Source organism: Megascapheus bottae, chromosome 18 (genome assembly GCF_031878675.1).
Source record: "Megascapheus bottae isolate mThoBot1 chromosome 18, mThoBot2.hap1, whole genome shotgun sequence".
Classification (NCBI taxonomy): domain Eukaryota; kingdom Metazoa; phylum Chordata; class Mammalia; order Rodentia; family Geomyidae; genus Megascapheus; species Megascapheus bottae.
Genome location: NC_143526.1, coordinates 27,514,984 through 27,586,752, shown reverse-complemented (window position 1 = coordinate 27,586,752; position 71,769 = coordinate 27,514,984). Strand labels below are relative to the sequence as shown.

The following is a 71,769-nucleotide window of genomic DNA, read 5'->3' as shown; positions in this document are numbered from 1 at the left end:
CACGTGCATGCGCACACGCACGCACCAGTTCTCTGTTGAAAATTCGTTGTTCGTGAGGCTGGCCCTCATGTCCAAACATTGGGTATGCTGCCGAAGTTTGTGTATGACTCATTCATGCCACCCTCCCTTCCATATAGGAAGTGGAACCTAAATGTTATTCTTATCGATTTGCATGAGCTCTCGAGATAGTGCCTGGTTATTTTTATCTGTGCGTCTCTTTCCTTTTTAGGTTGCATGAGCCAGAGAAGAATGCCAGAGAAATAACCCAGGTACAGTCCTTGGTGAGCCTCCCTTCCTGGTAAACTCGGGGTGTGATTTCCTTACATCGGGCAAAGATCCGGTTCTAAATTAAGACCTGTCCCCAGTGAGGGCAGGGCAGATCTGTCTGAACATCCTCGAGTTCCTCTTCTTCCGTGGTGCCATGGTTGTATCCTTGCTTCTTGGCTACCCCTTACATACCTCCCTGTGTCTGTGTGCTTTGAAGTCTGGCGTCAGCCTCTACCTGTGGAGTTTTAGCTTCCTGCCACGTGGCCTTTGCTCAAGCCACTTCTTCCAACCATGACGTTTCATTTCTTCCTCCGGCCTGCTGGCTTTCACCTGGCAATGCAGCTCACTGCAGCCTGCCAGGGCCTTTCTGGCCTTTGCTGATGAAACGACAGTGTGATTAATTACCCTGCCCTAGGGCACTCGCCCTTGACCTGGCGGCTTCTTCCCGGCACATTGCTGAGATTTCACAGGCAGCTGGACCCCTGGCCATCACCAGTGACGCTGTCAGACCCCAAAGGCTCCAGGCTCCTTAGCACTTGTCATGAGACAGACCCTGTTCTACACACCCTGACTGAGAGAGTGCCAGCTGCCCTTGTTTATTTCCCAGGCAGTTGGCGTTGCTGTGGATGTAATGTGTCGGAGGAACTGTGCTAAGGAAGACATACACAGGGGTGTTTGTACACTAGACCACCTTGGCCTGCTGTCTCCCCCCCGACCTGCATTGCCCACAAATACTGGGCACAGACCTGGTGGCAACTAGCAAATACAAGACAGTTGCCAGGTGTGGTAGAGAGGAACTTTCTCCCCAATCATTTCACCTGTAGGAACTTTCTGAGAGGATGACAATGAAGATGACATGACTTTTTTTTTTTTTTTTGCATGTGTGCTCGTCCTGGGGCTTGAACTCAGGGACTGAACACTGAACATTGTCCCTGAGTTTGTTTGCTTAGGGCTGGCACTCTATCCCTTGAACCATAGCTCCACTTTTGGCATTTATTTTTGAATAGTTTATTGGGGATAGAGTTTCATGGATCTTCCTGTCTGGGTTGGCTTTGAACCTCAGTCCTCAGATCTCAGCCTCCTAAGTAGCCAGGATTATAGGAGTGAGCCACTGGTGCCTGGCTGAACAACACTACTTGTGTCCCCACTTTACAGCTGGGAAAATTGGGTCTCAGAAAGTTGAAATGGATCACCTGAAAGTCCTCAGCTAGACAAAGTGAAATTGGGATTGAAATCCATGCGTTTTGGATCCACTGATGGGAGCCTTCTTGCCTCACGGCTTTTGTTCTGTCTCCCAGGCTCCAACTTCACCCAGAGTGGAGCTGAAATTATTACCATATTGTTCATCCATCTACCTATCTATCCATCCATTCCCCATACAGCCCCTCACCCATCCATCATCCATCTAATTACTCATCCATCCATCCAGTTATTGATCTGACCATCCACCCAGCCGTTCCTCCCTCCCTCCCTTCTGATAGATCAGGCTTCTGTGCCAGTTCTTGATATTTGTATCCTAAGAAATGCCCAGCAAATATGTGCGGAGTACATACCAATATGGAGTATCCCCGCCCACTAGGAGATCACATATACTCAGGGAACAAAACAGATGGGGAGAGGGGTCGAGGAACATGGAGGAAAAGCCCTGGGCCAAGGACTTGGAGGGGGCACGGTGAGGGAGGAAGCATCTCAGGATGGAGAAGTTCTGGGGCTGAAAAGTGCACAGAAGATTGGGACCCACTGCAAGGTAGAGGGTGTATGGACCAGGCAGACATGGGAAAGGAGCCCCAGTCCGTGGTTTAGAGGTAACCCTATGGGTATTTCAGAATGATCCTTCAGGCTGTGGGAGGAGGAAAGTAGTGGTGAAAGGAGGAAGGAGGGAGGCAGCTTACCTCATCAAGAATAGAGGGCTTTGCATTAGGGCAGCAACTCGGTTGCTGGGCGAGTGGGCTGAGGGCTCCAGAGTGACCCCCCTCTCCATCCACGTCTCTTAGATCCAGGACACCAATGACATCAATGACATCACCTATGCAGACCTGAATCTGCCCAAGGAGAAGAAACCCTCCCCCCGGGCTGCCGAGCCAAACAACCACACAGAGTATGCCAGCATTCAGACCGGCCCCCCACCCAAGTCAGAGGACACCCTCACCTATGCAGACCTGGACATGGTCCACCTCAACCGGGGCCCCAAACCGCCAGCCCCCAAGCCTGAGCCATCCTTCTCAGAGTACGCTAGCGTCCAGGTCCAGAGGAAGTGAACACAGGATTCCAGTCTGCTCTAGGGTCTGGCTCCACAAGCTTTCTTGTGCCCCATGTGGAGTGGCCATGGTGAGGACAGCCAGCCCCGTTTTTGGAAGGCCCTGGGACCAGGAACAAGGGTGGTTCTTACCTGCCTGTCCATCACCCCCTCGTTGGCTCTGCAGCATCTCCAGCTCAGCCACACCTCCTTTATCTCTTTTGTCCCACCTCTGGAGGAGGTGATCATCCAATCAGCAGAGGACCTGGCCAGAGCCTCTTCCAAGTCCAAGAACAGTCGTGCCTCTGTCCACAGCAAGCGCAGGTCTGGGTCGTGGTTGTTGAGAGACTCCAGGGATACCGCCTTGATGTTCCACAAAACCTGATCTTCCAGAGGAGGAAGAAAGAAGATCCTACATCCTGTCCTCCATCTTCACCCAGCTGGGGACTTTGGGGACATTGCCCTTTAGATCACACTGTCCCATCTTTGGAGAAGCTGGAAAACAAACAAAACAAACTGAAGACCTGGTGAGGTTGTTATTACATCCCCGGTGTACCTCCCCCCTTTTCTGAGCCACGGAAGCCCTGGAGGAGGCGGGGGAGTGGCTCTTCTTGGAGCCCGCTGTGACTCCTGGGACAACCATCCAACCCATCTGGGGTACTCCTGACTCTCCTTTCTAGACCCCAAGCTCGCTTCCTCCAGCTAGCACTGACAGCAGCACGCTGTGGACGCCTGTAAATTATTGAGAAATGTGAACCGTGCAGTCTTGAAGCCGAGGTGTTAGAAACTTGATCTGTGGTGTTACGTTCTGTTTTTTGGTTTTTTGGTTTTGTTTTGTTTTGTTTTTTATCCCCACCCCCCCCCTCCTTCCCTTAAAACAACAACATCGTTATCTTGGCTCTTTGTCATGTGTTGAAATTCCTGGTTGGGTCTTGTGAAGTCTGAGGTTTAACAGTTTCCTATCCTGGAAGGGGATTTCTTACCGCAGAAAGGGAGGTCCTCCGAGTTTGCGTTCTTCTAGGATGAGGAGGAGGATCTGTTTTGGACAGCTCCATGGAGGTGCTCGGCCGGACTAACTTGACCTTGTTTTGGCTGAGCCTACAGTGGGCCTCACTGGCCTCACTGTAGTTATTAAGTTCATTTCCTCAGCTCCCTCTGCTCTTCCACCAAGAGAAGAGGGGAGGGGATCATGACATCCCTGGCCACTGTCTCTCAAGCACTTTAGGGATAGGCAGAGGGGAGGGGTACTGAGTTGGCAACTGCCCAACCACTTGAGCAAGCGCACCCCCTTTCCCTCTGAGCTGACACCCCCTGTAGGAGGATGCTTCCATTTTTTTTTTCTCCCAAGCCTCATGGGGATTAAACTGGAACTATGCTGGTCCCAGCCAGGATAGACCAGGATGGGCTAGGATGTATCCTCCCCCGCCTCCCGCTGGCCCTCTGTCCCTCTGTCTCAGGAGGTTGGGCAGAGGCTGTGACCCAGTTACCCTCCGACCCCTTCCTTATCCTTCCTGCTGGGCCTCACTGGATATCGCAACTCTGCTTGGTCAGTCTCCATGTCGAACTCCATAGAATTCAGACACTGCTGCCACTGGAAGCCACAGGGACTCCAGGCTCAAGCCTTCTAAGCAAAGAGCTGAGCCACCCCTGCCGGTTTCTGCGGGTATGATGGGGGCAGAGGCTCGGAGAGGACCCCCAAGAGTTCAATGAGGACTCAGCTTTTTGGGATGGGTCACTGGGTGGTTTTACAGGGTGGCCTCCAGGAACGGACTGAGCCAAGAAGCCACATAGGCAACACCCACTGACCAGCTCGGGCTCCCATACATCTGAGCCACACTATCCCAGACTCTTGCTTGGGCTGGTTCCCCAATTCCAAAGTGTAGGGTTGTAAACCTCCTTCCTCCTCTTCAGCCCAGACAGCCCATGCATGTTTGGACACACACACACGCACACGCACACGCACGCACACACGCACACACGAGATTTTAAAAGGATGTTTCCTTGGTGCCATTTTCATTTCATTTTCTTTTGCTCTTTGGAGGGGGATATAAAGGAATGTGCCTAGCTTACACTTCAGCCAGGCAGCCTAGAGGGTCCCCACAGCTCCATCTTATGGAACCCCAGGAAAAGGAAGAGGTTGAAACAGCCCTGCGGAAGGAGGGTGGTTTCAGGAGTTTATTTTCAGACTGTTGAGAAGGAAATAGGCCCCATTTTTGTATATAGTTGCAACTTAAAACTTTTTGGCTTGCAAAATATTTTTGTAATAAAGATTTCTGGGTAACAATGACGCCATTGGGTACTGTGTGTGTGTGTGTGTGTGTGTGTGTGTGTGTGTGTGTGTGTGTGTGTATCTGTGTGCATGTGGATGTTCTTATCTTTGGGGAATCAAGTTCTGGGGTCTCTTGAAGGCTGTTGTCTGCCTGCCCCAGGAGATGGGCGGGGAAGGGAGACACGGGGCCCAGACCTGGAAAACGGTTGGCAGTGCCCCTCCTCTCCTGAGGTTTATAGATTCTACGCAAAGCTTCTGTTTTCCCTGCCTCATGATGGGATGAAAATCCAGACTACCAAGTTTGGATCCTGGCTCTGTTTCTTCATAGTTGTTGAAATTTGGACACATCATCCTGAGGCTTGACTCTCTTATCTGCACAACAGGGACAACTGTGCTCCCCCATCCCTGTCCCCGCTGCCGTTCCTGTAAGGATTAAGCAGGACACAGGGTGCTGAGCCCCAGGCCTGGCACAAGGCAGGCTCACTGAGTATTGTTTGGCCTGTTTTCCCCCACCCTTCCTCCTGGAACCTCTTTCCTCTAGCAAAAGCTGAATCTGATTCCTGTCCTGTATTACCCTCGCTGGATGACTATAGCAGGTGCTCAATAAATGCTTGATTTTTACCCTCCTTGCATTAGAGGATTAATACAATCAGTAACCATGCAGCCACCCTAGAGTACTAACATAGCAACATACTTAGTACTTACTGTGTGCCAGCACTTTGCATTGACCAAGTCCTTTAACCTTTACCATTCAATTAGGGTTTTTTTGTTTGTTTGTCTGTTTTGGTTGTGGATACTGGGGCCTGAACTCAGGGCCCTACAGTCTTACTTAGCTTTTTTTTTTCCCTCAAGGCTGGTGCTCTACCCCTTGAACCACATCTCTACTTCAGACATTTGGCTGTTTAACTGGAGATAGGAGTCTCATGAATTCTGCCTGGGCTGGCTTTGAACTGCAATCCTCAGTTTGAGGCAACTCAGCCATTCAGCCTCCTGAGTAGCTAGGATTACAGGTGTGAGCCACTGCTGCCCAGATGGGCCCTGTTTTACAGGCATCGCATAGGAAGTGTGCACCAATGACAAAATGAACAATGGCTGCTGAGAGCCACAGGAAGTACAGTGTTGGACAGTCATTAACTTGCTTAATCGTCTCCTCATCCAGGCTTCCAGGTGAGGTAGACGTTCTCACTCTCAGTGGGCTTGTGGATGAAGCAACAAAGAGAAGTCATTTCCCCATGTCCTACAGGCCTGGGTTGGCAACCAGGAGGTCTGTCCCTCACTGCCCTCTGCTGACACTGTCCCTCAATCCTGGACATCGCTGGAGCACGTGACTCAGCCAAGCCCACCTGCAGTCATCTGTACATTCTTGGCCTGGCCCATGTGATCAGGGACTTGAGCCACCTGTAGGTCACCCACCTCCCAGACCATGTCCTGGACAGTGACTGAGAACTCCAAAGGATCTTAGCCCTGGCCCAGTTCCTACTTCCCTAGTTCTACTCTCCCCAACTCTCCCTTCAAATACGTGTGCAATGTGTGCAGCTCCCAGGAATGGGGTGCTCAATGCCTGAATCTATCCGGGTGGGTGAGGAAGTACTTTCCATTTCCTCGGACGAGAGAGAATGATGGACTACCTGTTGAGGCGAGGAGACTTGGGAGATGTATTTCATGCAGCGCCTGAGCCTCTTTCACTAAGGCTCAAATCTGCAGGGCCGGGGGCTGGCAGATGATAGGAAAGTTGATGGGCACCAAGTGGCCCTCTTCCTGCCCGCCAAGAAATCAGTCAAGCATTTGCCATTTATTGGGCAAGTCCTTGGAGGGAAGGGAAGGTCTTGCTGGGAAGGCGACCCCTCCTTCCAGAAGGACCTGCCCCCAGGCCCTGTGCCTGCCTTACCGGAGTGATCAGGAAAATCTCCACTCTCCCTAAAGAATCACTGACTCTGAAAGCCTGCATCTTCTAGCATATTCCAAACAGCCAAGATTCTACCACAGTTTATTGATAGAAATACATAATTTTACATACTGCATAGCCAATCCTCCATATAAATAGTAACTGTATCCTAAGTAGCTACTGTGATAACTCCAACTTAATAAGGAAATGAAAATAAATTAATAATTGTATTCAGAGGCGTCTCTCTTGCAAGAGATGCTGAAGTTGGGGTGTCTGTCAGGCACTGGATGGGAGTTAGGGAGATGGGGGTTGCTGGATAGATTTGAGAGGCACAGATTTTAAGGGCCCAGGTTGCACCTGACTCTGTCGAAAGCCAATAAACACCGTATGGTGTCATTAGGAAAGTGTCAGAGCGACAGCAGGTCACCATCCAGGCAGAGACACCCTGGTTCTCCCAAGGGCTCAGCCTGCTGCTGGTGAGCCTCCACCCCCTCCAGTCACCACAGCCTTGACAGTGCTTTTTAAAAACACAGTGCCAAGAACCTAGCACTGCTGCCTGTCATCCTAGCTACTCAGGAGGCTGAGAAGCCAGCCCGGACAGAAAAGTCCGTGAGACTCTTATCTCCAATCAACCACCAAAATGGAAGCGGAATTGTGCCTCCAGTGGTAGCGTGCTAGCCTTGTGCACAAAAGCTCAGGGTTAGACCTAGTCCCTGAGTTCAAGCCCCAGGCACTAGCACAAAAACGAAAATGAAAATATGGCCAAACCTTGGTGACAGTAAATGACCCTTGGGAAAGCTGCAGAAGGGGCAGCTTCTCCAGGAGTGGTTTCTTGAAGGTCTCCTCCAGGAGTGGTTTCTTGAAGGTCTCCTCCAGGAGTGGTTTGTTGAAGGTCTCCAGATGCCAGTCCTCTGAAACCGACCCATGCACGTGTCCAGAGCGTCTTCCTGTACACAAGTTATATTTCAAATGTTTACAACATGGCTGCCTCACCTTCCCCAAACTTTGATGCTCACCCCAGGATGACTGCTTCTTAAAAAAAAAAGAAAAAGTGTCAGCACTTTATCTTCTAGCCCACGGTCTGGTCCAGGCAAAGGATCCTGGGAGTGCTGCGGAGTTTATCTGAAAGATTACCTCCTGGTGACCACACAACACATGGGGCACTGAGAGAAAAAGTGCCACCCTGGGCACAAAGACCAAGGACAGTTCAAGAACAAGCCACTATCTGTCTTTATATCATCTCCATGCCTCCTCCCTCCTGCCATCACCCTCTGCCTTCCACCCTCTACCCTGGAGCCTGGAGGCCACTGCAGTGAGACCTTTGCAAATGGCTTTACCTCTATGCCTTGGTATCCTTGCCTATGAAATGGGGTGCAACTTAGGTAGGAATTAAACGACAGGAAAGACTTCAGACCCTTCCTTCTTCTTCAGCTCCCTCTTGCCAACCTTTGAGGGCTTAGCACCCAGTGTGATTTTTCAGTCCTCTTCTCTCAACCATGTATGACTCTTTAAAGGACATTTTCTATTCTTTCTTACCCACAAGCAGACTCTTTAGCCAGGTTGATCTCCCTGCCCCATCAAATACCAGATGAAGCCTTTGTTAGACATTTGATAGTAATTGTCTAGCAATTCTTTGGCATTTATGTCACAATTAGTAAGCACACATTAATCTTGTGTTGCACGATTCATTTCTCTCTCTTCCATGGCCCTGGGAATTGCCTGAGGATAAAAAAAAAGTTAGTTGGATTTTTCTCTTTGATAGAGTTTCCATGCCTAGCTTCTAGGAAACACCTAACCAATGCTTGTGGGAGAAATGAGGGGATAGAGAGGATGATGGGAAGATGGTGGATGAGGGGATGGATCATCAGGTTAATGGGAACAGTGACAGATAGATGGATGGATGGATGGATGGATGGATAGATGGATGGATAGATGGATGGATGGATGGATGGATGGATGGATGGATGGATGGATGGATGGGAGGATGGGAGAGTAGATGCAAAAATGGATAGGAAAGGAAGAACAGAGGGAAGGGAGGAAGGAAAAAGGAGAGGAGAGGGCTGGAGGGAGGGAGGGAAGGAGAGATGGGAGGGGGCAAATGGAAGAAAGAAGGACTTGACATCTAAGGAGAACTAATGGCCTCGATGGCAGTTTAGGGCTGGATTTACAAGGAGTCACTGGTGGCTCATGGCTGCAATCCTAGCTACTCAGAAGGCTGAGATCTGAGGATTGGTAGTTTTGCTGTGAGACTCATACCCAATTAACCACGAGAAACCTGGACATAGAGGTATAGCTCACGTAGTAGAGTACCAGCCTTGAGTGAAAAAGCTAAATGATGGCACCCAGGCTCTGAGTTCAAGCCCTAGCACCACGGAAAAAGAAAACACCTCACACACACACACACACACACACACACACACACACACACACACACACACACACACACCTTTAAAACTAGATTCAAACCCTAGCCCACCTGGCTTGTCTCACTGAGTTTTTCCACCCTTGATCACAACCCTGTGTTCCTCCCGGTAGGGAGGAGCTGGTGATCTTTGTTGTGTCTTCTAAAGAAACAGAGCCTTAAACTTGGAAACCCAGACAAAGATGCAGAGGGCTGTCTATCCTGAGATTGCACAATCCTGCACCAGCTGGTGAGCAGGCCAACTCAGAGAGCTGCTGGATTCTGACACTGGGCAGACGCGTCCTCCTGGCCCCACTTCAAGGACAAGCCAAGCCCTTGTAGTGGAAGGTGCCATTCCCACAGCCCCCACCTAATGCCCCCTAGCCCTGCCGGGGGCAGGGTCAGCTGATGTGGCTGCCAGTCAGTGGACCCAGGGCCATGGACTCATCTCCAGAATGAGGCCGGGTGAGAGTTTAATGGTGAGGAGGCTGTGGCCGGGCTGCGGCTGTCGGCCGCTGGGTTCTGCCACGTCTCCCTTGGTGCCAGTAAATGGACCTGGCACACATGCAGATTAACGCATTATGGTTGGTATTATGTGTGGGACACAGAGTGCTTGAGCAGCCAGGCTAGGAGCTGTCATTATTGCAGGACCTTTTGCTGGAAAAAAAAATTTTTTTTTCCTTGGGGCAATTAAATCTTCAGCTGTCTCCTTACCGGGGAGTGCCAGCTTGCATTTTAATTATCCTTAAAAGAGGGAAGTAGGGGAAAGGACACATAGCAAAGAATTAAAAAATAACAATCTGCTTTATAAACATGGCCATCCTTGCCCAGCTGTGAATCTATTCAGATTTTTCTCCCTGTCCCTCCCCTCACCTCCCTATCGACTCTGTGATGTCCTTGTACCTTCTGGGCTCCAGACCCTCTGTCGTGGGGTGGGGGGAGGTGGGGGGTAGGTAGTGGGGGAGAGCTTGGGCTCCGTGTGGAATGCAGGCTGTGTAAGTGATGGTTACTGGTGGTCTGGTTTGTTCATTCTCTGCATTCCATGAGGTGGAAGCCATTAACCTCACTGGCCGAGGAGGAAACTAAGATGGAAAATAATTTGTACTTAAGGTGACTGTAAGCAATCAAAAAGAGCAAGTTCCTGAGACTCATAGCAAATAGAAGGGGTGAATTTGAAGAAAAAAAAAACTATAATGCTGAGCTTAAAGAGCCAGCTTGGAAGTGTATGCAATCAAACTGTGTATTTGATTCTTCATGAATGATGCCTTAACAAAACTAATCTTAAATGAAGTCACAGCCTCTGCAGGTAAGGTGATATATGCTTGTAATCTTAGTTACCTGCAAGGCAGAGGTAGAAGGATTGTGGATGAGTGGGGGAATGGGGTCTGAATTTGTTGGCCAGCCTGGATTAAAGAGAGAGAGAGGGGGAGAGAGAGAGAGAGAGGGAGATTATTGAAAAATAAAACTAAAGTAAAAAGTGCTAGGGGCATGGTTTAAGTGGTATTGCAAGGTGAAAATCCTGACTTTAACCCCCAGGAATGAAAAAAAATGCATAATAATAAGTTAATATTTATTTGTCTAGACTTTCTATGGCCCAGCTCCTCTCATAAGCACTTTCCATATTTTAACAGTCCTAGGACTTGAACTCAGAGTCTGGGCACTTTTCTCAAGGCTCTACCACATGGGCCACCCACCATTTTTTTTTTCTTTTTTGGTGTATATGGCACTGAGGAATCAAACCAGCTGGTAAAGGCAGATACTGAACTCACATTCAGGCAGGCTTTGATCCCTGCACCTAAACCTTAAAAACCAAGTCCAAGATTACTCAAACCAATAAGCTGGAAATGAGACTAAAATCCCAGGGCCTTTCTGACATGATGACCTAGTAGAAGAAGAGGTCCACCCTTTCATTAGAGAAAGGTTTACTCAGAGTCTATGTTAGGTCAGGATGCAAATGAGGAAGCCTCCTGGGCTGTGAGGCCTCAGGGCCCTAGGCCTCATCACCACCACTGGACTTCAGTTCTAGTTTCTAGTCCAAACACTCTGCCACAGCCTTGTCTCCTCATCCACTCCCTCCCCTTGCCTCCCCCCATCTCCATGAAACTTCCTGGTCTGTGTAAGGCAGTGCTCTCTTTCTCTTAGCCACGCCCAGGAAGAGGAGAGTATCTCTCCCATATTCTTTAATAAAACCTGCCTCTTGTTGAGGTTACTCTGTCCCTGACTCTGTTTGCTCATTCACACATTAAACACTTTTCTTACAGGTCGAACTGAAGACGTGTAATTAGCAACAGACGAGTGTAAGCCCCTGTCAGGGAGGAAAGCAGGGAGAAGGGGGATCCCTAAATAATCAGGGAAAGAAACACAAGCTGGGGCACCAGTGGCTCACACGTATACTCATAGAGCTACATGAGAGGCTGAGATGTGAGGACTGAGGTTCAAAGCCAGCCAAGGCAGGAAAAGTTCATGAGACTCTAGTTCTAATTAACCACCCACTAGTAAAGCTATGGCTCAAGTGATAGATCATCAGTTTAGAGTGAAAAGAAAAAACAAAACAAAACTAAGGGTCATTACCCAGGCCCTGAAATCAAGACCCAATACCAGCACACACACACACACACACGGAAGGGGGAGGAAGGAAGGAAGGAAAGAAGATAGGAAGGAAGCAAAGAAGGAAGGGAGGGAGGGAAGAAAGGGAGGAGGGAGGGAGGGAAGAAAGGAGGAGAAGGGGAAAAGGGAAGAGGAAAAGAGAAGGGAAAGGAAGGAAAGGGAAAGGAAATGGGAGCACAGCCTCCATGTGTTAGTGTTTGTTGTTTGTAGAGGCAGCATTCGGGAGTTTGAGTAGGAGAATCACTTAAGCCCTATCCCGCCCCCACCAGCCAGAAAAAAGGAAAAGGAAAAGAACATGAATCACAGACATGATAAGGGTCCAGGGGAAGGTAAAGCGACGTTGCCTCCAGCTACCCCCTCATCTTGCATTTCTAGAGAAGTGAGTTGTGCCACTCAGCCCAGCTCAGAAAGTCCCAAGTCCCCGCACCCCCAGCCCTTGTTCTCCCTTCCACTTGTGTCATGCTGGCAGGAATACCAGGGCAGGGCAGGGCAGGGCAGGGCAAGCTATGAGGATTCACCTTTCAGATCCCATTGCCAAAGCTTTTTGAGTTCATCTGCCAGCACCTAGAGCCAGGAACTCAGCCATTTCAAACACGTCCCCTGCAAATTCTCTGGTGGGGCACCCAGACTCACATTCCAGCACACAGGGCTGGCCACAGCTGGGAATGTGTGAAGCCATGCCACCAGGCCTGTGGAGTCTTGTGGGACCCTGGCTCATGGCCTCCAGGCTTTGTTGGTAGGCTTTGCTGGCAGCTACCATGCTGAGTCCCCAGTGGGCACACTGGGGACATTATTCAGCGTGTTCTTCTCAGCAGTTCTAGGCCATCACCCTCTCGTTCCCTAGAGAAGGTAGGTGGCTTACCCCAGGTCACTCAGCACCAAAGGAATAGATCTGCATCTGTAGCCCTCCCCTGACTTCACAGCCTCCTAGGCCTACCTCCCATCCCCTGAGGTGATACTCTTCTCCCCTGCTTTCCCCACTTCCCAGCATGTGACCTTGCTCAAGTTTCTTCCACTTCTCCCTCACCACCTGCTCCCTCCCCCCCCCCAACACAATGGTTCTCAAAACCACAGCAAACTCTGGAAAGTTACTGTGAAGATCAAATGACACAAATCAATAAGTGTAAAAATCCGTAGAACTGGCCCAGGAGAGATGGGGAGTGCTCAAATAATGGCTGTGCTCTGACTATGTGAACTTGGCTTTCTCACAGATGGTTTTGCATCTGTGGTCTATATTTGGGTCACTTTTCAAGTAAGACATAGAAAGTTGACCTTGTCCTTTGAAGCAGCTTCAGAGATTCTCACCTTGTGTCTCTTCTTCGACAAGCATGTAGAATGGGCAAGCTCTGTACATCAAGCAAGAACACACGACCTGTGAGGTCCTCGCTTCAGGTTCTACTGGGAGTAAAGATGAATAGGAACACAAATAAGGATGGAGACCATGTCACTTTATGCAAATGCTAGTAAAACAAACAAAAAATAAGATGGGCAGACGGTGGTGGGCAGTCTAGATGGTGCCTTATACTGCCCACTGGAGGAAGACAAGGGGAAGGCATGCACAGGCCAGGCACAAATCCAGACCAAGCTCTGGGGAAGGAGAGAATCAGCATCTTTGCCATGATGTGTGTGTGAGTGGATCTGGTTAGGGTCTCAGGAAGCAAGGCCCGAGAGCTCTGGTGAGGGAGTCAGACTTTATCCTGAGCAAGATCCAAAGCCACTGGAGCGGGGAGCACTGGCTGTGTGCAGGCATGGGATGGAGAGATAAGAAAGATCACTGAGGCCGTGGTGTGACCAGATCCTCATGAGTCATAGTGGTGTCTGTGTCCAGCTCAGAATCTGCCTCTGCACCAGCACAGCTGGACCCACAGGACCAGCGGATAGAGGAAGAAGCTGAAAAACAAATAAGATTTTTTTTTTTAAAGGGGAGTTGGACTAGCAAACCCATATCCTATTTAGGAGACTGAGATCTGAGGATCACAGCTCAAAACCAGCCTGGGCAGGAAAGTCTGTGAGATTTCCATCTCCAATTAGCCACCAGAAAACCAGAAGTGGTGCTGTGGTTCAAGGTGAGAGAGCACTAGTTTTGAGCACAGAGTCCAGGGACAGCACCTAGGTCCTGACTTTAAGCTCCATAACCAAAACATGTTTAAGAAGGAAATAACTTTCCACCCTTGGATGTCACCATAATAATTCAATTAAAAATTTTCCTCTTGATGTGGCCTGCTTCTATTTTCTTTTCCCTACTTGCAAGCAATTTTTTTGATGCATGTGTCACAAACTTCATGGCCTAGAAATTCCCAGAAGTGAGATGGTAGGGCCAGAGATGTGCACAGCTTTTTTTTTTTTTTTTTTTTAAATCATTTCCAGATTGTCACATGGCCTCCACTCCACCCTCACCCGCCCGAGTCTCGGGGTCTCTGGTTTCTATTCTTGGGCCCCTGGGAACATTCTGCCCCTTTCCACTGCTAGTGTACCCCAGCCAGTCTCCAATGCATTTGGATTTCTTGCTGCAATCTCAAATCACCAGTTGTTCAGAGAGGAAAAACAACAACAACAACAACCCACCAACATAAAACAAATCTCAGAACTAGGCTAAAATGGCTAAAAAAGAAAACCGAGGGGCTTTGTTTTCCAGCGGGAGCCAGAAGGAAGCTTCCAACACCCTCAAGTGGGCCAATTTGCCTCTATTCTTCAAACCACATAGAATCTGCTTTTCTTTCTGTGCAGACCTGAAAACAAGGCCCCGTACTGAGACGGCCGTGAAGCCAAAGGCTGGTGACAAAACCTACCACTTTTTCTCCACTGCACCCTCGGCCTTGTCCCCCTCAGGGCCTCCCCTGGCTTTCCCGGCCTCCCATCTCATCAGGGTCCCTGTCTGTGGGTTACCACCTGCTGGCTGCCCACCTTCTGGCTTCCACTCCATGCCAGCTCTGCTGCCAGGCCTTCCTTTTCATGCATCACTTTTCAAAGGAAGTGTTTTCTTTTCATTAGCAGCCACTGCAATCTGCACGGGGTCGAGGCAGTTTTGTTATTTTCCCATAATTTTTTTTTTGGAGGGGGAAAGGAGAGCATCTCATCTCCATGCTGGCACTTAGGGCTGCTGGGGAAGATGGCTTATGTTATTCTTCCAAGACTGATTCCATGAGTGACTCAATCAAGAGTGGATTCTTTAACATACTATTTTCCTCCTCCTCCTCCTCCTCCTCCTCCTCCTCCTCCTCCTCCTCCTCCTCTTCCTCCTCCTCCTCTTTCCTTTTGTCAATTATCAGGGTTTGAACTCTATAGCCTCTTGCTGGCTAGATTGAGCCACACCTCCAGCCTTGATTTTTGCTGGTTATGTTGGAGGTGGAATCTCTTTTCTGCCTAGGTTGACTTTGAATCTCAAACCTCTGACCTTAGTCTTCTGAGTAGCTAGGATTTCAGGTGCAAGTCATTGAGGTCTCATTAGATTGCTTCTTAGGGTAACAGTCTCTCTTTCCCTGCAGGAAATGTGTCCTACCTCCCCTCCCCCACCATTTGCTGGAAACATCCATAGTCCTGATACACACATGGTGTTTTCTCCCATTCCTATGTATGTATGGTGTAGTTTAATTTATTAACTAGGAACAAGAAGAGAGTTAACAGCAACCAACAATAAAAATGAAACATTTGTAACACTATACTGTACTAAAAGTTACAGAAACATGGTTTCTTTGGGAGGAAGCCAGACAAACACAAACTGGGCAAAAGTGGTGCATGCCTGTAATACCAGCATGGTGGAGACAGAGGTGGAGATATGAATTTGAGACCAACCTGTGCTATCTAGTAAGATCTTGTTAGGGCCAAACAGAAAGACAAACACTAATATTTTCAGACTGTGATTAACCTCGTGTAACAAACTACAGAAAGTTAAATCATGTATAAAGACAAACTGCTGGATCTTATCTTTTAAGACTGTGATTTTTTATTTTCCCCACAGCAAACGAGATGCCAAACTCTTTGGCATGAATATCAATCATTATTAGTTAACTGCTTAAGAAATGTCAGCTGCTGCAAGGGGCTCATTGTCTCTTTGAAAAAGATTATTGTTATGATAAAGATGACTTGCCCTCAAAGTTACAGTTACATAGGGCAAGTTCACTGTCACTTTTAATCTCTATAACAAGTCATGACCTTTGTATACATCTTACCGATTAAGAAAACTGAGGCAGGAAAGGACCAACTTCAACCTGTAACTTACCCAAGGTTACAGGATAAGTGAAGGGCAGAAATGGGGAATAGACTCCTGCCCCCCAGCACCCTTCTTTTGGAACCATAGGCTTCAACAGTTATGGGCTCGGGCCTGGCAGAACTTGGATTACAGGTGTGAGCCATTGGCACCCAGCACTCACCATGATTCTTGATCCTCAGATCTCAACAGCTAAGATGATAGGTGTGAGCCGCCAGCACCCTGTGGCTTCCTGCTTTCTTGACTCTTCATAAAATTGTTTTTGAAACCAAGAGGAAACCTGTAGTAAACTCCAGGCTTAACCATCTCCACCTGCTCTTAGTTAAGCTTCTAGCACCTTCCCCAGGCCTCTCAGCCTATCCACAGCCAAGCCTGACCCTTGGGAGGCAGACCTGAGTTTGATTTCGCATCTGTCCACTCTCGGCTACCTGGTAAATGAATTTTCTCTTTGTCAAAATTCTTTCGTTTTAGTGACTGGCCTCTTGGGAGCATCATACATTGTTTTTTATTTGCAATGTACTTATCTTCCCCCGCCCCCCGCCTCCACTCCCTAGCCAGCATATAGTATGCATGAGGATTTGATTGTAAGTCAACCCAAATCTCCAAGACCAAATCGACAGTGAAAACCAAGAGAGCTGGGAGGGGAGGCGGGAGTAATCTTCAAATAGGAAAGAAGAAAAAAGAGTGGTGCCCTTCCCCCTCTCCTCTGACCCCTGGCCTGTCCAACCAGCATCTGATAGGACAACTGGATCAATCGCTCTGTTCTTTCTACTATCTCTTTCAGGAATCATAAGTCAGGTTTGTAGCTGTCTAATTTATTATTATATGGTACAGTGCAGGGTAATTATACGCTGTGGTATAATTTGTTATAACTTGGGCTGAGGCCTATAACTGTATAATTTATTATTATACAGTACAGTGCTGAATAATACCAAGAGTATATAATTTATTTCAGGCTTCCAAGCCTAACCTGTAATCCAAATGCAGCAAGCAGCCTATGTGAATGAGTTAATGTTTCTACGGTAACTTCAACTTAGCTTTTCTTCATTGCTAACTTCTCTCCTTGGCCTTCTCAGAACACAGCACCGTTGAGGCTGCCAAGCTCCTGGTACGTTTTGTTTTATGCAATGCTCGAATCTTGGACAATCCTGGCCTGGGTGGAGTGGGTGTTTCATGTTGACTCATGGGAAGGGAGAAACCAGAACTGTCAGCCTCCATAGTGATGGGTTGTCATGAGGACTCGTAGCTTGGCCAGCGATGTCTGTAGGAGGCGCAGAACTATAAGCAGAACTTAGATTCTTGGGGTCCCAGAGGGACCCCTGGCCTGTTTCATTCATTTGATGACAATGGCCTTTTCTGGTTTTCTGGTACTGGGTATGTGTCCGAGGGCCTCGTGGAGCTTGTGTTCTAGACGTTGGGAGCTTAAATCTCCCCTGCCCACTGTTCCCATCGTGTGCCTCCGCAGATCTCGTGAGCAGCACGAGCTGGGAGCTGTTGAGAAAGGCAGTCTGTTAGCCCCCAGGCCAGCCAAATGGATTCTGCGTGAAACTGAATGGCAAGGGTACATAGGACTGACCTGCATGGCTTAAGTTTCTAGAGGTTTCCAAAAACCCAATTTCTGTTGGTATTTTCTTGTCTTCTGATATATATGCTGTCCAATTGACATTTGAAGTTTCTCCTCTTTCCTTTCTCTTCCTCCTCCTCTTCTTTCCTGTTTCCTCCTTCTCTCTCTTTCCTTCTTTCTACTCCCGTTCCTCTTCTCTTTCCCCTCCTCCTCCTCCTCTCTCCCCTCCTCCCCTCCCATTTCTAATTGTGCCAGTAATGGGCTTGAATTCAAGACCTGGATGCTATATTTTAGCACTCAAGACTAGTACTCTTCCACTTGAGCTACAGCTCTACTTTCATCTTTGTCATGGTTAATTGGAGATAAGAGTATCATAGACTTGGGCCAGGAGTTTAGCCTAGTGGTTAAAGTGCTTGCCTAGCATGCACAAAGACCCGGGTTCAATTCCTTGGTACCACATACATAGAAAAAAAAAAGCCAGAAGTGGTGCTATGGTTCAAGTGGTAGAGCTCTAGCCTTGAGAAAGCCTAGGAACAGTGCTCAGGCCCTGAGTTCAAGCTCCAGGACTGGCCAAAAAAAAAAAAAAAGGAATATTATAGACTTTTCTGCCCAAGCTGGTTTTGAACATAATCCTCAGCTCTCAGCCCCCTGAATAACTAGAATTATAGGCATGAGCCGTCAATACCTCGCTGCGCTGCTGCTGCTCCTCCTCCTCCTCCTCCTCCTCCTCCTCCTCCTCCTCCTCCTCCTCCTCCTCCTCCTTTAATACACACACACACACACACACACACACACACACACACACACACACACGTGTACCCCAGCCTGCTCTGGGGCAGAGCATTTTGCCTCTATAAGGCTGCTTCTGCTTCTGTACCCACAGGACAGTCCTTGGCTCCTAAGACTATTTTAAGGACCATGTGAACGATTAAACTCAGGCATAAAGGAAGTGTTCATTATAATGCATCTGCATAGGATTTTGTAACACTTGTTCCTAAGCATTTCTCATGTCATTGTTCTTTGTATTTGTTGTTAAAGGCTGCAGGCAGGGAGGCCTGTCAGACAATGCATTTATCTGGTCCCCAGTCTTCACCTAAACAGCTCTGCAAGGAACATTCACATGGCTAAATCACTGTGCACCTGTCTGCATGTTTCCGCAGGAAAGAACCCGCTAAGTGTGAAATGGCTGAGAAAAAGCACAGGACCCTCTGTAAGGATTTTGGTAAGGTTTGGCAGATGGATTTTAAAAAGAAATTAACCTGGTGTTATAAACCACTGGTGGCTCATGAAGTCTTTCCCTTTCATTCTCACTAACCACATTATGGTTCTTTCTTCCTTTTGAAAACAGTGGATGAGCATCAGTGGCTCAGGAGGCTGAGATCTGAGGAGCATGGTTCTAAGCCAAGCCTAGACAGGAAAGTCTGTGAGACTCTTACCTCCCAACTAACTAAAAAGCTCTTTTTTCCAACTAACTAAAAGTTGGAAGTGGTGATGTGGCTCAAGTGGAAGAGCAGCAGCTAAGAACCAAATAAGTTCCCAGACTCTGAGTGTTTAAGCCCCAGAACCAGCACAGGGAAGGAAGGAAGGAAGGAAGGAAGAAAGAAAGGAAGGAAGGAAGGGAAAGAGAGAAGGAAGAAAAGAAGGAAGAAGGAAGGAAAGAAGGAAGAAGGAAGGAAAGAAGGAAGGAAGAAAAAGAAGGAAAGGAAAGAAAGAAGGAAGGAAGGAAAGAAGGGAGGAGGGGAGGAAGGAAGGAAGGAAGGAAGGAAGGAAGGAAGGAAGGAAGGAAGGGAGGAAGGCAGGCAGGCAGGCAGGCAGGCAAGCTGTGCCAAAAGTTTGTTGGTTTTATTTGAGTTTATTTTATATCAAAGAAATTAGGTATACCCTCTCCATTATTTTTAAGATTCTAAAATTACAAATCACTAAAAGGTTAAGTTGCATGGCTAACCATCCCTTCTTCTCTCCAAGGAACCAATACTACCTTGAATTCACACCAGTTCCCCCGCCCCCACCATGGGGGCAGAAGTGACAGCCCACAGATGCCTGACTGAAATCTCACCTGTGCTGCTGGTAACATACCTCTCAGTTAACAGATGGGTGTGGATTGGAGGAGGCTGGAAACAGTTCAAGGGCAAGCAGAAGGAGAGACGTCAATCTGCTCATCTCCCATGGTCGGGTCCCCTGCCGCATACATGGATGATATGGATAAGTCCTGGTGAGGGAGCCCCCCCCCCCTCACTTCATTCACAGGGAACAATGGGAATTTGGGTTCCATTCCTGACTCTTCCAGACCCTAACTTGGAGCAGGAAAGACATTGCGGGGGAGGGGGAGGAGGGCTGGCTTAACCGTTGGTTAATGACAAATGAAAAAGATCTGGAAGCTAGTTCCCAGGGCCAGTGGCTCCTGCTGTAACCCTAGCTATTCAGGAGGCTGGGTTCTAAGGATTACCGTCTGAAGGCATGAAAGTCCCTGAGAGTCTTATCTCCAATTAACCACCAAAGTAACTCGAAATGGAGCTGTAGCTCCACTGATAGAGTGCTAGCCTTCAGCAAAATAAATAAATAAATGAAGCTCAGGAGCAGCAGCCAGGCCCTGAGTTCAAGCCCCAGGATCCCCCGGCCCTCCTGCCCTGAAATCTGGAAGCAGGTAAGATAGCAGTCTCAAAATGTCAGCCCCAAATAGGATCTATATAGAGTGGTTATTGAAAACATTTTTTTAAAAGAGGAATGCAACCGGCTTAGATGAACAGTGCTTCACCCTGGCAGCCCAGCGGAAGCGCTGGCACGTTCATGACTGAGCACATATATTGACTTTCCCTCTGGCTAACACGCAGTCCCACAAGATGAGTTTACCCTCTTACTTCCTAAGAGCAGCAGTTTTCAAGACTCTTGGGCAGGAGGCAACATGGCATGGTCTGAAAACACAAAACACAAGCGTGGATTGTCTCCACTCACCCCAGAATTGTGAGGAGGGCAGAAGAGAGCACAGACAGACTCCAGCCCTCATGCTGAAGAGATGCAAATGGAAGTGGCTCTGCCTTGAAGGCTTTGGGTATGTGTCTGTGTGTCTGTCTGTGTCTGTGTATCTGAAGCCCCTCCTCAAGGCCTGGGTGCTATTCCTGAGATTTTTTTTTTTCCTTTTTCCTCAGGGCTAGTGCTCTACCACTTGAGCCACAGCTCAGTTTCGGCTTCTTGGTGATTCATGGGTGATAAAAGTCTCAAGGACTTTCCTGCGCCTCACCCCACCCCCACTCCGCTTTGAACTTAGACCTTCAGGTCTCAGCCTCCTGAGTAGCTAGGATTACTGGTGTGAGCCACCGTGGGCCTGCTGTGTGTTGCATGTTAATCCTCAAGGTGACAGCTGGGAGGGAGGAGCCTCAGAGGAGTCTAGGTCAGGAGGACTCAGCCCATCTGAGTGGATTGGGGGAGAGAGTTCGTCTTTTTGTCCTTTGTCTTTGGCCATGTGGGCACAGAGTGTTGCTCTTCTTCAGAATATGCAGCAATCCACACCCTATTTGGGACACCAGACACCCGACCTTTAGTACTCTGATTTTTCACTTCCCTGTCTCCAGCACTGAGAAATGAATTTCTGTTCTTTAAAATGTATTCAATCTGGGCCATTCTGTTTAGTAGCGCGGAGGCACTAAGAGACCAAGGTAATCAGAGGCACAGAACAGGGATGGAGAAGTGGGGGAGGGGGGGCAGGGGATTGGAAGAGAGGGGGAAGAGGAAAGGAGAGGGTTATGAGAGTGAGGAGGCAGAGGTGAGCAGGGATGGCTATATTGAGTCAGCTCCTAGGTCTTGGTAAACCCAGACTTTGTGCAAGGAGGAGGAGCTAGGAAGAAATAGAATATTCCAGATGGTGAAGGTCTTTGAATGCCTGGCTAGGGAGTCTGGACTTGAGCCCTGGCCTGCTTTTCTGCAGGTGGCTGTCACAAGGACTTCAGAGAGGTCACTGGGGGTGGCCAAGGAGGAGCCATGCAGGGCGGGAGGATGCTAAAGCAGAAATAGAAGGGGGCCAGCAAGGAAATTCCCGGGAGTGACATTTGGGTTTGTGGTAAGTAAACACCAGCCTAACTGACAAGGAGAGGTTGAAGGAATGGAGGGGACCAGCAGCACGTCGAGACCTGTCACCAGGGGCAGGCAGGGTCTGCGAGTTACACGGGGTGTGAGCCCGCAGAGGAGGGCCAGCAGGCGGGGGTTCCTGGACCACTAGCTTTGACAGGGACCAGGAGAAAGGCGCAGCCACCAAGGGCACTCCAAGGAGACGGGACATCTCATGTCCTGCAGGGCTGCTCTCTGAGCATCAGGGAAGCCAGATGGGGAGTGCGAAGACAGACCACCAGACTGCGCTGTCCTCACGAGACACAAAGGCAAAAAGGCCTTAGGAATCAATATCTGAAAGAGCAATTGTAACTCCACCCTGCACTGCCCCCACCACCCTGCACAGTCTCCCTGCCAGTCCTCCTCTGTTTCTTTCCAGCCCCCAGCCCCACGTGCCTGGCCCTGGTCACTCAGCCTGACACACACATACATGCCTTTCCCCACACTGGAGATTCCTACTGCTGCATCCTGCTCCACTGAGCCAATGTTTCATTTGGGACCTGGCCTAGATCTTGTTCTATAAGATCTACCCCCCACACACCCCCCCTCCCAGGACTTCGGGTCCCTCTATGCTGTCCCAGCTCTTTGTCGTAGTTCAGTCCCAGTGGTGTGGTTGCCATTCTTCTTGTATTGCACCAATACTAGATGGTAAATGCTTCGGAGGTTGGAATTGGGTTATATAAACTATATATTTAAAATTTTTATAGTCAGTATGAGGACTGAAAGAATAGATGATCTGATAGATTGGTGGGTGGATGGGAGGAAGGAAGGAAGGAAGGAAGGAAGAAAGGAAGGAAGGAAGGAAGGAAGGAAGGAAGGAAGGAAGGAAGGAAAAGAAAGAAGACATGAAAGATGGATGGATGATGAGTAGATAGATGGATGGACAGATGATTACACACATTAGTGAAGACATGATGGAGTTAGAGAATTAGTAAACGGTGAGCAAATGAATAAACAAGTGATTATAAGAATAAGTAAGTGGGTTGAGCGTGGTGGCTCACCACTGTAATCCTAGCTACTCAGGAGGCTAAGTTCTGAGGATCATGGTTCAAAGCCAGCCCAGGCAGAAAAGTCCCCATGAGACTCTTATCTCCAATAAACCACTCAAACCCAGAAGTGGTGCTGTAGTTCAACTGGTAGAGTGCTAGCCTTGAGCACAGGAGGTCCAGGGAAAGGGCCCAGGACCTGAGTTCGAGCCCCACAACGGACAAAATAAAGAATGAGTAAGTGAATGGATGGTTGATAGGATGATCATGCTGACCCACCCTCCGTCATCACCTGTCAGATCAGTTTAGCCCAACAACCCCTATTCCTCGATGGTTTCCTTAAGAATTTATATGTGTGTCTGTGTGTACACATGCATGCACACATGCATTCATGCTCGTTCCAAGACTTGAACTCAGGCCCTTGTACTTTCTTGTGGCTTTTTCACTCAAGGCCAGTGCTCTGCTTGAGGCCCCTAGTTCCTCACTTGATAATTTTTAGCTACTGCCCCCACTCTGCCTCTTGATTGTGAACCGGTATTCAAACAAGACTATAGGTAAAACAGTCTTAAACAACACAGTGCTATGTACACTAGATTATAAATACATGCACGTGTGTATCATCTCCCTTCTCATCCTTGTTGGGCTTGCTTGATTCTAACCCTTTTCAACCTCTAGGACTCCATTGCCGTGGTTCTCATACCTACCACATGGCTTGCCTGACAGCCTGCCTTACCTTTTGAACAAGTGCGGTGATTAACTTGTCCTTTAACAGGACTGTGCTCATGAAGCACTCTTCCACATAGGCTTTTCAATCTTGATTGAGAGCCCTCGGCATTTACAGTTTATTATTTTTACTTTTATCATCATTATTATTTTAAATTTCCCCTAGAGCTTCAGGCAAAACTATATAGACAAAATACTTTAGGCCTGTTTTTTTTTTTATCTTGATATTTAATTTTAAGTGGAGGGAAAAAAATGGGATAGTGCTTGAGCTGATATTTCTGAAAGCCAGTCATTTGGGCCCATTCTCCACTCCCATCCTAGAGAGCTACAAGAAAACTCTCTCTCTCTCTCTCTCTCTCTCTCTCTCTCTCTCTCTCTCTCTCTCTCTCTCTCTCTCTCTCTCCTCTCTCTCTGTCTCTCTCTCCTCCTTTTCTCTCTCCCCCCCTCCTTTTCTCTCTCCCTCTATTTCCCTCCCTCCCTCCCTCCCTCCTTGCTGGAATTCGAACCACAAACCTACCTGGATGGTGGCCCAGTCCCCCAGTGTGCATTGCTCTGTCTCCCCACGAGGGGGCGCTCCCAGACCAGACACTGGCAGCCACCTGCCTCTCTGCTGCCACCTCTGGCCGATGCATAACTGTCCCTGCAGACCTGTCCGGAAGTTCTCTGAGTCCCAGGAAGGTCCTCCCTGAAGTCCAGTGCAGCTTGGAAGGCTAGGGCAAGGTCACTACAGGAGAGCAAGCTGTTCCCTGAGACTTTGCAGGATCATGGTAAAACAGGCTGGGCTTCTGGTGTGTGTGTGAGGGAAGGGTAGGAGGGGGGCACTGGGAGTACTTAGACAACCTACTATGTGTCCAGGGTTTCACATAAATCAATGCATTTCCTCTGCTAACACTGTAGGCCCACAGAGCAGAAGGGAGGAAGCAGAAAGCCAAGGTTCTGCATTCCACAGCACGTTGGTAAGCAAAGAAGCAGTCTCAACTGTGTCCAGCTACATACCAAGAGGAGATGCAGTGGGCACTGGGTTATTTTGTGGCACCTGAGGTCAGCAGGGGTGGAGGGTCAGTTTGGGGGCAGCCTGGTGAGAGTGGGAACTCAAAACAATAGAAGAGATGCTTTCCTTGACATGGGAAGGGGGCCATCATGTCTGCAGGGATGGCTTCCCAACTGTAGGTTTAGAGTCCCCTTTCTGGGCAGAGGACGTGGAGCTGTTTCTTAGAGTTGACCTCTGTTCTGTGGCTCACCGGAGGACTTTGGTAACTCTTTCATTTCTTGCACATGTGTCTCCTAAGATTCCACTGGCTTCAAAGAAAAGTCTCCGGTGAAGGTCTGTGACCTTGGGCCGTTGAGATGAAGCAGCCTGGGTTCTGTGCATGTATACCTGTGCCTACCTGTACTCTTGAGTGAATTCAAGAATTTTGGTGTAGGAGAGATGTTTTTATATGGAGAAAAGTTCCTTGTAAGTACTTATCAATTAATATTCAATATAATACAGTAGTTTTAGAAGGGAAAAAATTCCTGGTTGTTCTTCCTTCCTTCCTTCTTTCTTTTTGTTTTTTTTTTTGCTGGTCCTGGGACTTGAACTCAGGGACTGGGTGCTGGCCCTGAATCTTGTTGTACTCAAGACTAGTACTCTACCACTTGAGCCACAGCATTCCTTATGGCTTTTTCTGAGTATTGTATTGGAGATAAGAGCCTTATGGACTTTACTGCCTGGGCTGGCTTTGAACCGCTATCCTCAGATCTCAGCCTCCTGAGTAGCTAGGATTTCAAGCACCAACACCAGGATCCTGGTGTTTCTTTTCTTAAAAAAACTTTTATATTTTTTGTGGTAGTAACTGGGGTTTGGACTCAGAACCTTTCCTTTATTGTAAGGCACTTGAGCCATACCTACAGGCCCTGTGCCCCGGAAAAACCTTATTTTATTTCAGTCACTTTTGAGGGGCTTTGATTCATGGTCAGTGATCCAGTTAACCTATCCATCCTACTTGCTAACTTACTTAATTAAATGATCTTCAGCATTTTACACAGGACTTAACTAATTTACCTTGTTCAATTCCCTTTGTGCAATACTTTCCTTTCCTGATCTGACAGGTAAAATGTTCCAAAATTAAACCACTCAGGAAAATCTAATTTAAAAACTTAAACAATAGTGACTCTCAAGATCTCTTGAACATGGCGGTATCATTTCTAAGTTGAACATAAAGAGCTTCACAATGCTTCTCCACAGAAGAGTTACAAGTCTAAAATCAATTACACACTGTAAATTGGAGTCACAAGGCTAATTTGTTCATGTTGTATGTAAAAAAAAAAGCTCTCCAATGTTATGAATGTTTTAAATAGCAAATACGTGATAATGTGATGCTACTTCTAACCCTTGGCAAAGTTAAAAGCATTTGCTCTGTGTGGAAACTGCTCTACACCTGAGAGAATTTAAGGGTGACTCCTTTCTTGTGCAGATGACTAAATGCCCCATATTATGACCCCAAACAATTTTCTTCCTTCTTAGAAACAGAATCTCAGAGCCAGGTGCCAATGGCTCATGCCTGTCATGCTCGCTACTCAGGAGGCTGAGACCTGAAGATCTCAAAGCCAGCCTGGGCAGGAAAGTCCGTGAGACTTTCATCTCCAATTAACCACCAGAAAAATGGAAGCGGAACTATGGCTCAAGTGGTAGAGCACTAGCCTTGAGGAAAAGAAGCTCAGGGACAACACACTTAGGCCCTGAGTTCAAGCACTAAAAGAGAGAGAAAGGGTGGAGGGGAGAGAGGACTGCAAGTTCTAAATGGGCCTTGGGCCCTAGAATAAAGGCTGTGTTTTCCATGATCCCTTTGAGGCAAGTGTGTCCTGTCAGATCTGGCCAGTGGGACACAGCAGAAATACGATGTGGCTCTTCCAGAAAGCTTTCTAAAAAGACAGCTGGTATGTGTTCTTCCATCTTGTTTGGCCTATTTCCTATTTTGTCCTTAGACCAGTGGGTGGTGGCTGGACTGGGAGACTGGAGCCCTGATCCTGGGATTCTGAAGACTTCAGAGGGCAAGAAGTCCATTTCAGTTTAGAATCAACAGCTGGGGAAGCTCCATTCCATCTCATCTTGCCTTGCTTATTTCTGCCCTCTTCTCCATCTAGACCCACCCTGTGTCTTGCATTGGCCAGTTGCATCTAGCAAAATCAGTACTTGTGATTTCTGAGCCTGGGCCATGTAGCTTCCACTGCTGCCTGCCTGCAATGCTGACCAGAGATCTCCAGGTCTAGCTGCAGGCTGAGGGTGTCCAGCCAGGAGACCCGGCTGCCCAACTCTGGACACTGGAGCCATGGGACCTCCCAGCCCCTGCCCACACCAGCTCTGCCTGCAGCTCGAATCCAGGCGCAATCTACAGGGTGCAGGACCCTGTGCCAATGCGGGAATGAGACATAAATTGTTGTTTTCAGCCATTGAGTTTTATGGTGGTTTGTTTATGCAGCAAAACCTACATAAAACACAGAGCTGAGCTGCCCAGCTCATTTTTCCATGAGAAACTTTGATCTCATTTGAGCCATTATCATTTTAGGTTTTAGGGCAAACAAATCCTGATGCTTGGGTAGACCAGACATTCGATACCCCAGTGTCGAGGGTTCGTTTCCCCTTTGAAAATGGATGTGTGGAGGCCTTTTATAATTGGTTGTCATGACAACTGGGGACTCTATATCCTCTCAAGAGGCTGATCTAGTGGACAATTAGATTCTGGCCATACTGTTACTTAATTTATCCATCTGAGCTGAGATTACAACCCTCCTTGTACACACACACACACACACACACACCCCACTTTGCCCTCTGTTACCAGGAGGTCAAAGCTGGCTTCCCTCCATAATCAACTTATTGCCTAATTGAATTCTGTAGCTGTGTTTTGCCCTTGCTGTCTGCCCAAGCCGTGACTTCCCATAAGATTACAGACAGATATCTTTGAGGGTTCTGCATCTCTCTCTTTTCTGTGCTGTTTTATCCTACAAGTCAAATTAGACAGAGAATATGAGCCTTCTCTTGCGCTGTGCCTCAATTTCCTTATCTGCAGGAGAAGGACTGTGTGCTGACCCGAGGTGATAGCCAGGAGATTTCTCAGGTTTAGCCTACAAACAGCTCAGTTCACAGTCTTGTCAGTTGTGCTGGAGGATCCAGACCATCTCCTAGAGACTGAGCAATAAAATCCCTGGGCTTGAGGTGGCCCAGAGCTCATGATCTCTCTACATTCTTCCTCACTGACACCCCCCCCAACCACAGGTCTCTCTCCGATGAATGGGGGTGACTGCCCTCCCTGCTGCTCTGTCCTGGCTGGCTCTCCACTCCCTTTCCCTGTCCTCAGAGAACTCTGCTACACCGTGGAAAGAGCCAACTCCCCCATCTCATTCATCCCTACCCATCAAAAGGGATTAAAAATGACATCATGAAATAATTTTAATAAAGAGTAAAGCACTTAGTTGAAAATTTATGAACACATAAAAACCTGCAAATGAATGTTTATAGCAGCTTTGTTTGCCATGGTCAGAACTCATACTATAATTCCAGCCCTCCAGAGGCAGAGAAAGGAAGATGACAAATTCAAGGGTGGCCTGGATTACATAGTAAAACCTTGTCTCCATAGATAGGTAGACAGACAGACAGACACGTACATACATACACACACAGGCAGGCAGACAGATACACAGATAGAAAGATAAACACCACAACCCCACCCACACCAAGAACCCCCTCCCCCACCCAGCAAATTAACAACAAACAAAACCAACCAAGGACACAACCGACCCTAAGGAGGTACAAGAAATAAGTGAGAGCCATCCACTCTAAATTCTATGTTACTCAGTGACAATGACATGAGCAATGGAGCCAGGATGAGGAGTCCATTGCTGAGTGAAAGCTGTCGTCAGCAGACACTGATTTCAGCCTGGGTACATTCTGGAAAAGGTGCAACCATGGAGACAGTGTGGAGATCCGCGTTGCCAGGGCCCCAGGGCGAGGAATGAGCAGGTGGTGGCACTCAGGCGGGTTGGGGCAGTGAACGAGCACCCAGAGTGGTATGTGCAGCTCTGTGTGTGTGTGTGTGTGTGTGTGTGTGTGTGTGTGTGTGTGTGTGTGTTGGTTGGTTGGTGGTGGTGGGAAGCTGGCAGATAAGTACCCAGGCTGAGTGCAAGGGTGACTCAGAGACTCAGGTGACAGCTCACATTCCCTACGTGGTCACAGGATGTGACGTCCTCTTCTGGGGTCAGGCCTCAGGACCCCAGAGGGAGGAAGTCTTTCCCAAGACTCAAAGCCAAAGGCTCCCTTACTTTTCTCCAGACTAGCATGCCTGCTAGTACAGCTTTTTCCTTCCTTTCCTCCCTCCTGCCCTCTCCCTCCCTCTCTCTCCTCCCCTCTCCTTGCCTTCCTTTTCCTTTCCCTCCCCTCCCCTGCCTTCCCCTCTCCTCTCCTCTCGCTCCTCTCTTTTGCTTTCTTCCTTTCACTACGGCCTGAACTCAGCACCTAGACACTGTCCCTTAGCTTTTTCACTCAAAACTACCATTTTACCACCTGAGCCACACCTCTACTTGCAGCTTTTTTGGAGCATCACTGGAAATGAGAATCTTACTGACTTTTCTTCCCCTGGCCAACTTTAAACCATGATCCTCAGATCTCAGCCTCCTGAACAGCTGGGATTATAGACATGAGCAGCCAGCAGTGCCTTGCTTCTTTGAAGTATTTCTTGGATTCATCATGCTGCCGTTTTTATTAGGGATGGAGTGGTCAGAGGATCAAGTTCCTTTCTCCAATCAAATTACACACAGAAGTCTTTAAAGAGAGTCAGTCAGGTTAGGGTACAAATGTTAAATGAAGTAGCCTTAGTAGTGGCAGAATGCACATGGGGTCTGAGTTTGAGAAACACAGGCACCCCTAGGACTTTGTCACAAATAATTGGTTAGGATTCTGGGACCTCTGTAAGCCAATCGGGTGGAATACATATTCACCACAGGGTAATTTAAAGCCACAGAAGCATCAACAATAATAATGTAAGCATGTAGTAATGTCAGTTCATTGCACAGGAAGGTGATCACATGATTATCTAGTACACCCTGGAACCAGCTCAGACTTTCTACCCAATTATGAAATGCTTAAGGAAATCGTAGCATATCCCAATTTTGAACTCTCAGGATTAAACAGATTTTAAAGACACACTTTAAAAGATTGTGTTAAAAACCAATGTTTAAGACGTGGTGTTAAAGCAGACAAGTAAATCATTCAGTGTTCAGAAACAAAGAGCTAAACCACCATGGAAAGAGCTATGTTAAAGCATTCATCACAGATAAGACCCAGCAGGATAATTCTTTGCTTTATTGAAGATTTATATATCAATATTTATTCCTTACCTTGCTCCTCCACCAAAAAAAAAAAGGAAACCTGATTCAGTATATCTGTCCATATGTCACTTTTTGGCTTGAAATCTTCTTGCTTCCCTTGTTTCTGATATGAAGTTCACACATTCTAACACAGACTGCAGGTCTAGTGTGTGATCAAATTTCCTTTGGGCCTCTGAGAGCTCCCCAGAGCCTTCTCTGCACCCCCAATTTATTCTGCCATATCTCCTCAGGTTATGGCACCAAAGCCACTTCCTCCCAGAACCTTCAGCCCGCCGCTAGGCCAAGCCTTGTCTCCCCACACTGGCAGTGATTTGTTCCATGGGGCTACATGGTGCCCGCTGTGCTTCAGCCCAAGGTAGGGCTTGGCTTGCATTCATCATCTAGTCCCTGACAGTTGGTTCATTTTACATGAACATTCTTAATGCGTTCCTGGACTTCTCCAAGTGTTCTCAAATGGGCCAAAGACATTGTAATCTGTCACATCAAAAGGGAAATCAAATAGGAATATTCCCTAGGGCACTAAAAAGGACAATTTGATTTGCAAAAATCTGATTTATGCACTTTCCAATTATACATCTTGTATGTAAAGCAAGCCTCAATTCAGAGCGTTCTCTCCCAAAGCTCAATCTAGGAGGCCTCATTTTCCAAGGCTGAGATGGCATGGGGAGGTAGAGGTGGCAGGATGCCTTCTGCGGATGAATTTCCCAGGAGCAGTGGATTTCTGCAGCATGACTTCCCCAGCGCCACCCCTTTCCATGAGCTCTCCCCACTTGAGAACCAAAGGTCCTGATGCCAGATAATCACTCTTGTGGACAGACAGCACTGAGCCACGGGTCACCAGGCAAGATCCTTTGTAGGTCCCAGCAACTGGGCAACAAGATTTCCAGTTGTTCAGAGCAGGGTACCTTGAGGAGGAAGGGGGTCTGTCATCAGAGGAACAGGAAGTACCACGGAGTCTAGGCCACCAAGGCCTGTCCACTTCTACAGCCTCCTGTCTTGCCCTCCATCCTCATCCTCCTTTCCTTTCCATCTCCGCTGCCACAGCAGCCTCTGGGCCTTTGCACCTTCTGCATCCTCCACCCTCATTCCTTCCACATTCTTTTCCTTCTCAGTACTTGGAACCCTCTGATACCATTTGTGGGAGGCTCCCACTTAGAAAATGAGTCCTATGGCTGGGAATGTGGCCTAGTGGTAGAGTGCTTACCTAGCATGCATGAAGCCTTGGGTTGGATTCCTCAGTACCACATAATCAGAAAAAGCCAGAAGGAGTGTTGTGGCTCAAGTGAGCTAGCCTTGAGCACAGAGAGGCTCGAGGACAATGCCTCAGGCCTTGAGTTCAAGCTTAGGGCTGGCAGAAAAAGAAAAGAAAATACAAGCCCTTAGGCACCTCTGAATCTCCTACTCTTTGACCAGTGCCAGATACACAACACGTGCCTAATGCATATTCATCTAAAATCGGAGGAATTCAGTTGGGGAGAGCACTGAGCCCGCTTACATCGAAACTGTGGGGCAGCCACTGTCTCTATGTCTTCTCTTAGATTACCCTTTGCACACTATATCTACCTACCTACCTACCTACCTACCTACCTACCTACCTACCTATGTATCGTCTATCTAACTATCTATCTTCCTACCATTTATCTACCTATGTATCATCTAGCTAGCTCCCTATCACCTGTCTCTACCAATCATGTATTAATCCATCTATATCTATCAATCTGTCATCTATCTATCTATCTATCTATCTATCTATCTATCTATCTATCTATCCACCATCTATGTAGCTATGGAGCTATGTTTATATGTGTCTACCTATCATCTATTTCTGTGGTACTGGGGTTTGGATTATGGACCTTGTCCTTTCGAGGCAGGCAGCCTGTTACTTGAGCCATGTTCCCAGTCCTTTTCTTCTAGTTTTATTTGTTGTTGTTGTTGTTATTGTCTTTATTTTGTTGGTTCTGGATCTTAACTCAGGGAGGGCCTAGATATTCTCTCTTAGTTTTTCATTCAAGATTGGTGTTCTACCACTGAGCAACACAACTCTACCTCCAGCTTTTTGCTTGTTAATAGGAGCTATAAGTCTCACAGACTTTTATGCCCAGGACTGAAGCCCAATCCTTGAATATCAATCTCTTGAGTAACTAGGATTACAGATATGAGCCACCAGTGATGGGCTCTAGTTTGCTTTTATTTGAGTGCTGATCCTGGGTTTGAACTCAGGGCCTGGGTGCTGTCCCTGACCTTTTATGCTCAAGGCTATCACTCTTCTACTTGAGCTACAGCTTCACTTTTGGTCTTTGGTTGTTAGAGTTTCATGGACTTTTATGACTATATTGTCTTTGAACCGGCCTTGGGGAGAGTCCTGCAGGAGCCTGGAGCTGCCAAGAGAGCTTGAGAGGAAGATGGAGCCAGGCACATGTTTGGAAGGCACACTTCCTGTCAAAGGTGATGAAGAACCTAGGATTTCTGGTCCTAGATGAATGGACTTGACTCAAACCAGACAGAGACAAGACACATCGTGTGGGAGCATGCCATGGGTGGGATTTACATACCGGAGGAGTAATTATAAACCTTTGTGACAACTCTCCGTGGCTAATGGGAGGTGTCCTGGAGTCAGAACATGAATCAAGAACGCCCAGACCATATCTACTAGGAAACTGTTGTTCCTGACATTGTTGGAGGGATTTTTCTTGTCCACACGTTGGGGCCTTTAATTAGCAGACAATTCTCCATCTCTGGATTTGTTCCTGTGAAAACCTTGAAGTGGAAGGGCTTGGGGGCAGGGTGGGAGGGAGGAGTAAGGGCTCCTATCCAGATCTCAGGAATCGTCATGATCATCATGATCATTATGACAGGATTTTCCTTGCCAGTGATGTTGTACAGTGTTGTCGTGGAAACGGTGCTTGTTAGTAACATGCTTTTTTTAAGGTTCCCTGGGAGCTGGCATTCCTTAAGCCATGGATGGCTGCCTGCTCTTTGATCGCAGCATGGTGGCCGTGGTGGCAGGGACAAAGAATCTGGTCTCCCCAGGACTTGTGGTGCTTTCATTCCTCCTCTACCTCTGCCCTGCTTTTTGTCTCACAGTTCATGAAAATGATCTCATTGAGGCCTCTGGGGTGCAAAACGTTCTATGTTGTCATGTGAGGGTGGTCACACAACAGTGTGTGTGTGTGTGTGTGTGTGTGTGTGTGTGTGTGTGTGTGTGTGTGTGAGAAGACCTGCTGAACTTCACACTTCAGATAAGGACATGTTATAGCACATATGCTCCAGTTCCATGAGAAGTCTTTTTTCTTTTCCCTTCCTTCCTTAATTCCACCCCCCCCCCGCCCCGTCTTCCCCCCTCTCTTTCTCTCACTAACTCTTTCTTTGTGCTGGTAGTAGAGCTTGAGCTCAAGGCCTGGGTGCTGTCCCTTAAGCTTATTCACTCAATGCTGGCATTTTATCACTTGAGCCACACCTCTACTTGCAACTTTTTTTTGGTGGTTAGCTGGAGATACAAGTCTCATGGATTTTTCTGCCTGGGCTGGCTTTGAACTGCTCTGCAAGTGTTGTCTTAGGCATCTTGAGTAACTGGAATTACAGACATGAACCATGAGCACCTAGTCACACTTCCTTTCCTAAAATGACCCTGTTTGTGTGTGTGTGTATGTCTGTGTGTGTGTGTGTCTGTGTGAACGATGACCACATGTGTATATATAAAATGGATGGATATAGATATTCATTTCCTAGCACTCTTTTATGCAAAAGGTCTTTCTCTCCAGGGATGCAGGCTCATGTATATGCATACATATGCACACATGAACATGTACACACATCACCAGCATCAGCAGCTTTTATTTATTGAACTGGAGAAGCAAGAAATTACACAGGCTTATTAGGAATGAAGCAAATTCCAAGTCAATTGGATACATTTTTTGGCATTTTTTTTCTTTAAAGCACACAAAGTAACTCTAAAACCACCTATACATTTCAGAACACCACATGAGGCCTGGAGGCTGCTTGAAGGGGTGAGCTCAAAAGTATCCACTTCACCTCCCATCTGTCCCCATCTCCTAGACCTACACACCCAAACATAGTGTCTGAGGATGAGGGAGGGAGGGGAGGAGAGAGAGAGAGAGAGAGAGAGAGAGAGAGAGAGAGAGAGAGAGAGAGAGAGAGAGAGAGAGAGAGAGAGAGAGAGAGAGAGAGAGAGAGAGTGTCTTGAAACCCGGGCCTCCAGAGGCCTTTACCTCTGTTTCTGGAATATTTGAAGAACCTCATTTGGCCTCAGACACTCCATCATTCCACTCGTCTTTCTGGCTTTATTTGGAGACATTAAGAGGAAGGAATCACTGTGAGGGCTGAGAGGCCTGTCTTCCTTTCTAGCTGCTGCTTTAGGATTCCTTTACCCAATGCCCAGGGCATATGCTGGGCCAGATGGCTTCAGCTCCTGGCAGTCAGCGCTTCTGCTCCAGAGCATGGTTGTACTTAACCTCATCAGTGGCACTGGGTTTCAGTTCATCATAGGGTAGAAGTGAGATACCGATCAGTTTAATTAGTTTAATGAGGGCTGTGGGAACCAGTCCACATTTTGAATTGGTTGCACAGAACAAATTGGTCTGACTGCTTCCTCCTTATGTATTTCAGCCTTCAGAAGAGGAAGGCTGCTCTCTCTCTGTCTCTCTCCTCTCACCTAGCAAAGAGCTTTCCTCCCCCACCCCTCCCCGCCCCACCCTTTCTCTGGAAGGAGGTGGGCGCTGTCCAGGGTCCTGACACAAACCAGGGTTCAGGGGCTCTGCACTTCTTTTGGGGTTTCTTGAACATTTGGTAAGTTAGAGGGTGCGGGCTGGGTATTTAAGCCACAAGAAAGCCTGGACTCTCATGTCAGAATCCTGCTCAATAAAAGATGGTGTGTATGCCTTTCACCTAACAGGTAGTTTCAAAGTGGTATGCCAGGGAGATCTTTAGGAGTTTCAGAATGCAATGTTTGGATTTCTCTGTGTGTTTTCTGCCTGGGTTTTAGATTCTGCTCTTTATATGTTTGTCTTCTGTAATGTCTGTTTGCTATCTGCATGGGGAAGGCTCCAATTTTCTCTTGAGGAGGACAGGATCAGCATAGCTTGGAGATCATAGATGTGCAGGTACCAAGAACACATCTCTAGGTTTCTGGGTGTGGGGGGGGTGGTCACAGGGGACAGAGTGAGGAACAGAGATCAAAAGCTTCTGGCAATGATAATTTTGAAATCTAGGAGTCAGAGTGCAGCCATGAGCCTGTTGGCAGGGGGTCCCGTCACTGGTGGCCAAGGAAAGGAGCCTGAGCTTGGATGATCTGCGGCTTAAGCTGACTGCGAGTGAGGGCAGAGCACACACAGCGGGATGAGGGAGAGTGTATGGTGAGACACTCCAGACTCAGCTCCATCGTTGGTGGAGAGGGGGTGACTACACTTCAAAGAGCTCTTGAGAGTAGGCTCTGGGGTCTTCCTGAGACCTGGTCACCACCTTGAACTGGCGCCGGAGGAAACCGCCATAGCGCTTCTGATTGTCCCATTTCAGCTTGGGACGGATCCGCCTTAAGAAGCCACCATAGCGTTTGTACAGATCCTCATGGCCCTCCCCGGCCCCCTCTCCATCCTCCTCCCCATCCTCCTGCCCAGCCACCTCTGAGCTTCTCTTGGGGTATTTGCGTAAAAAGCCCCCATAGCGTTTGGCCTGCTCTTTGGCATTCTCCTCTCCAAAATCAAGCGTGCCGGCCTCCACAGCTCCATTACCCAGCAGGGTCGCCCCCATCTGCCCTGCGCGCCCCCCCCTCCCCGAGCCCATCTGAGAGGCCCCGGAGGCTCTCCTTCACTGGGGTGCTGGGGAGGACTTTGCTTTTCTCCAGCTCCTTCAGGAAGGGCCCCAGGAGCTTGGCTAGCTCGCTGTAACTTTCTTCCAATGCTAACTTGCTCTGCAAGCCATCGTCACCATGGAGCCCACGGGCAGACGAGGACAGGAAAGTCAGAAAACCCTGGCATCTGCCCCACTCCTCAGAGGACAGCAGTGCTGCCTGGCATTCCAAGGAGCAAATCTGCAAAAGACACAGAGACCACAGAGGGGAATCAAAAAAATACCAAAACACAAGCATTGCCTCCTTTCCCACCCCACCCCCTCCACCCCCCCCCCATCCAATGACTGGGCAAATCTAAATGAGCCACCTTGGCTAAGCACCTGGCTACCCATCAGGATGCTCTCCAAGGTACATAAAGGTAGGCCACTTTGTGCCAGTGTGTCAGATGACAAAACAGACTTGGAGAAGTGGAATCACTTTCCAAGTTCATAGAGCTACAGGTGGCCATGCCAAAACTTCCCATGATGCCCCAGGGCACAGAGGCTGCTGCTAAGACTTTATACAGAGAGACTGAGTAGTGCAATTGGCAGGAAGATTTTGCATGAGGGACACAGAAGAGCTTATCAGGCCTGGGTGAGAATTCAAGCTCATGACAACAGTGGGACAGTACTGAAAATTGAACCCTGTCTGTCCAATGCATGAGTACCCCCACTGAAAGATGCCAAGACCTCGGGGAGGGGCTGTCAACAGAGCCTAGAAATTAAGGGGTAATGGAGACAGCTCTCTCCAGGAGAGTGACTAGGTTTGGGGGCTGACTGCAAAGCCAGCATGTCATGAATGACACCCCATTGCCAGGCATCTGGCTCCCTAGAAACTTGAGTTAGTCCTGGCTGGAAGAATCCCATAGTGACAAGGACTGGGGTACAGATGGGAGTTGGAAAACAGCTGGTGCCCAGCTGTCCACTAAACAGGACAAGTCTTGCATGGGTGGCATGAGTTCAGGCTAGATACAGCTGCCCTAACACATGAGCTCTCGCCCTCAGGACTCTACACACAGCAGGACCTTGGCCCAGAGGTGACTTGCCTGGAACTTACCAGGGGGTTGATGGGGTTAGCGCCATCTCGGGTCTTCACTGCACACAGGGAGCAGCTGGACAGACAATCCTCTGTGGCTATGATGGGGAGGATGAGGAGACAGGCCACCAGCACCAGCCCCTGCCACGTCATCCTGCTTCCTGTTCCTGTCAGGAGGAAGAAGGACGAGGCCATGAAATCCCATTGAGAACTGGCATGGCCATCTCTCAGTCCTGCCCAGAGTACTTCAAGGTAAGCATTCTCCTTCCCATTCCAAAGAGCCCAGGGAGTGGAGGCTCAGAGAAGGAAGAGGGAAGCCGAGGAGGAGGATCAGGAAGGATTGGCCTTCCGGAAGCTTCCAGGAGTCTGTGAAACAGCTCAGCAAGGTGGGAAGGGCTATCTTCATTTGACTTTTGGGGAAGTTGAGGCACGGGGAGGGAAGGTATGGCACATGGAAGTGGAAAAGCTAGGACTTGGTCTGTTCAACTTCAGATCCCACTTTGATCCTATGTGGAGAGGAACCATCCATGTTTTTTCTGGGTTCTCTGAAGCTCTCTTTGTGTTGTCATTGTCCTCTGCAGTCTGGGCCATTTTTTTTTTCATTTTCCTAAAGACTTCCCCAGTGCTAGGGGTGGAACCCAGGTCCCTGTGTATGCTGGGAATGCATCCACCATTGGGATCCACAGCTTTCTTTCTGCTTTGCAGTCTCTGGAGTTCCCCTTGCCTCCTCCTACACTGCTACCCACCCTGGTCATTGTTTCCCCTCCCCTCTTTCTGTGCTGCTCTCTCTCTGCCTCCAGTTCGTCCTCTGATCTCACCTTACTCTACTCAGCATATGACTTCAATGACCAGACCCACCAGGTAGTCAGGCTTGATCCTTTGACCTCACTCAAGGGCACCTTCAGTTCCACCCTGTACCCCAACATTCAGCTCTAAGATCCATATCACATCTAATTGTTTGTAATTCCCTTAATGAAGCCACCAGACTCTGTCCCACTTCTGGGCCTTTCCCTCTGCAGAGGGTACCCTTCCTCTCTTCTTGTCACCTGTCATTTATGCCCTAAACTCTATAACACTGGCTCTATGTGTGGAGAGGACCCAACTTTCTATTCCTCCAGTAATTCGCAGCTCTCCCATCAAAGTGTGCACTGCTCCATTATTAGGTGTGTGAACATTTGGATCCGGGCTTCATAAAGGCAGGAACCATGTCATCTCTTCTCTATAATGCTCCCTCTGTGTTCCTCCGACAAGCCAAGCTTATTTCATCCTGCCTTCCCCGCCCCCCTCTCATGCTGCTACTAGGGGTTGAACTCAGGGCCTTGACTTTTTACCTTGAGGCTGGCACTCTACTACTTTAGCCACAGCTACACTTCCACATTGTTTTCAGTGGCTAATTGAAGGTGAGAATTAGAGGACTTTGCTGTCCAGGTTGGTTTCAAACACCGATCCTTAGATCTCAGCCTCCTAATAGCAGATGTGAATTAAATAAATGTCACCTGGCCAGTGAGGCAGGCGCTGGTTGATTTTCCTTACGACCCTCAGTGTTTTGTTTGATATTCGTTTGTTGGTGTTGGAAATTCCCATCCCTCAACAGAATGTTTGCTTTTGAGGGCACAAACCTTAGCTGTCACATCCCTTGCCATATCCCAGCAACGAAACCCTGGCTAGCACCCAGTATGCCCTCAATAAACGCTTGAAAGATGAATCCCATGTCTGTTGAAAGTTGTGCCTTTCATAGTCAACACTCAATGTGGCAAATATGAAGACTGCAAACCCACCTGGTATTCCCACCTTGGTGTGAAGTTCCAGAGACATCTGTCCTGGCTGGCCAGAAGGGGCCACCACTCTCTTCCCAGCATGGCCTCTCACCTCTACTCCCATCTCAGAGATGGTATCCTTCCTTCCATGTTCCTGCAAATAGCTTCACTGCTCAGGGACTTGGGAAACCCCACCCCAGCCCAAGTCCCATATCCCAGAGCCCATGTATCTTCTCCAAAAGTTCACAGTGGGTCTCCCTAACAAAAATGGCCCACTAATGATCCTAGGTAACATCCATTGGCTCAACTTCTGGAAGCCCCGTGTCTGTCTGTCTGACACCAGAAGTGAGGTGGACACGTCCACTAGAGGAAAATGCCAGGTCAGACCGTAGGGGCAAAGCTGGGGAGCCAGGCCAGTTCCCCTTGCCTCCCTCCACCTATAAGCGCAGGGCTCATATGCACAGATGCTGAACTTGTACTCCAAACTCAGTCTATCCACCAGTGGTGAGGGGGATCCTTATCACCCCCACTTTAGAGATCAGGAAACAGGTGCCCAGAGCTGCTGTAGGTCTCCCAAGGTCACAGGGCAATGACAGGAGAGAGCTCAGGCCCACATTCCTCTCTTGGGCTTTGGGCATATGTCAGGGAAGCTCAAAGTGGAAAAACTCAAGGCCATGGCCTAAAGTCACCATGAGTGTCTGTGCTGCCCTTGGGCTCCTCGGCTGCTCTATCAGTGGCTGAGCCGATTAGAGTTCCAAGCCAGTGAGCTGCACTGTTTACCGGGAGACACAAAGCAGGTGGCCCCATGTTTTCTCTGATACCAGCAATGTCTGGGATGGCCTGTTAAAGGATTAGTGTGAATTATCTCCCTGGGGAGGGGAGCTTATGCCACTCTGTCACTCCTGACTAGAGCCTCCCACCCTGCAAGGCTGCTATGGTTTGAGAGGCCACCTGTCTATTCTGGACAAAAGTGGTCCCAACATCCTTAGCATCTACTTATTAGCATCTACTTTCCAGTAATGATGCAGACAACAGATGGCAATCAAGTGTCTATGGGGCTTTGAGCAACTCACCTGTGTGACCTCACTCACACACATACACCTGGCAATGCTGGGGACTGAGTGATACTGCTGTGCCCACTTCACAGACAAGGAAGCTGATGTCTACCAATCAACACTTTTGAGCTAGGCTGGAGAGCTGGATTCTCCCTTTGTGCATGTGTGTGGGGGGGGGCAGATGGTCATGGGGTTTGAACTCAGGGCCTGGGTGCTGCCCCTCAGCTCTTCTACTCAAGGCTCGAGTTTTACCACTTGAACCACAGTTCCACTTCCAGTTTTCTAGTGGTTAATTGGAGATAAGAGTCTCATGGACTTTCCTGCTTGGGCTAACAGGCAAGTTGAACCTGGATCCTCAGATCTCAGCCTTCCAAGTACCTAGGGTTATATAGGCTTGGGCCCCTGGCGCTCATCCAGACCTCTCCTTCTTTACCCCTGGTGACTGCTCAGATCTCTCAGTCCCCTCTGCACCAGGCCCCAATTTGTTCTCCAGGGTTCAGATCAGCCTCTACCTGCTTCTAGAGTGGTCTCTAATCTGGCCCCAGATATGACTGGGGCACAGCCCTGCCCCAGGCTCTACCACCTGTAAGAGGTCTAATCTCTTTAACCACCCTTGGTATCTCTCCTAACCCAGGCATCTGCCAGATGTTCACTGTGTGCCAGCCCCAGTACTCCATCCTGTGTGTGTCTTCATGTGAGAAGGTCCTTATTACAGATGAGGAAGTAGAGGCACAGAGATCTCAGACTGTATGCAGGTATCCCAGCATCTGCATGGTGTCCAGGGAGCTGAGTGTGGGTTCTGCCTGATTTACCATGTGTGCCCATCACAAAGCCTTTGTCCACAAGGGTCTTGTGCCCAAAGCACCGTCCTCACCTACTCATCCCCTCATCTGCCCTCACGCTGATCTATTTTTAGCTCTCTCCAACAGGATGCTTGTCTGGATTAAACCCATCCTTTGGGCTCTCCAGTAGTTGCCTCTTTCCTTAGTCTACTAACAGAAAGGATTCTGAAGGTGCAAAATCCCTGGGGGACAGGTGTGTGTGTGTGTGTGTGTGTGTGTGTGTGTGTGTGTGTATAGATGAAAGAAGGGCTTAGAAGGTGATGAGATACACAAGGAATCGTTAATATTGGCCCTTGTGGGGTAGATGAATTGGGTGGATGGAGAATGGATGGGTGGGTGGATGGATGGGTAGATGGACAAGTGGATAGATGGGTAGATGAATGAGTGGATAGAGGATGGATGGGTGTATGGGTGAGTGGATGGAGGATGGATGGGTGAATGAATGGGTAATAGATGGGTAGATGAGTGGGTGGAAGGATGGGTAGATGCATCAGTGGATGGATAAATGGATGAATGGATGGGGTTTCAGCACCCCATGCAGAGCTAGAATGAAAGTAAGCATTCTATACAAATTTGTTAAGCAAATAAACAGGTAACACTTCTAACTGGGATTGTGTGTGTGTGTGTGTGTGTGTGTGTGTGTGTGTGTGTGTGTGTTAAAAACAAGTTGATCGCCAACTGTCTTGAAATAAAATAGACTAGAGACATTGAGCCCTCATTCCCTTGTTGTCATGGAGGGCATGCCTTCTGGTCCCCCCTGACTCCAAGAGACATTTGTAGCTGCAACAGTTGGCCAGCAAGAATACAGCCCCCCAACAGCCTGGCCTGGGCTCTACCTCTTCTGGGTTTTGCCAAGTCACCTGCCATTGCCCAATGAAGGCCTAATGCACCCTGTCATGGGCTGACTCCAACAGAAGCAGCATGGGTGGGATGGGAGCCGGGTCACTGGAGAGGAAGGAGGGAGAGGCTCTGATTCCTTCCTGGCCCAGCAACAGTTTAGTGACATGGGTTTAGGTCCCATCCCGCCACTTCCTATAACTCTAGGTACACGCCCCATCTTTGCTGTGTTCCCATTTTCTCTTCTATGAAATGAGGGTAGGGATAATACTTCGGGGAGTTGTATGGAAAGGGATTAAACGAGATTCCACATTTGAAGCACCAAGCCTGTGCCTGGAACATCTGGGTGATTTAAATAATTTAGTATGAAGGCTGCAGTCTAGGCTTACTTGAGCTACTGAGGATGGAGAAAAAGCAGAGATGGTAAAAGGCTTGGCGCCCACAGTGGCACACAGAACTACAGCTGCTCCCGTTCCTGCCTGCCCCAAGCCTGTAGCATCCACTGTCTCCCACTGTGCAGGCTGAGAGCTGCACAGCACCCCTTTGTGTATGTTAGTTCAAATCCTCACTACTATCCTGGAGCTAGGTCTTCACATACACAGTGTGCAGAGAAGAGGAGCCTCCCTTATCTTTGCGAAAAGGAACAAAAAGTGAGTCCACATGGCAGGTGGCAGAGTGACCCCAGTGGAGACTTGTGTAGCCTGTGATGGAAGGACAGACTTCCCCACACCAGACTTGTGGACTGGGAGCCTTCACAAAGAAAACCCTCCACTATTGGCAGTTCCTGTCCTTGGCTTGTACCCCAAATACCGTGTGATAGCTCAGGAGAGGAAAGAAAGATGGGCTGATGGGAATGGCAGCCACTGTCCCCTAAGAAATAAGGGGACTCAGCACCGCCATAAGCGTCAGCTGATTGCTGATGTACTCAGGCTCATCCTGTGTTCCTGCCTGTCAGGAGAGAAGCTTGACTAAGCAACGCCCCCCCCATGCCTCTGTTGGTGTCTGTGTCACCCATTGTTTTCTGGCCATGAAAGCATCATTAACTGTTGAAACAAAGGCAGAGTCCAGAAATATTTACTATCTGGCCCTTCCAGAGAAAGCGTGCCGACCTTGCCTGCATTAACTTTAGAATCATTTTATGCTCTGAATAGCTTTTCAGCTCATTTTCTTGGGTCTCCAGGCACAGAGACCTATTATCAAATAATAACATAGCCATCACCTGCCAGTAGGTGAGGTGGGTTAATTGGGGGAGAGCCAGGCTGCATCTTGTCCTCCATGGGCCCTGAGCTTGTCTGGTGCTTTTTTTTTTGGCTGCTCTCCAGGCCAAAGCCCAGAGGCCCAGAGGCCCTGGCAAAGCTTCCCTGGGAGTTTTCTTTTTCTCTGGGAAGGAAACCCATGAACTTGGGTTTTAGCCACACCCCAAGTCACATTTCTGCCATTTCCTAGGACTTTCATCTCTGTCCCTGTAAGGACTGCCTGAGACACTGTTCTTTAAAATCAGCACACAGTAGGCTCCCCCCCTCCCAGCCACCCCCAGACAGGCGCAGAGTTCTTTGAAAGGGGTGGGGCTTCCTGCCTTCTTGTCCTCTTCATGAGATTTCTATATTGTAGTCAACCGGGGCTCAGAGGAGCTTTAAGCATTTTTATTAAAAAAGCCAGCACGGAATAATAACGGCTTGATTTAACATCACAATTATCTCTGGGAGCATTTTATCGCATATGATTATCCCTATTTGATAGAGGAGGAAATGGGAGAAGGTAGAAATGAAGTCACTGGTTAAGATCACATGGTTGAGTCAGGAGGGACCGGCTCAGGCTCCCACACTGACAAGGGTAACTCTGTTGGGATACTTCGCTGTTTCTGGGACCTTTTAATGACAACCATTCTAACAGCCACAAAGCACAGTACCCAGGCCCCGGGGGCTCCAATGGACCCTCGGGGCCAGGACTGTTATTACAGGCTCAGGCTCCAGGGACAAGCTATAAATGCTATGACACAGTGACCCCAAGGCCACAGAACATGAGTGGCACAGGTAGAATCTGCTCAGTTCACAATATCCCCCCCCAACGTGTGTGTGTGTGTGTGTGTGTGTGTGTGTGTGTATGTGTGGTGTGTGTGTGCGCGCGCGTGCCCTTTGCTGTGCATTTTATATTTATTATTTCACTTTTGCCCTCAAGAGACGCCAGTGGGCTGTGAACTATTAGTCCCATTTTCTTGCTGGGGAAAACAGGCTAAGAAAGGTAAAAAAGTATTCAGGGCAAGAAGTGAGGAAACAAAAGTAGGCTTTAAGTCAATTTGCCCAAACCAGCCTGGAATATAGGGATGCACAGAATCTTTCAGGTTAACCTCCCCACCCACCTCAACCTCTCACATGCCTGGAGACAAAACCATGTCAAGAACTTGTCCTTGCTGGAAATGTAAAGCTCATCATTGTGGGTCTCCTGCACGCTGGTAAAGGGAGGCCCTGAAAGTGGAGGTCAGGCTGTTTGAGGGCTTAGGGTAGTGATGAAGAATGCCTGATTGGAGGAAAGAAGGCTGATTGGCTGATCAACTTAGGCAGAAGGGCTCTCTGGTTCTGAATAGAAAGCCAAGTTGTAAACATCAGAGCAGAGGACCCACTCTGAGGTTGCCACAGTTCTTGGGCAGAGACAGATAGACATATGGTCCTTTTAAAGGAATGTTTGTTTTGTGTTGACAGCTGGATTTGAATGGAATTCCTTCCTGTCCTTTAATTATTGGGGAATTAAGGGATAGGACGAAAGGCAAATGGAGAGTGGAGTCACAGAAACAGAGATACAGGGATGCAGAAAAGCAAGATGGATATATATATATACATATATGTGTCTATATATGCATTCTTCATGTATGAATATATACATTCATAAACCTAGAAAAGGAAGAAAAAATGGTGGACCCCAGGAGAAAAAAGCAAGGACAAAGGTATGGATGGAGAGGATGAATGGGAAGCAGAGGGAGAAGGTAGTGGAGGGCTGGGAGGAGGGACGTGGGCGTGGGGTGGGGTCAAGAGTAAGCAGCTTGTGCAACATTCAGGAGGCTGTTCTGCTGGGCGAGTCTCAGCCTCCACTCTCTCTCCTATTCCTCCCAACTTCCTAGACCCAACCACATAATACCTGCCCAGTAAATAAAGCTGTGCCAAGCAAAGTCAAATCAGCCAGGGATAAGATAGGAGGCAAATGGCAGTTCAAGCCACAATATAGACAGATGATTTCTGCAAATGTCTGCAGCTGTAGCCAAAGCCTCTGGCTAGTGAAGAGAACCGAGCTGGCTCAGGGAAGAGGCCAAGAGGCACATTGGCTTTTCTGTGAGGGACCAGGAGAAGGGGCCCAGCTCTGGGTCCAGGCTGAAGGAGATGGGGCTTCCTCCCCCAGGGTGTGCTGCTGGCTTACCTGGGTGTTGGCGGCTGAAGCTGCTGCCCTCCACTGTGACCAGCTCTGTCTGGATGAAATTGTTTTAGCACCTTGTCAGACACACTGGGATTAGTCAACCGCTTCTGGGCCAAGATGAGCGGAAATGGTGTAAGAAATCAGCGGTGACTACACTTTCGCCAACTCACATGGAAATCAGGCAGAAAACTATTGATTCCCCTTCGAATGATGGATGAGATGTAATAAATACAATTGTGCTAGGGTGGCCCAAGGAGGTGAGGTGGGCGGTAGGAGGGGATCAGGGAGGGTCCACTGGGGGAAAGAGCTGTGTGATTCTCCAGGAAATGCATGAAGAAAGGAAGTCTTGGGGAAGAATGGGGCGGATGATTGAGTATCTCATAAAAAACTGTGGGTGTGAGGAGGTAAGGGGTGGGGTGTGTCCAACCCTGCCATTTTGAATCTGTGAAGCCTTGACTGGTCAAGCTAACATTTACCAAGTACTCACTAAGTGACTGGCATATTACAAATGCCTCTGGAACCTCCCAGAAACTTGATGGTGACTATTCTGAGCATTTGCATTCATCAGGTTCGGAAATTAACACTCAGAAAGAGGCAACTACTGTCTGTCTCAGCTTCTCCTAGCAAAGGAGAGGTGAGAGCTGGAATTTGAACTCGGCACTGACTGAGATGCTGTCAGACAAACAGCTAGATGATGATAGACCCCAAAGTTCTGCCTCTCAGTTACTCCTCAAGAAGCTGTCATCATTCCCTCCCATGTGTTACAAAGCTAATCATGATTTTCTCAAGCAGCCCAGAGCCTGCACTCTTTCTTTTCTTTGTCAAAGCACTGCTGCCCTGTCACACAGTCTCAGGACCACTGTGGACCCACCCCATCCCTCTGGTGGCTTGGGGCGGGGGTGCAGGAGATTCACGCCTAGTCAACATACCTATTACACCTGGGGCAAAGTGGTGGGCTGGAAACGGAATCTTACAAGCACAACCCTCCCCTGGCAGCCTAACTCAGCCAGCTGGAGCTGCCATAAGAGCATCTCTCCTTCCCCTTCCACCTCTCCCCCCCCCCCCCCCCCCCCCGCCACAAGTTCCAAAGCCTGACCTGTGAAAAGGGAACAAAGGGTGGGGAAGTTGGAGGAATCTGTGCAGGGGTGTGTGCAGGTAAGGGGCACAGAGAAGGAGGGTGCACAGTGGAGAGGAGGGAGTAGGGACCAGCTCTTGCTCTGCCCCCCTCAAGGATGGAAGAGAACTGACATTCAGAGACATTTTTTGTGTGTGACAGATCTTGACAGCAACTCCTGTCAAATTAGAAAGACAGCCTGGTATATGTTATCAATCCCCAGGAAAAAAAATGATGCTAATGAAGGCTTTCAGTCTGCAAGAGAGAATTGAAATCAGATTCAATAATCCAAAGAACTTCTTTTCCCCTGGGAAGCTTGGAGGCTTAATTAAGGAATGTTTGTAGAGCCTTGAGAGATTCTTGGAAAAAGATACTCAGGGAAAAGTAAGAGGTCACAAAATTTACCATGTAAGCCTGGAGTTGTCAGCAGGGATTTTGTTTTAGGGGGAGGGGAAATCTTCCCGAGGTTCCCTACCTTTTTTTTGCCAGAGACAAACTTCAGGGTTCTGAAAAACACTTTCTTTTCTTTCAATATGGGTATTTTTTTTCTTTCAGAGCTTCCTGTCTGCCTGCCTGTTTGCCTGCAGGACTTAGCAGCCTCTGGCTGTAATTTATATGAAAGCAACAAGTCTTTTCCAAGTAAAATTGACAAGAAAAATCCTGTTTTGCCAGGGTCTCTTGATGGGTGATCACTTTTTCTCCCTCATTTCGCAGTCTAACAAAATAATCCCCAAACTTCACTCCCAGCCGGGTAAAATGAAACCACTCTAAACACCTTCCCCTCAGCAATTAAATGCTGCCATCTAAGAGGGATGAAAAGGCCAAACCCCATTCTACACTGATAGATGTGACAACCTCAACCTCATTAAAGTCCCCAAGCCCTTGTCCTCTAAGTCTCCGGAAGGCTGTTGACCTTTAAACCCACACTGATTAGCGAAACCTCTCAGTCTTCTACTTAGGGCAGCTCATTCTCCTTGGACCTCCCCCCCTCACTCCCCCCCACATACTCCAAACTGGCATGGGAACTGCCGCTGTGTGGCAGACAGAAAGGAGAAAAAGTCCTGGAAGCTAAAGCCCCCAGGAAGAGAACACTAAGCACCTGTATAAGCCAGGGCTACGAAGAGTGGAACAGAGGCTCCACGGGGCAGAGTCACTGTCCCGGCTTCTGTAAACAGAACAAAGTACCTTTGCCAGACGAGCAGACCCAAAGCAGCATTCCCATCCTAAGCTCCTCAGCCCTCTCCAAAGAAGAGGACCAGAAGTACCCACAAAAAACCAGAGTAAGAATTCCAGTGCCCCTAGCACCTTACCTGTGCCCAGCTTTGTCCCTGGATGGCTTCTGGCTGAATGGGTCGTATGTAAGATGGTTTCAGGTGATCAGGGGTCACCGGGACTCCAGCTCAGGTGCCAAAGAGGTGGCTGTGAGCGTTCTGGCTGCGGAAGCCCCTTAGAATGACAATTCTGGTGCCTCTTCCCCCTCTTTTATGGACTCGAGCCTCCCCCTGTCGCTCAGCCCTCGCTGAGCACAAGCTGCTTCGAGCCAATGGGGAAATAGCTCAGAGCAGTCAGAGCTCAGACCCCCAGGCCCTTCCACTCAACTCCCTGGGCCCAGCACAGTAACACAATAGCTCTTCTTCTCTTCGTGATGTGGAGGAGGAAGCAGCCGTGCTGGGGGCTGGGGGTGGATTCTGGGTGTAGTGCTTATTTGTCACTTGAAATCCGGCCACTTCAGTGTTTGTTTCCAAGAGAGGGTGACAGGAAAAGAGAGACACAGGTGGGAAGAGGCAATGGAAGGAAGAGTTAGAGAAAGACTGAGTTGGAGGGAGACACTCAAACAGGGTCAGACAGTCAGGCACAGGCAGATGGCGAGGTAGTTGGAGAAACAACAGGGACAGAGGAATCGGAAACCAAAAGGTGATGGGAGAGACATAGGGACCAAGGCAGACAATGCCCAGGAGGTAGAGGGACAAGTAAGAAGCAGGTAGGGAGTAGAGGAAGAGGAGGAAGAAAAGCAGGAAGGCAGACAAACTACACCACACAGACACAGAGGGAAGGACACGAGCCAGCCAGCAGCCAAGGAGCCTTCTGATAACGGAAGGGAACGAATGGGAGAAAGGGAAGCGGCAGAGGCAGGGACGTGTGTCACCCAGTGTTGGTGACATGGCAGCTCTGCCCTAGCTGGTGCACACATGTGCTGGAATGTTTCTGTGTGTACATTTGTCAGCAAATGCCAGTCGACTCTGGTATGCCCTTGAGCCCGTGCCAGGCACCGCAGCCTTGGCACAGCACAGCCTTTTCCTCAGCCAGGAGCTGCAGTTCTGTTTCCTCTGGCGACAGTACCAGAATGAATGTCACGAAATCCCCCTCAAAATATGTGATGAGCCTTTGCGCAGGCAGGCAAGCAGGCAGGCAGGGTCTTGCCTGCCTCCAGTGTACCCTCCGCCTGAGCCAGCCGCAGCCTGGCGGCTCATAGCTTCTCATGGTTACAAATACCACCTGGACTCGAAGGAGCAGAATCTTGGAGTTTAGAAGGAGGCACCCATCTCCTTCAATAGCAGTGGAGCAGTCCTGGGTGGTCACCCTGGCTCGTCAGAAGGTAGAGTTGGCCGCCCATTTTATGGGCTCCTCTGTGTCCTTGGGAAGTCAAAGGTGACAAGTGGAATCCCAAGGTCCCAGCCAGGTGAGGAAGCAGAGGTGGAGAATGGAGATACTTGCCCAACAACAGCACAGAACAAGTCAATCACCAAGCTCCTAATTCCAAAGTTCCTGTTGGACCCCAGGCAGGAAACTTTTATTAGCCTATTCTGAGGGATGGTGGTCCTTCCTCTGAGCCTCAGTCTTCTCCACCTGCACAAGGTAGAAAAAAAGCTACAGCTAGTAACACTAAACGAAATATGTGGGTTTTGTCATTTGCTACTCATCTGAGTGTTCTTGGCCTCAGTTTGCTCATCTGCAAAATGGGGGCAAGAGCATCACGCGCACAAGACTGCTTCCTAGATGGACGGAGCGTGTAATCAGGCCCCTGGCATGGCCAGCACTTGGTTGGAGGTCTGTTAGGTTTCACTGTCTTCATTATTAATTCCTCCTTTCTGTCAGTTCTGTATACCCTGTGCTTCCAAGGGCATCGTCTTCTCCTCCCACCTGGCCCATCTCACTATCTCCTACACCGAGGACAACCACACACACCTACTGTATCATAGGTGCCACTGGCAACAAACCAACCTGCAATGTGGATGTCAAATAAGACGACTCACATGCAGAGAGGTCCCGGCCACGCAAAGAGAAAATGCTGCAGCTTCCCGCAGCGCTTTCAGCCTTCAGACTGGGCTCTCTGCCCCTTCCAAGAGGCTCCTCAGCACCCCAATCCTGTGTCCTTTGTGCTCCTTCTCCTTTCCAAAAGCAAAGCATACATCAGATATCATGAGGGCTTCCATGCAGGCAGGGAGCTGCTTGTTCCAGTCGGCAATGACCACAGCTTGGCTGGCCAGTGCTTGGCCACACCTGAACCCCATTTCCTGCCTAGCAACTCACTGTCACTCCAAGAATCTGGATGACAGAGAAATGGGTTGCTTCTTCCCCTTGAAGGCACAATCCTCACGTCAGTTTACTCTCTACCCACCTCGCTTCCCATCCATGTCCTAACCTCCACCTCCACAAGCTCTAGGCAGTAGCCTTGGAATAGACAAAGGCTCTGGGAGATGGGGCATAGGGCTTCAGTGACTGGAAGCAGCAGGCATTAGACTAGGAGAGAAGAGGATTTGACATCCGACAGAATAGTAAGGGCAGCTAACTGAGGGGGCTATGTCATGCGGTGGCTTTCCTTTCCATGTGCAATCCTATTTTCACGCACATGTACACATGGATGTGCACTTCACACACATTACCTGGGAGAAAACCAGGAATACCTCCCCCTTGGCTCTCAAGGCTTGGTGACACTCAAGGATCCTGATAGAGGCCCCTCATGAGCAGCAGCTCAGGGAGCAAGATGTGGGGAGGGGACCACGAGCTGGGCCAGGCTGACTGAGGCTTGCATACAGCACTACTGCTCATTCACTGTGTGTCAAGGGATGGACTCCTCACCGCTCTGAGTCAGCTTCTAAGTCAGGCCGGACACAGGGACAAGTACAGTCATCAGAACCAGTCCCCAGGCTCTGCACAGAAACTTCCTGCATATCGGCATGTGATGACAAGAAGCAAAGAATGAAGAGAAGAGGGTAGGCTGTGGCTCAAGTGATAGAACATTTGCCTAGCAAGCTCCCCATCTTTCTATTTGTCCTTAGTCCATAATACAGCTTTCCTGACTGTGCCTTGTCGTTATTGTCTGTCTACCTGGCATCCGCTCTCTCTACTAAGTCACCTCCTGATTCTGTCTCAGGTGACCCCTACAGCAAAGCCACAAGGTGGTGCCACCTCTGCCCTTGTCTGCCCGACTATGAAACCCAACTTGAAGAAGCAGTGATTTCCTGATGGTCATGTGACTCACCAGCCCAACAGACCTCCAGTGTATGTGACTCTAAAGTCAGATGTGGAGCTGACACCTGACAGAGGCAAATGGTATCCCAGGACCAACAGACACTTACATTCTAACTGAGGGTTCCAGACCAAACCCCAGGATCCCAGATCTTTCCCGTCCACTCAGTAAGGATAGAAAGTTTCACTTTGCAGATAGAGAAATACGAATTCAGATTGGTGACCTGATTTCCCAGAAGGCACAACAAGTTCATGGTGGAACCTGAGTTTGTGGCAAGATCTGTGGAGTCTGCTTTGTCACAACTACCCAGGCATCTGAAAGTAAGCCCCAGACAAGGATCGGGTATGTACATGGCAAGCAGGGACCCTTGTGTTCCTGGTACTGCTGGGTTCAATTAATAACCACCTGAACATGCACTTGACCCTGCTGCAGGCCAGTGAGGAGAAGGATGCTTGCTGCAGACACCAATGGGCAGTGGTGTGGAATGCTTTTGCCCAAATGAGGAAGAGAATAACCTGGACTCACACAAGTTGCCAAAATGTAACCAGAGCCTCCACCCATCAGATACAGGTCAGGTGCTACATATGTTTCTGAAACCATCTCAATGAGTCTTTATCAAAGATGTTGACTCCACTTTGAGGAAACCACTGGAAGCAGTTTAGTCATCCACCTGAGGTGGCAATGCCAGGGAAAAGAAGGGTCCCAGTCTCTGCCTCAAAAGCCAGGGGCTCACCTCACATCCAACAGTCTCTCCAAAGCCACTAGCTCTGGAGCTCTCAGCAGTGACCTGGGCAGCAGCCTGGACACGAGCAAGAGGACAGAGACACGCAGACCTCTGCTGACCAAAACAAGCCCTTGATCTTGTCACTGACCTTCCTGGTCTCAGGAGCTCCATAAGGTGCCACCCCTGACAGTAGCTCTTCACCTCAAGTGAGTCTCTTTTTGCTAAAAGGAAAGGTTAATTGCCTTTCCCTCAGTCCATGAATCTTGTGGTGGTTTATCCTAAGTCCTATCGAATTGACAATTTGCAGCCTTTTCTGTATTAGTTCTACTAATCACCCCCTGTGCCCCACTGTAGCATGGCTGAAAAGACCCAGACTGCCCTCCAGGGACCTGATGGGGTGATGGGACCACATGTAAGTCTGAGGTAGGGAAGCTGTGCAATCACACAGCCAGCTTAGCCAATGCAGGAAATCATGAAGTGCTGCAGACTGGGACTGGGCTTTCAAGGCTGAATAGAAGTGATGAAGAAGAAAGAAACAATACTAGGCTTTCTAAAGTACAACCAAAAAGAAAAAATGAAAAGAAAGAGTAAAAAAAAGAAAAGAAAGAATTCAGCAGCGGAGATTAGAAACCTAAGGTCCCAGGGAAAGAGAGGGTACTGGAGTAGAGTTGGCTCTTAGAAACCACTCCTAGAACGCTGCATGCCTGCCCTGCTACCAATCAGAAAGTAGGCAAACGGGGAGCCAGTCCTGGAAATAGTGAGTTCCAGAACATACCACCACATGAGAATGCAGGGATATGGTGGCCAAGAGGAGAGTGCTACCTACCATGTTACCATGGCAACTACCTCAACAACCACAGCAGTGCCCCTGGCCTCTGAAATGCTGCTGCAAAGTACCTGCCTGCTTTGTGCTGTCTCTTGCTCGAGGAGGTGGGCAGAGGCTGCAGAGAAATGCCTCCATTGATTATCATCACCTGAGCCTCACACAGGCTTCCATTTGTTCGCCCAACTCTAGCTGCAAGGGAGTCTGGTCCATCTCAGCACCAGGGAATGGGTGCCCTGGGATGAGCAGCAATCTACCACATACAGGAAGGAAAGGAACAAGTGTTGTACCCCCCCCCCCCACACACACTTCTAGGCTGTCTTCCAGGCCAACATTCCCCAGGTGATAAGGAAGCCACCTATGAATATCTCTATCTCATGGCTTACAGAGCTAGAAGAAGCCATCTGATTGATGAATCTAAGTAAATTCTCATTTTAGTGACCAGGACATGGAGGACTTAAGACCACACGCTAGCCAAGTGGAGCTCCACCCTGTTCTTCCCACCAAGTCACACGTCTCCTGTCCTTGCTTGCCATGCAGTCTCCTCTTCCTTACACTTAGGGCTGGCACATGGCTGGAGCTGGGAGTGGAGATGCTGTAAACAGAATAAAGAAATGCAGAGGAGGGCGGGTAAAGATGAGGCACTGGATGCAACAGTCCTGAATTTCTTCCCTGGCTACTCCCCTACTGCCTGCATGACCTTGGGCAAACTACATTACTTCAGCCCAATTGTCTCCTCTATGCAAGGGGCATAGTGGTAGTACAGGGTTAGGAGGAGAGGGGCAGGTGCTAAACACAAAAGGGCATTCCATAGACCGAATCTATGCATCTAATGCGAGGATGAACAGGTCTATGACATCACTGGCAATATAGACATTGACATTAATAGTATAGCTGCCAATCTTATCATTCATGATGCAAAGTTTTAGGAGGGGTTAAACTCATAGGACTTTTTCTTTTCCTACATCACCAGCATCTTAAGATCTGCTCTAGAATCATTTCCAGGCCTCCTTAGTCAGGTGCAATTTTCTTATACTGTAATACTAGCTACTCAGGAAGGTGAGATCTGAGGACTGTGGTTCAAAGCCAGCCCAGATAGAAAAGTTACTAAGCCTCTAATCTCCACTTAACCACCAGATAGCTGGAAGTGAAGCTGTGGTTCAAGTGGCAGATAACCAGCCTTGAGCAAAAATTTAAGGGAGAGCACCCTAAGTTCAAGCTCCAGTACTGAGACAGAAAGAGAGAGGGGGAGAGAGAGAGAGAGAGAGAGAGAGAGAGAGAGAGAGAGAGAGAGAGAGAGAGAGAGAGAGAGAGAGAGAGGAGAAATTAAGAAAGAGAAAAGGGAAGGAAGGAATGGAGGGAAGAAGCAAGAAGGAAAGGAAGGGAGGGATGGAAGGAGGGGGGAGGGAGGGAGAGAGGGAAGGAAGAAAGGAAGGAAAAATGGATTTCTATGAAGAGTTCCTGGAACTATACCCCTATCCCCTGGGACTCACAAGGCCACACACCCTCTTACTACCCCCCCTCCAACAACAACTCAAGTGTGCCTGTGCCAGAACACCTCTGTCATGTGCACCTTCCAGTCTCCTGGCTTTGTCACACATGGAGAAGCTGATCTGCAGGGAATGGAAGAAGCTGGGAGCAAGTCCTCACCTGTCCTCTCCATTGTCCATCAGTGACCCGCAAGAGTTCTGGGAGAAATCTTGCACCCTGGCCTGCCTCTGATAAGATAATTCATTTTCCATGGAAGTTTCTCCCTGTCAGAGTCACAAGGCTGTGTGATGGTGGCATTCAAAGAAGGGAACTTTCTGCACACCAAATCCCTCAGTGTGGCTGAGCCTCCTTGCAGAAGCATTTCCATGCTGGGGGATGGTGCACACAGAGACACGGTCTCCACGTCTGAGGAGAGGGGTGGGGGGGATATCAGCCCAGCATAGCACAGATCACATTTTTCAAAGTCCCCACAGGGCTCCTGACAGCATTAAAAATTTATCTGTACCTCTTCAAGGTATTGCAGACCAGGCTCGCTCCCTCCTTCTGTATTACCAAGGAGAGGAGCTTGGTCTCAGTGGATACATCTTGAGTTTGGTCCCGGGTGAGTCCAATCTACTATTTCCTAGTTATACCCAGGAAATAAGTAGGAAAAGTATAACTAGGAAAGTCCTTTGCACTTCTGAGTAAAGCTGTCTTATCTCCAGAATATAATGGCTAAGTTCAAGAAAGGGATCCAGAGTCACATGGACTATTTCTGTTTCTGACTTGCTCTGTGATCCTTGAGCTTCAAAGACAAACATGAAATTAACACACTTTAAATACTAGATAAATGTTAGCTGCTATTCTTTTATCGTTATTATTATTAATTATTAATCTATCACGGGGCTTCATCTCCACCTGGGCACTGTCCCTGAGCTCTTTTTTGCTCAAGGCTATTGCTTAACCACTTTGAGCCTCAGCTCCACTTTTGGTTTTGGGGTAGTTAATTGGAGATAAGGGTCTCAAGGGGACTTTTCTGCCTGGGCTGGCTTCCAACCATGATGCTCAGATCTCAGACTCCTGAGTAGGTAAGATTACAGGCATGAGCCGCAGGAGCCCAGCTAAAGCTGCTGTTCTTATCCATACACCCTTGAGGTCTTTTGGGGAGGATTAAGAGAAGTTAAATGAGATTATGTTATGAAAAGAACAGAGATGTGGCCAGGTAGTACCTCTATCAAAACCCACTTCTGCCTATGAAGGGATTGGTCACTTAAAATAAAAGTCAACCAAATCAATGGCAAGCTGGTGAGCCAAGCAAACTTAGAATGACAAATGGCTTTGGGGGTCAGACTGAGTGAACAACGGGTCCTATTTCATCTCTTAAGTACTGAAAGCCTGGGAAGATTGCTTAACCTTTCTAAACTCCAGTTTTTCATCTGTCAAATGGATGAATGGCACATTTGCTAACACCTCAAAGATACCACACAGGAGGCCGGTGGATAAAATTCCCTTGTAGCTTGAACCCTTGTCCCTGGCTTCAGAGATCGACTCTTCTTGTCTAGCAAGAACTGTGTCAGGCTTCGGCATCTCTATCTCCTTGCTGGGATGTTAATAGCCCACCAACCTCAGCACTGATCTGATATAAAGTGGAACATTTTTCTTCTTGAGGTACTGGGGACCGAACCCAGGACCTTGCACTGGCAAGGCCAAGCCTCTGCCACTTGAACAGGAGGGTGTTTTCACCCTCTGTTTTGTATTCTGTATTTGAGACCGAGGTCTTGTTTATATTCTCAGGCTTGCAATGCTCCTGTCTCTGACTTTAGAGTAGGATTACATGATGCTCAATCTAAATAAAATTCTTAATGAAGCAGGCAATGTATGTTCCTGTTTATCGGAATTGTCTTACACTCTTTTTTTCTGAAATAAAGGGGAGCTGAGCCTCTGGGTGGGGGTTCCACCCCAAACCACCCTCTCTGTCCAAGAAAGCTGAGAATGAAAGTAAGTGCATACTATCAAAGTTTTCTAACTTGTCATTTGATATTCTGGTTCCATCCAATGACTCAGACCTGCTTCTCCTGTAATTTTCTCTTGACAACAATCTTCGGATGCACAGCCTGTTCTAGAAGATTTTCAGGTGAATGAATGTGTTTCTAGCTCCCATTGGCTTCCATGCTGCAGTGTTTGGGACATGGGAGCTTTATGAAGACAAGAGTTCCCCTTAACTGTCATTGTGGCCCTGGAAGCATTCAGAGTTCTGACTGCCATTGTGTAAGCACGGTTCTATCCCAATCACACTCCTTGGGACTTCTAGGTTCCATCTCTTCTTCTTAGCCCCTTGGTAAGTCTGGTACTCCCCCCTCCCCACCAACACACTGGCCTCCCAGCTGCTCCTCAGGCATGCCATGCTGTTTCCAGGGGTCTCGCAGTGGTGGCTACTTCTGCCCACAATACTCCCTGCCCACTCCCAAAATGCATGTGACTTACTGTCTTCATTTATAGTCTCCATTCTCAGTGGTCACCTCCTCAGAAAGATCTCTCATGATTACTTCTTCTAAAGCAACTTTCCCTAATATCATCTTCCTCCTTGCCTGGAATTATACTAAATGCTTATTTGTGTTACTTGCTGACTTCTTGTTTTCTCTGCTGGAATGTAAGTTCTAGGACTCCAGGGAACTATATCTGACTATATCTGGAGGCTCCTAGCACATGCCAAGCCGCCCTCAATAAATATTTATAGGATGAGTAAATGAACAAAAGTATTATCACATTAAATACTGGTTGCAATGAATTCCTAGCCAATTGAACACTCATCCAACTCCAGCCGGGTAATGTCAGAACTCTCCTTCCAGTTCTCTGGTGTCCCCATAGGAAATTCTGAGTCAGAGATGCCTACATTCTTGGATGACAGACATAGATGAAAGCAGCTAGAGGAGGCATCTATGACTTATCTATGACCTTGTGGCTTTTCATTGTCCAGGAAAAAGCTGAAGGAAGAGTTCATTGCTTTTCTAGAAGACATTCAAACAGGACTCCATAGGACTATGAGCTTGCTGCAGCTCCCATTTCTCTCCCTGTGTGATTATTAAGAACATCTGTCTGTCTGTCCAATGTTTCCAGCTAGCAAGAAGTGCCGAATGGGGACAGCTGAGAGATGATATAGAGAGAGAGAGGTGGGGGGAGACTTGGATTCCAGGCAATGGCAAAATGAAGATGTCACTAATAATCAGTGAAAAGTTGGCTGGCTCTTCCTCTCTCTTCACTTCCCCTGGGCTCCATTTTCTGCCTCAGCACCTGCGCTGCCTCTTGCTGAGGAGCACGGATTTGCTTTTCAGCACCGCGGACAGCGATCGGCAGGCTGCTAGCTCCTGGGCAAAGGGAGCCAGAAGGCAGGGCATTCTTGAAGCCAAACATTTACTGAACGCATCCTGGGGCCAACCACTCTAGAGAGCTGTGTTATTTTGACCTTCAAACAGCTTCATTTCTTCCAGTCATCAGCATTCTCAAAGTGATAAATCAGGAAGAGGCCTTGAGCTTCTTGGTCCTTTGAAATTGGGAAGAATGGAGGGAGAAATGGTTTTCATTCTCACCATTGTTGAATCTATGCTGGGTGTTTTCCAGGCTGGCTAAAATTCTTGCTAGACTGCCACTCTCAAGGAACACAGGTACTACACTAACCTGTTCAAGACCCAGCCCACTGCCCCCACGCCCCCCTGATTAAATCCTTACCTTACCAAAGGTCCTAATCTTCACACAACAGATGTCAGTGGCAGAACTGGATTCAAATCCAGGGCCCTGGACTTCAGAGCCTCTATTATGTGTTCACTAAAGTACTCAGAACTAGAAAAAGTGATGGCCTGGGAGGAGGCTGGTTCAAAACCTTAAACCCTCACTTACTAGAGTCAACCTTGGCTAAATCAGGCTTGTCCTTCTGGCCTCAGTCTCCCCATTTGCAAGATGAAATAAGGAGGGTGTTTGGCTATGGGCTTCCCTCCACCTTCCACCTTTGGCTCTAAGCAGCCTCTGAAGGGTGAAGCATGCTCCTGCTGCAGTTGAACAAGAGGACCGGCAGGGGGCACAATGACATGAATGTAAAATACCTTCCACTGGCCTCTGCAGGGCGTCAAACGAGACGCATACTGATATCCCAACAGGCCTCGGGCTCCTTTTTCATCTCCCTGCTAGAACCAGAATGTGTGCGAGAGCAGTACAGACTCTCTTCTTTTTAGAGCGCAACAAATGAACTTCAACCCCTCTTGAGAAGTGAGTAAAGAGACAGCCCCAGGACACAGAGGCAGTGGAGTGAGGTTTCGATGACTTATCGCCCAGGAACCCACTGGTTGAGTAACTTTGGACAAAGCCTAGAGCAAAGATAACTGTTTAAATGGCTGCAGTAGTAGAAAAATCAGTTTGGCTGATTGATGTCCTGGGTTTCTGGTTAGTGGGTGGCTTCCAGCCATGTCTCTACCTCAGCTCCTAGAATTACTCCAATAAGAGATTTGCTCATCTCTAACTCTTCCCGGGAGTCAGGGAAGTAGGGAAGGGGGTGAGGGGCTGAATCAGCTGTCTCATCGCCTGATTGGGATTTAATGGGGACCAGTGGGTATTTGAGTACTGAGGGCAGAGTGAGAAGAGGAACAGATCTATCAGGCTTGCCAGATGTGTCTGGCTCCTGCGTGTGTGTGTGGGGGGGGGGGGAATAAAACCAGGAAAGAATTGATTACAGAGCAAATGTCTTCCAGTGGAAAAGAATGCAAATTAAATGTATCATAAAGATTGTTTATTTTTTTTTACCCCTCCTAACCAAGTCCCGGTCATTGAAATCTGTGTTGACCAAGGATCATTCCAAAATTGAGAGACAGTACAGCCCGGGAGATGTCAGGGAGAGCAGCAGCGCAGCAGGAAACATCCTGAACAATTGGGAGAAAGCAGAACCTCTGATCAGCCAGACTTTGGTGCAGACTCTGCTCTGCCATGGAGGGGCTGAGGGACGTGGATCAAGTTGCTTGCTCTTCCTGAAACATTTTTTACTCTTTGGGATTAATGTAAAGAATATCTATTTCCCCAGCTATGTGTTCCTGTTTAACAAACCACATTAATATAATCATTTTGTTATACTCACAGATACATATTTTTTTGGTCAGAAATTCAGTAAGACACCATAGATATGGCTTATCTCTACTAATCCCAAGCCCCTTTGCTTTGCTGCTGTATCAGCCTGGGAGACTCTTCATCTCCTTATTTCTCCAAAAGAAAAAATAAATCTTGTAGGTCCCTGCTTAGGTCCCAGCTTTAGGGCAGTCTTGGGATTCTCAATACCGACATCATGCCACCCCTTGTCCTCTGCTGTCAAAACCACCATTAATGACAGCCACCACCATCACTTCCTCAGCACCCATTCCTTTTCCCTGTGCTCATTACCCATCCTTATATCGGCTGATGGCTGGAAGCCCTGCCTGCCTCCCATCCCCAGCACTTGGCTCGAGAAGAGGCACAGCCAGCCAGGGCTGTCAATCTAGACTTGCTGAATAAATGATGGACTAGATAATTAGGCAGCCAAGGTTTTGGAGCTGGGCCTAAATCGCATTTGGTGATAGTAATTATCCCATTTGCACCAAGCTCCGATTGGTTTTGATCTCATCTCAGGGCTCACTGATATTCAGGGACAATGTTCCTGATGTTGACAGGAGACTTCCTGGTGTCTGCTTCTGAGGGTTGGTCTCTTGGAGATGACCGAACGACCCCCATCTCGGCAGTGATACTCAGGGCTTCCCGGGACAGCAGAGGAGAATGCGGGAATGCCTAGCTGGGTTCTGTAAGGCACAATAAGAATGTTTGGGCTGAACGAATCTGAGCACAGCTGCTTTTCCGCCAAGTTTGTGCCAACAGCATCACTGACATTGAAGGAATCATTAAGCCATGGGATTGTGTGTGCTTGCTTAGCACATACTGGGGATTAGGTGCACACGCTGGATCTCAAGCGTGCTGGCAGGTAGTGACGGTACACAGTGTCTCTGCACTTCGAGACCTCCCGGTCACAAAGCAAACAACTGCCAACAGACACCCAGAGAGAGGAAGAGCTAAGTCACAGAGGAGTCCCCAAGATCTGGGACAAGATGGAGAGGCACCGATGTCTCTGTGAGCAGGACAGTGAAGGAAGGCTGGACTGAGGAGGAAAGATCTGAAGAAAGAGCTTAAGAACACACAGGTGTTACTGGAGGGAGGAAGGTGGTGAGAAACGAATCCAAGAATGGACAACAGCAGAGTCTGGGAAAGAGCTCGGGAAGAATAGCATGACTTTGTGGAGGTAATAGAGATGAGGGAGAATGAGAGAGAGATGAGACAGACAGACAGGAGGGCAGGCAGGCAGACAGGTAGACCCAGAGAGCAATGGAAGTTCTCTCAGGGTTTTGAGCATGAGTGAAGGCTTCGGTGTGGAGAGTGGTTGTGTGAGGAGATGCAGGAAGCAGGTGGAAGCTGGGCAGCATCCAGGCAGGAGGTAATGGGAGCCTGTAATTAGGAGTAGTGGTGGTGTGATACGGAGTTCTGTGGCTGGAGCCCGGGTCTCTGTTACTGAGAAGCACATGGCTGCTGGGCCCTGTATGTGAGGCCATCACCATCTCCATCTCTTCTCTGACCAAGGGGCAGCTTGAAATCCATTACTGCATCATGGTTCTGGGAGACATGTTTTCCACAAGTGTTTCTTAAAATATTCAGTGCCCTGGCAGGCTCAGTGCAATGAAGCTGCATCATGTCTGCAGTGAGCTTGTGTGGTATTTTACTGATTTGGAAACTAAGCTCTCTTAAGAGAGCTAGGGGCATCTGAGGAGCTTGCTCAAGTCTTCTGGTGTTCTGTGATGGGCAAACTCAGTCTCCATTGGCTCTTCCAAGGATGCATCCAATGGATCACTAAACCTCAAGAAGTCTCTCTCAAATACCATGGAATGGTGCTGCTGTTGATGACTGGAATGAGTCAGTACTGAAGAGCTGCCAACACACCAAGACCACCTTGGCACATGGACCTTTTGTAACCCTTCCACAGTTAGAGAATTTTATGGGTTTTCCTAGTATTATTTATGAGATACTTTCAGCACAGAATTCAGAGCGATATAGGAAAGACTCAAGATCTAGGCAAGATCAGGTACTCTTGAAGGACCTCATAGCCTTGATTTTTCCTTCCTTTCTACCTCCTTTCCTTCCTTCCTTCCTTCCTTCCTTCCTCATTTCCTTGCTTCCTCTTTGGTTCTTTTTTTTCTGGCAGTAGTGAGATTTGAACTCAGGATTTTGCACTTGCTTGGCAGATGCTCTATCAGAGAACCATGCCACCAATGGATACTTTTTATAATCCTATACCTTCAAACAAACCAAACCATGAAGGGAAAAAAAATTATGTATCTCATGGTGTCACTTTCCTTATCTGCAGAAGAGAGCATGAAGTAATGATTTCAAAGGCTCTTCTTGCTTGACAACCACAACTATTTTGTCAAGATCCTTCTTATTGATGGTTACAGTGTCCTTCTCAGTGCTTATCTTGACTGATCTCTGTAAGTATTTTATACTCTTAATTATTCTCTATTTTCTTGACTTATTCTCTTTCTGGGATCTCTGAGACAAAGAAGTTTCTTTCTGTCTTCCTGAGCACTGCTCTTATGCTTTTTGATGGTCTCCTCATCTCTACTCATCCCTTCAAATGAGTCTCTCTTCTCCTCTCATTCTCTCTCTCTCTCACCCCTCTCTCTTTCTCTTTCTGCACACTCACACAACTTCAATCACTACTACACCTTCCACACACCCACCAGATGTGAATGTGTTTGTCAGGATGTGCCGACTGGAAAAGCAGCATAGAAAACGTGATCTAACCTACTTTTGGAAATATGGAAAGTGTGAATGCACACAACTGACAAGCCCAGAGACTAAACACAGTTTGAATAAAGGTCTAACCACTATTAATAAGATGTGCTCATTCCCAGTATCCCCCAGCTTGGCTTCCTCTCCTGCCTTTGAATCATTCTTCCCTCAAGGAAAGAAGATGGCAGCATCGCCCTCCTGTTAGACCAGCTCCAACTAGGAACAGTTGTCTTCCCCAGATTGTGGGAAAGAGTTATTGGAGTTCAGTCTCACTGTGCAAATTCAGTTACAATTCTACCCCTGAACTAACCCCTGTGGCCCGGGAGAAGTGGAATATGATAGTTTCATCCACTCAAGGCCCATTTGGGGAATTGAGAGTAAGCTGTTCCCTCTCCAGTGGCAGAGAGTTAAGCCGGGATTGCCAGAGGCAAACATGATTGACAAGAATGACAGACTCCATCTGCAGTCCCTGACTTCCCAAGCTATCTCCTTAACTTCAGACTCACACCAGATAGACTCTACTTGAATGTTCTTCAAGTTACTCAAGCTCTGTGTGTTCCAAACCCAGCTTATTTCCCAGAAATCTGCTCTTCCGTGTCTATGCACCCTGGGAGTGAATAATATCACTTCATGCCCAGGTACCTAACCTATGTACTTCAGTCTTACATATAATTTCTCCCTTTTCTTCCCCGCCCCCACCAATTTTAATTTGACCACAGGTCTTAATTCTGTATCCCCTATGAGCAGAAGCATCTACCACTTTTCTCCATTAACCTCTTGCTTTCCTAGAGGTCACCATAACTTTCACCTTGATTCTTGATTCTTGAACAGCCCATTCATGAGACTCACTATTGTTACACTGGCCTCCCCAGTCTCCTCAATATGACCAGATTCAAGTTGCAGGCAAGATGGAACAAGTGGCCTTTCCTATAGAGTGCAACACACAGCTGGGCAGAATACATGCACCAGTATCATGTGACTCAAAAGTAAATGGCAGCAGGCTGACTGGGGAAGGAAATCAAAATTCTAAAGGCAAATGATGTAAAGCAATTTTGCTGCAATTTCCTCCTGTGTGGTCTGCTCTGGATTCTGATGCAGTACAAATGTAAGACCTGGGTGCCTGGTATGAACACAAAGAGCTCCTAAAGAAGCATTCAGTTCTAGTCTGGGAAGTGCTCTCTCAGCAATTTCATGGTAGGGGAAAATGGGTGAATACCTTGAGTTTTGTTACCTTTTCTTTTTTCGACTCTAGACCCTGGACAGTCCTCTCCCCACCCCTGATCCCCCAAACTGTTATTGCACTATGTCCTCTGTGACCTTGCAATGGGCCTCACTTAAAATCCCAAGGAAAAGAATGTTTTTTCCTTACTCAAAGGATTGGGTCCCAAACAACATCAAATTATCAGGCCCCTCGTCACCCAACCCATCTCATGAAGCCTCAGAAACTGGCTTAGTGGATAATGGAATGGGGAGAAGGAAGTTCTGACTTTCTAGTTGGAGGAATAGGAGGTGCGAAATGAAGAGCCAAGATTTCAATAAGACTGAGATGAAGCGGCACCTGGAGAAAAGAAATTGAATAAAGTAGCTCATGCATTCTGGGCTTATTGCCAGAACGAGCAGGACTTTGGCAACTGAGAAGAGCATAAGATCCCAGACTGGCCAGTGACAGATCTGACTAGACATGTAAATGATTTGAAAGCTAAATTAACATGGAAATCATAGGTCACCAAAGGTGGGTTAGAGCTTGCAGCCAGAGACTCTGTTTCACACAGTGTCTGCTAGGTGGCGGCTCCAGGAAAACACAGATTCCAGACGCACAAAAAGATGACAAATTTAAGGACATCCACTCCTGCAAACACCACTCTTGTAACGGCTGCAGGTGTGTCACAAATGAGGGAATCTGACAACTCTAGTTATCAGGAACTTGTTTGCAACAAGTTAAAGAATTTCCTAAAGTGTAGGGGTTTTTAGACCTCGGTTCCTCTTGACCCGCAGGAGGGATGAGAACACGCCCTGACCAGGATGAGCCAAGAAAGGAGAGGGCCGACTGACCGCCCACACCCAGCCCTCCCTCGCCAGAGGACAATCAGACAGTCAGGGAGATCCGTCAAGGCAGGAACTCTAACTCCCTTCTTGAGGAAGTCCCTCCAGCTAATATCGGGTGCCAGAGCCTATCAGCACAAAGGTGGGCAGGACAGGGGGGACACGTGTTTACTCTCACTATAGGTCTCAGCAGAGTGATAAAGCAATAACACATTCGTACCCAATGATAATCAAGTCTCAGCAGAAAGTGACTCACAATACCAACGATATAGCTCAAAATTAGGCATGGCATTCATACATGACAGCTCGTTTCTTTGTGTGGTTATCCTACTCAGTGATGCAGAGTCATGGGCCAGCCTGACCCTGCACTCGGCTCCCAGCACTAAAGAGCTGACATTACCCCAGCTAAGGATCTGGCAAAAACAAAGGCCCGATGTTTGTAAAGGACAGGGGAAAGGGAGAGACAGAATTGGAAGATCCCCTTGTCCCCAATGACAGAGTACTTGGCCTGGCTGAGGATAGGACACACTCTGACAAGGTGGTGGGTGGGAATACATTTCCAGCTCAGGTCTTCTGGGAAGTTAACCCAACTACTTCTTGTTCTTCACATGTTGTCGGGGCACTGTGGTACAAGCCCTGTAAAAGTGTCTTGGGATTTAGATTGTGGGGATTTTGGATGAAGCAGTAGAGTGCCTGCATAGAAAGCGAGAATGGAGCTAACATTTAGTAACATAAACAAATGAACACAGAAATAAATTATAAGTTTTGTTGAGGGAGGGCATGAGAATGGATCTGGCATGCCTGAGTTGAGACCCAGAGTTAACCCAGTATCATAAACAAGTAAATAAATAGTAAATATTACTGTGTGGAGCCTGAGGATATGAAAAAAAAGAACTTGTCGCCAGAAAGCAATGGGGTCCATTCCCTATCATAAGAAAATAATCAATGTTCTATATCAATTCAATATTCAATACCAATATATAGGACTAAACAAATCTGATGTGTAGAGTCTCAAACAATGACCCATCCATGGTCTGAATGGAATGGAAATGGACTTCACATGTAACAAATTAAGGGGAAAAATTTACCAATTTTCACTTGAAGCCACAATTAATAGATGACAATGGCGAGAGGATCCTAGAGTTTTCAACCAGGCTCCAAGAATTAGGGGTAAATTCTCTTTAAATGAAGGAAATAAGAAGATCTTAGAAAAGACTCCCCTTAAATTTTATGACAGCTAAAAAAAAATTACTATACCTTAGGATTCTCAAAATATGTTTGGGTATCATAATGTAACAAATACAACACAAAAGGGGGACCAATGGGACCTGTTTAATGTTAAGATTATGCATAACAATAAAATAGCAAAATACTGATTCTAGTAAACCACAAAGTTGGGCATGTATTTTAATTCCTAGAAACCATACATAAAGAAATATGGTAGAACTATAGGCAAAGAAATACAACAAAATAACAGCGCAAGAATTAAAATGGCCCTACTAAATAATACTCATAGAAGCCCCCCCAAAGGAAAAGCACAGCAAAGAAAAACAGAAGTTAAACATAGAATTATAAGATAATATAGCAGGCCAAAATCCAAGTAGCTAATGGCTACAATCCAATCATTACAGCCACATGCACTATGTGACATCTCAGACAACAGTGGACTACTCAGGGAGTCCCCTGTGATGATAAGGGACCCGGGAAATTCCTATTGCTCAATGACACTGTAGCCACTGGGGCTCCTATATATTGTGGGACAAAACTGACTGCTCTGCCAGTCATAGGACAGTAAATCACAAGATAGGCACTGGTTGTTCATCTCTGTGTCCTAGCTACTCAGGAGGCTGAGATCTGAGGATCATGGTTCAAAGCCAGCCCAGGCAGAAAAATATGGGAGATTCTTATCTAGTAAGCCACCAAAAAGCTGGAAGTAGAGCTGTGGCTCAGTGTGGTAAAGCACTAGCCTAGGGTAAAAGAGGCCAGGGACAGCTCCCAGTTCCTCATTTCCAGGACTGGTGCATACACACACACACACACACACACACACACACACACACACACACACACACGGCCATATAATACTAGTCAGAAAACTGGAGTGTCTCTCAAAATTTCAGACTAAGTTAAGCTGGGTATGGTTGCATATACCCAGACTCCCCACTACTTGCTTAGAATCCCAGCACTCAGGAGGCTGAAGCAGGACGATTATAAGTTCTAGGCCAGCCTAGGCTACAATAGTAACATCCTATTTCTGAAAAAAAAAACCCACCTTAAACAGAGGCTGGGAGTGTGGCCTAGTGGTAGAGTGCTTGCCTACCACACATAAAGCCCTGGGTTCAATTCCTTGGTACCACATACACAGAAAAGGCCAGAAGTGGTGCTGTGGCTCAAATGGTAGAGAGCTATCCTTGAGAAAGCCCAAGGACAGTGCTCAGGCCCTGAGTTCAGGCCCCAGGACTGGCAAAAAAAAATTTAGGCAAAGTAAAACTCAGAACAAATAAGTTATCAAGAAGCATCAGATAATCATTTACCAAAAAAAAAAAAGATATTGTACTCCAATGGACCTGTGTTGAACCACAGATTTCAGATGAAGAAGAAGGGAGAGACGTGAACACACCCATACTCATAGAGGCCTGCACATTACTGCTCCATCACTGAAAAGAGAAACAGAGAATTATTGAATGGCACCATCAATAAACTGCATCTAATTGACATTTGCCAAATGATGAACGATCACCAAAACATACTGCATCCTCTGCCATAAAAATGAGACTCCACAAAGTAAAAAAGTATTTAAATCATCCTAAGACTATCTTTCAGCATGATGGACTTACATTAGAAATCAATAATAGAGATTTATCTGGAAAATTACTCTCATACTTAGAGATTTTTTTTTAAAAAAAAGCTCTTAAATAATCCATAGGTCAAAACAAAAGTCTGCAGGGAAATTACAAAAGTTTAAAGTGAAGGAAAATGAAAACACATCTCAAATCTGGTGAGGTGCAGCTAAAGCAGCATGTAAAAGAATAATGTGTGTCATTAAATGCTGAGATTTGAAAAGAGAGATATCAAATCAACAATCTAAGTCCCACCTTGAAAAACAGGAGCAAGATAAACCCAAAGCAATAAGAAGGAAGGAAATAATAAAGATAGGGCCAGAAATCAGGAAAATTGAAAACAGAAAAATAATAGAGAAAATCAATCAGACCCAAAGCTGCTCTGTGAAAGGATCAATACAATGGATAAATCTCTAGCCAAACCAACAACAGAAAATAAAAGGCACAAATTCCCAACATCTAGAGTAAAATACAAAACATCATTGCAGGCTGATCAGATATATACAAATAATAAGAAAATATCATGAACAGCTCTTTGATTTAAATTCAACAACTTAGTGAAAGTGAATCATTTTCTGGAAAGCTACAAACTACTAAAACCCAGCCAAGAATGACCTAAATATTCCTATGTATTTTTAAAAATCAAGTTAATAGTTAAAAAACATTCTGAGCATTATAACTACACACTCATCCATATGGTTTCCAAAAATATTACCAATCATATATGTATATGCAAATCATATAGACACACAAAATATGTTCACCAAGTGGGATTTATCTTGAAAGTATAAAATGGTTCAACATTTAAAAATATAAATATTAACATAGCAAAGGAAAATGATCACATTAAATGATACAGAAAAAGTATTTAGCTGTATTTAGTATCCAGTCATAATTTTCTCTCTCTCTCTCATCACAGGGCTTGAACTCAGGGCCTGGGTGCACTGTCCCTGAGCTTTGTCACTCAAGGTTTAGCACTCCACCACTTTGAGCCACAGCACCACTTTCACTTCTCTGGTGGTTAATTGGAGATAAGACTTTCAGGGACTTTCCTGTCTGGCATGGCTTTGGACCATGATCCTCAGTCTCAGCCTCTTGAGGAGCTGGGATTACAGGTGTGAGTCACTGGTGTCTCCTGGCTTCATGATATTTGTTTATTTATTTACAAAAGAAAAGGATTTTAGCAAACTGGGATTGAAAGGATGCTCCCTTTAAACCATAACACAATAAATCCATAAGAACTTTACAGAAGCTGGGAAAGGTAGCTTATGCCTCTGATCTAAGCTATTTAAAAAGTGAAGATCAGTAGGATTTGATTCAAGGCCAGCATGTACATGAAGAAAAGAAGGGAGGGAGGGAGGAAGAGAGGGAGGGAGGGAGGGAAGGAAATATTACAACTAACATAGTACTTGATGGTACAAGACTAAGTTGTGCCCTCTTAGAATGGTAATGAGATCTCTTCTTCCTACACCTACTCAACACTTGTACTCATTACCCTGACACAGATCCAAAAGGAAAAAATGATAAAAAAAAACTGTCCATAGTCACAAATAATAGGTTTCCCTATAGAGAAAATTGCAAAGAATCTACAAGTAGCCAAAGTTTCTAAAACTAATAGGTGAGCTTGGTAAGATCACAGATAAAAACAGGTCAATGTATTAAATATTCACCATTATAAACCATGCATGGTAATTCACACCTGTAATCCTAGCGCCCAAGGGGAACAGTGAACTGTCAACTCCAACGTGAAAATGAAATTGGGAAATAAATATTTAGCCTGACATCACGCACCTTGTAGATACAAGCAAAATCATAATTCTTTCTGTCAGGAAGAGGGAGGGAATGTATACTTAGAGTAAGCAATTAATAAAATCTGCCAAACAGGTATGAGATGAAGGTCCCCAAACAATGCCAGCGACTGGCAGCTGGAGATGAGTGAGTTGATTTGAAATATTTAGCGAGTGAGGAGGGTAGAATGTAGTGACTGATTGACTGTCAAGGGAGGAAAGATGAATGAAGACCATCCCCTGGGTTTCTGTGCTGCTAAAATAGGGGAACAGGATGTTAGAATTGGAGGAGAGGTAGGAAAGGTGTTCCTTCCAGTATATTGGACAATGCTGGGGAAGCATACCTTGAATAATCATTTAAATAAGATCCAAAATATGGCATCCATCTGATAAGCTCCTACAGTAGAGCAGACACAATGCCCAGGGCTTCATATGTATTCTCTCATTCAGTTTCTGCAGCACCTTGATGAATTTAGCCTGGTTTTGTCATTGGAATATTGTCAGTGTCCAGAATAGCACCTAAAAAAAGTAGGTACTTCATTAACATTAAGCAAAAAGGGATGCTCGTTGTTACTGGATAGGTAAAAACAAAACCAAAAATCTGAGATTCAGAAAAAGTAAATAGGCCAGATAGCCGAAGATGCAAGAGGTCAGCAGACTTCTGGATTTCCCCACAATATCTGGCCATCTTCTATTAAAGCCACAGAGGTTTCACATATTCTAAAGAAACAGATGCACAGGGAAAGCGATCCTTCCATCCCTGTCCCATCCCCATAAGGAATTGTCTAACAATTGATCATTTTTGCAGCGTACTTCTAGGAACTGGTCAGTAAAAAGTTATTCGCGCTTGTTTGCTGTGAATGTCAAATGTCCCTCAAAGGCCTTGAGTTAAAGGCTCAATCACCAAAATGTGGTATAATTAGGAGTTAGTGGAATCTTTTGGAGGTGTGGTCTGATGGGAGGAAGTTAGGTCATTGGAGGTGTGTGCCTTTCCAGAGAATGTTGTGTTCCTGCTCTCCCCTCCTGGCCACCATGAGGTAAACAACCTACTCCACCACATGGCCCCACAACCTGTGGTATTGCTTCACCTCAGGCCCCAATGAAACCCTGCCAACAATCGACTGAAACCTCAGAAACTGTGAGCACAAATAAACCTTTCCTCCTTGTAAGTCGATTATCTCACATAATGTTAGGGTTGGAGGAGCAGTGGGAGGTGTTCCAGCAATGGTAAGCTGACTAATACAGTATGATTATCTGATTCTTGTCTGAACTCCATGAAGGCAAGAGCTAAGCTCAGATGTTCTCTAAGTCTCTAGTGCTCAGCATACTGCTGGCACATAGTAGATGCCCAGTCTGTACCGAATTCATGCCTGCATTGATGGAGAAAGGCCATCAATGTGGGGGGTTATGGGTAATGATGGGGATTGATGGTGATGAATGATGGACAGACAGATGAACAGATGAGCACATGGATGGACATATGCTACAGCTAAATGGCTAGATGTTATGTCTACACAGAAGGATGAGTGGATAGTTGGCTCTTGGAATGGATGTGTAGGTGGAAGGGTGGATGGATGGATATGTGGGTGGAGGGCTTAGATGGATGGGATAATGGATAGATGGGTGGGTGGGTAGGTAGATGAATGAGAGAATGGATGGATGAGTGGACAGATAGGTGGCTGGGAAAATGAAAGCATAGATGATGAGAGGTTTTCTCTAGGCTACATAGCCTAAAGTCTTCCTCCACTATTTCCAAGCTGCCTGCTTTTTAATGATTCCTTCTTGTGTTCACAGACACTGCCTGGGTAGATCTTACCTGGGCCCTCACTACTGGGCAAGTATCCAAGACACTCGAGCTCTGACTTGGATATGTAGCAGCCAGAGACTGTAGGCTGGTGTGGAAATGTCACCCTCCTGGAGAGAAGGTGGGCCTATAGCAATTATGCAACAGAAAGCACTCCTGAAGTAATCCTGTCGTGCACAAACAGTGTAGAGTTAAATTTGACCTGAGCCATGAATCACACTGTCAGTCTCCCATTCAAGCACTTCAACAAGCTAGCAACCTTGGCAAGCGCTACTATTTATGTAGATACAAAATATATGTATTTATACAGGCAGAGGTATTTGAGCAACTGAAGCTTTCTGATTAATTCTATCCTTGGAGGAAAAAAAAAGAGTTTATTTTTCTTTTCTCCTCACTCCTTTTGTGTTCAGTCCAAGCTGGCTCAAGGCTGCCGGAAGGGGATAGGGCCTTGAAGGATGAGGGGTAACAGGTGTGGGAGGGAAGAGTGACGATTCACCCAGCAAATGCTTTCCTGATGCCAGCCCTGGGATGAACAGCGAGGAGTGAGAACAGGGGGTGGCGGTTGTGAAAATGAGTTAAGACAGGCTTTTCACCCCCAGGTTCCTTCCCAGTCCGCTGGGGCCACTGACTGACAGGGGGAAGGAGAGTGGTCTGTGAAGGAGTTGGGCTCTGAAATCAGATAGATGGTGGTGGGACGGATTTGCTGTGTAACCTTGTCAAGTTGCAGACATCCCTGAGCCCAGTTTCTTAGCCTAGGGGAACACAAAGATGGAGACAGACGGACCATGCATAGACACGGTGTTCACAGATCTGGGATAAGACAACAGATACAACACCTGACACAAAATAAGCACTCTAGGATTGCTGTGGTCATCACAGCTGCCATCCTTGTAGTCCAGTTTCACTGTTCACTCTCGTACCGAGTACAGAAAAGCACTGATAGATATTCAATCCTTCCATCGTTACAAAGACCTAAAGAGCACACACCATTACTGCCAGCTTGTTTTCCCGAAGAAAAGAGGTTGAGTGACTTGCCAAAGGTCATATCAGACTTTGAATTCAGAAGCCAAACCCAGATGCTGAAGGTCATGCATTCTCTCCAGAGTTTAGTGCTTCTGTTTAGATCTCTCTTGTTAGTGGCAAGTTCAGGATGACTGAGAAGAATTCCTTCTCTGATCTTTTATTTTTTTAAAAAAATTCTTTTTTTCTGGTTGAGGGCTGGGAGCTGTCTTTGAGCTCAGGGCTTGTACTTGGGCCACTTTGAGCCACAGCTTCCAGATTTCTGGTGTTTAATTAGAAATAAGAGTCTCAGGGACTTTTCCTGCCCAGGCTGATTTTGAACTGTGATCCTCAGATCTCACTCAGTCTCCTTGTCATATCCCAGTCATTTTGGGGTCCCTGAACCCCCGAACAATAGAGTCGCCAGCACTCAGTGAACGGAACTAGGAGTCAGTTTAATAGCAGTGCAACCGCTGCTTCCCATCTTCGGGCTGATAGAGAGCAACCCCGACCCTCTGTGGGGCTGAGCCCTTGTTTTTGGACCAATGGGTAAATGCCATGTAGTGGAATTGCTGGGTCATAAGGGAGTTCTATGTTTAGTCATTTGAGGAACTGCCATACTGCTTTCCATAGTGATTGAATGAGTTTGCACTCCCACCAACAGTGTAGTAGTGATCCCTCCTGGCCACATCCCTGCCAGCATCTGTTGTTGGGTTTCTTGATCCTGGCCATTCTAACTGGAGTGAGGTAGAATCTCAGAGTTGTTTTGATTTGCATTTCTTTTATGGCCAGAGATGTTGAACATTTCTTCATGTGCCTATAAGCCATTTTTATTTCTTCTTCAGAGAAGTCTCTCTTTAAGTCTTTGGCCCATCTTTTAATGGGATGGTTGTTTCTTTGGAGATTTGTTTTGGAGAGGTTCAATTTTTTTAGCCTTAGATATATTTTAGGTATGAGGCCTTTGTCTCTTGTATGCCTAGTGAAGATCTTCTCCCACTCTGTGGACTTTCTATTTAACTTGCTAACTATGTCCTTTGCCATACAGAAGCTCTGCAATTTAATGCAATCCAATTTATCCAAGCTATCTTTGATTTGTTGTGTTTCTGTGTCTTTATTAAGAAAGTTTTGACTGTGCCAAGGACCCCAAGTGTATCTCCAATTCCTTCTTGTAAAGTTTTTAGGGTGTCTGCTTTTACCTCAAGGTCTTTGATCCATTTGGAATTGATCCTGGTGTAGGGTGACAAAGCAGGATCCAACTTTAGCTTTCTGCAGCTGCTTAACCAGTTTGGGCAGATAATTCTATTACATAGATTTTATTTCCTTTCAACCTATGTCCAAGCATGTTTTGTTTGGTCAGGAAACATGTATGCTTCTGCCTGAGTCCAGAAAGCACATATCTCTAGTGCTAGAGATGCCAATTTAATGGTCAGATCCTGTTGCATTCAGAGAACTAGCTCCCTC

The 71,769-nt window shown here is 47.4% G+C and overlaps 2 protein-coding genes across 2 annotated transcripts in view; one reads left to right on the top strand and one right to left on the bottom strand.

Moving 5' to 3' along the window:
- Sirpa (signal regulatory protein alpha) overlaps nt 1–4,790 on the top strand; it is a 21,231-nt gene extending 16,441 nt beyond the window's left edge. The window contains exons 4-5 of the mRNA XM_090352091.1: nt 230–281; nt 2,262–4,790. Of these exons, the coding sequence (XP_090208217.1) occupies nt 230–281; nt 2,262–2,525 (316 nt within the window). The 3' untranslated portion in view covers nt 2,526–4,790. The remainder of the gene's footprint in view (nt 1–229; nt 282–2,261) is intronic.
- A 28,639-nt stretch (nt 4,791–33,429) lies between these two features.
- Pdyn (prodynorphin) lies at nt 33,430–44,429 on the bottom strand. Its single transcript, XM_090352804.1, is given in 4 exon segments — nt 33,430–35,396; nt 35,398–35,658; nt 36,514–36,659; nt 44,392–44,429. Coding segments are annotated over 3 exon segments (759 nt in total). The 5' UTR covers nt 36,646–36,659; nt 44,392–44,429; the 3' UTR covers nt 33,430–35,030.
- Nucleotides 44,430–71,769: the final 27,340 nt, after the last annotated feature.